Raw genomic sequence first — 72,089 nt, forward strand, 5'->3', positions numbered from 1 at the left:
TAACTAAAATTTTCTAGTATAGATTTTTTTATTTTTAGATTATTTAACGGCTAATCAATTTCGAATTTATCCCTATTTTTTGTAAATTAAGAGAAAAGATGGGCAAATATTAGAAGCAATGTTGATTTTGATCATCTATTATATATGTTCCCATTTGGGATATGGAATCTACGGGAATTCGGAATCTCTCAAAATGTTAATCATTTACACGATAGTTGATTTTTAAAATTCTGGTTAGACCCTGATCCAGCATGCGTAGGATTAGATACCCTACTAATTTTTATACAATTTTCCTTATCACTAGTTCAAAGGTTCGTGGTAAAAATTGTTCTGAAATTCACAGTGTGAGTAATGACCCCCCTATATACGCAGAACCACTTTTCCTGTTAAATTTAGACTTTTTTCGAAATTTAAAAATTTTAACCTCGATAAGTGATTTTAAACATATCCCAAATTACGTAATATTTATATAATAGTAGTAGTTGTTAAACGACGAGTTCTCTGCGCCGATCTTTAAATACGGCTAACTCAATGTCTTAAGCCAGAAAATAGAGATTTCGCTCGATAGATCTCTAGACCTAGGTGCCCATCTCTGAGCAAAATCTTCAGGCTGGCGTGGTTAGCCCTTCTACAACAACAAATTAGAATTTACTTGCATAAGTTTTTTAAAAAACGTTACCATGTTAGGTTACCTTTATAATCTCTACCATTATAATTTGAATATAGATAATTATCAAGGAAGGACCAAAATTCTTGCCTTTTCAAAGATCGTGTTTTTTTTTTGTTAGCCAAATGCAAATTTTCCCCGGGGTTCGATTTATCCATTCCGATATGACAAATCACGATAAATGGGTTTATAAAATTAATGACCCCACCACCACCTGTTCCATCGAAGATTACTTTGGGTAATTTCTATCGTGCAAGATTTATCACTATTTCGCCGCCATCAAATATTTATAAAATATGAAACAATAATTATGATGGACCATTTAACCCCGGTTTGTGATTCCAAAACGATAGTCACGAATTTATTAAACCCTTCAACAAAATTATTTCGAAGATGAAAGATATAATAAATTTTAAATACATTATTTTAGCCATTCGTGCCAAATCAATGAAACAAAATATATATTTTCTAAATCACGAAAGAATAGCACTATATACATTATAACTTATGATGGACCATTTAACCCCGGTTTATGATTCCAAAACGATAGTCAAGAATTTATTAAACCCTTCAACAAAATTATTTCGAAGATGAAAGATATAATAAATTTTAATACATTATTTTTAGCGATTCGTGCCAAATCAATGAAACAAAATATATATTTTCTAAATCAGGAAAAAATAGCACTATATAATCAACTCACAACACAGCATTCGTTTTAATGTGGATTAAGAATCGATATAATATACATATATTTTTGAAAATTTTAGAGAAGTTATTTCCAAATCGACCGGAAATAGATTAAACTAACCCCCCCCCCTCTTCCTGCATTATTCTTGTAAATAATAAACCGGATGTAGATTTCGTAAATAATATTTTCCCTAAGATTAGACATAATTGCAAAAAAAAATGGTTACATCTTTTTCAACTTCCCCTTTTCAAACCTAGGAATTGAAAGCGAAACAATAATCGGAAAATTATGTTATAAGTTCTGGCTCCTAATGTCTTCCCACTTTTAGTGCCAAAGAAAAAAAATGAAAAAGGCTGAAATATCTAAAAAGCAAAATTTGGATCTGGCGAATAATCATTGCGAATTAAATGTTAATGGAATCGGTTTAAATTCGTCGTCAGCTGCAAGCGCCATTTTTCCTCGATTAGTAAATAACGAAGGCGATCCTGATCATTTAACTCCTCGAGGTGTCAGAAAAATAGAATATCAAAGAAGTGGTACATTTTCCCGAGAACCTGAACTTGTAAAATCTGATATAAACAATAGCGATAGGTCTAATAATGGATGCATATTGATGTCCATTTCTAATTGTGATCATCTTAACGGGAAGAATGCAGTGTTTTCGGTTGATGAAAAGGTGAAAGTTATTTCGGACACTACCATGCCTGAGACGAAAAAACCGGAAGTGATTTTGAAAATCGTAGAAGAAATTCCGCTTTCGTCGGTTTCGCCTCCTAAACAACACGTTCTTTTATCATCTTCCGCTCCGACAAATCCAGACGCTAATGTATCGTCTCTTTCAAATGTAGCATTGAAAGTCATTCCGTCATTGGTAGAGGCACAGCCGATAGATCAATGTACATATTCTGGTTTAAAAGATAAGACTATTCGCTTATCATCGTCTGCTCAACCCCAGAGACCAAATTTTATATTTTCAAGGTCTCCTTCCGGTGTCACTCAAAAATATTTTAATGACAACTCATTTTCCGCTCAACGCCTCGGGAAAAAACGTGTTTCATTAACATCTGCTCCCATTCCGAAATCTGAACCGTCTGCTCCGAGGAACGCGAATATTCAATTATCTACTACCTCAAATGTCGCGCCTAAAATAGAAACGGGTACATCTGTATCGTCACGTTTTACTAGACCGGAAATAAGGGTACAATCCCCTAAGGTAACTCGAAGGATAAAAAATGGCAATGAGAAGCAAGCGAGAATGTATCCTCGTCATAATGGATGGACCATGCCCCCTCATCCTTTTCAATTGATCGCCGCGTTTTTTTTGACCTATTTCGGTATCGTCATATATGGGACTCTGTGTTCTTCCTTTCCCAATCCTTGGAACATTCTTCTTTATACGGTATATTAATTTTTTTTTTAATTTTGCTAAATATATATATTTCTAAATATATATTTGTGAGTGTGTGTGTTGGGTGTATCTGAATCTTTGACATTTTTAAGCATTTTCATAACAGGAGTGTACCTGTCCTATAAATGTTAAACAGTTTTTTGTGATGAAATTTATGGAAAATGTAACGAAAATAGATTTAAATTGAAAGTGGATCCAAGAATTTAGTTCTTCTTAGAAATAAACAGCAGAATTCAATGTTATTTATACGACGTTTATCTTTTTAACTCGTTCGAAAAGATTAAAAATTATCGTATTCTTTGGACAATAAATTTTATTAAATTTTTTTCTTTTTTAAATTTTCTAATTTTATAAAAATATTAATCAGAATATTTATTTCATTTTTTTTTCTTCATAAAAAATGTATCTTGTAACTAAGATCGAAGATACTTAATTCTCAGTATGATACTCTACAGCTCTACGACATTATATATTTTAAATGTCGGGCAAATGAAATTGTGTTGTTTTGAAACTTGGAAAACTAATTATTAAAGTCCTGTCCTATGGTCTGATTGGTTAAAATTCTCGTAAAGTTCTAAAACAGATTCTTTATAATTTTGATGAGATTAGAAGAGAAAAGATACAACAGGGTCAATTTATCAAAGGTTTATTGGATCTGAACTGTTACATTGGTCTCAAAAGGAACTGATCCTGCTAATGATTATTAAATAAAAAATTTTTTTATATTAATACAATAATCAAAAGATTATCATTTATTAAATCCATCAGCTGTTTATACCGGAAATTGCATGTTGCACTAAATCTACTATACTGTTAGAAATTAAATGATTGAGTTTCTTCTGAAGAGTTATAAAGCGTTCTTTCACTTATTAATAATTTAACAGACAGCTGTCATTTTAAATCAATTGATAAATGTCATTCGGCATCTCTTCTCCTTCATTTTCTTTTTGGAAGAGTTGGGGAAGGGGGGGGGGGGGTTATCGGTATCTATATAATATAAATTTATTATTAATTGTAAGAAGGTTTATCCTTTAATTTTGAAGCCAGGAAAACTTTATTTTAAATAAAAGTATGCCTCGTGGAAAATTATGACCATATAATAAGGAAATCCACCATGTACAAAATCAAAAATGTCTATATAATAGAGAGCTTAGTCTTGTTGACCCAAAAGATATGGTCACGTGCAATAGCATATGGACCAGACTAACCAATGAAAAAATGATGAAGAATTATATAAGAGGGGGATAGAGAGGAAGGAAGGAAGGAAGGAAGGAAGGAAGGAAGGAAGGAAGGAAGGAAGGAAGGAAGGAAGGAAGGAAGGAAGGAAGGAAGGAAGGAAGGAAGAAGGAAGGAAGGAAGGAAGGAAATGGGAAAAATAGTTAGATCCCAAATTTCAATTTAATTAATTTTATATTTAGAGGAGAAAAAAATATCGATTTTTTAAACAAAAAATATAAATTATAATAAAATAATTGATATTTAATATGATTATAAATAAAATATAGCAAATTACCTGGCAAAATTTTTTTAAAATATAGATTTCAATAAAAAAAAAAAAATTAAAAAATTTGACAAAAGATTTCTCTTTTTTATATATATATATATATTTATATTAATATAATATAATATATATATCAATTTATAAAAAAAAAATAATTAATTTTAAGAAATATTAAGTTGAGATATTTTTTGTAAATGGCCTTTAAATCAAGGTCTTTCCTCTTCGATAAATTACACAAATTTTAGTTAAATATCAAATGATACCGATAATAAAAAAAATATACCCCTTTACACCACCACCCCCCAACCAACCCATTCGCCCGCCCGTCGCCCGTCAGCTCAACCTCACCCCACACTTACCTAAAAAATGAGTTTAAAGAGAAACTAAAATTTTATCCCGCCTTAAGTTCTTTTAGAGAGGTTGTGGGACATAGCTAACTCGCGTTGTTAAACGCTCTTTTTAAGGGGCTAACTCAATATTTTTAGCCGGATAAATTATCTCCCTGGGCCTCGAACCTTTGTTCCTTCTATGGGCAAAATCTTCGGGCTCTAGAGTAATATTTTTCTGGATAAAATATTGGGTTAGAGCCCTTTGTTTCAACAAACGCTAATGGGACAATAACACGCATATGATATTTATCAGAGTTGTTAAAAGATACTTTTTAAATGGATCTAGATACAGATACATCGTCTAAAATAATATCTAGATACCGATATTTTAATCAAAAATCTATCTAGATTCAGACACCGATACCACATTTTTATATCTAGATACAGGATCTAGATACAAGTATCTAGACCCTTTAACAACTCTGATATTTATGATAACTTTTTACTGACTAATTTGTTCGGAATTATTTTTAAAAAAAAATATATGATATACATTAAAGGCCAAGGATTTTATAATTGAATTTCAACCTATATTTTCCCTTAAAAATCAAGGACGATTTTTGGCAAAGTAAAAATGTTTTATAGAATTTCTCAGCAAGAAATAACTTAAATGGCTCATAAAAAAATTTGCTATTTACAGAGTTTTATATTTATCAGTATAAAGTTCAACGAATGAATTATATGAGTTTCTTCTTTCTTTCCTTCTTTCTTTCTTTCTTTCTTTCTTTCTTTCTTTTCTTTTCTTTTCTTTTCTTTCTTTCCTTCTTTCTTTCTTTCTTTCTTTCTTTCTTTCTTTCTTTCTTTCTTTCTTTCTTTCTTTCTTTCTTTCTTTCTTTCTTTCTTTCTTTCTTTCTTTGCTTTCTTTGCTTTCTTTCTTTCATGCTCTTGTTTTAAAGATCGGTGCTCTCGGGTCTAGGTCATGGGCGGTGGGGGTGGGGGGTAAGGGAGGTTTACAACTAACTAATAAAAAGAAATTCTATTACATCGATAATTAAAATACTCAATGTAACCAGGGTTTTGGAGGAGGTAAGATTTATAATGTGCGCATATATATTAACAGACAAGTTGATTACAAAGATATGAGTAAACACTCTATATCTCTAGATCAAATTTCCTAACATGATGCAAGCATGCGTGTCAAATAAAAAAGTTAATGAAGAGAATAATGAATAATAGGGTTGAGGGTTAAAAATATGCCTAGGCATTATATATCGACATAATAAGGAGATTGATTGATTACATTTGATGCCAATCTAATAATCGCTCAACGTCTCCAGAGGATATTCGGGGTAGGATGGAGAAGCTTAGAACAAAAATTTCTAACATAATATTTTTTTAATATTGGTAATCTCATAAAAAGCCTATTATAAAAATATGATAATTGACAAATGTCATTTTTAAACTCATCACTTAGGTAATTTAGAGGCATTCTTAGCTTTTCTAAATATTTAGAAACACGGATATATTATTTGACTATTTAACCAAAGAACCATAATTTATAAATCAAAAGAATTCATTGAGGAACTGGTAAGGAGTTACGACTACAGGGGAAAGAGGGGAAGAAGGAGAGTATTACGAAATATCTTCATTGAAATTAGAGGTTTCCAGGAGTCCGTGAGAACTGGAAGGAAACATATAGAAACTCTTAAAAAATCAATTTTACTTAGAAAAAAATTAATTTCTCACCGATTAAAGCAACCAGTTCTTGGGAGTTTCATATATTTAATCTTATAGTTTTTTTTTTTAAGTTTTATACCTGAAACAATTAGTATCTTTTGTTTTCTGGGCTATTCTGAACATTTATTCTGAGCGTTTTAAAGGGTATTACGAACTATTAAACAAGAAGCCCACAAAAATAAAAATTTATCTTTGGAAGAAACTAACCAGTTCTTGGGAGTTTCATATATTTAATCTTATCGTTTTTTTTTTAGTTTTATACCAGAAACAATTAGTATCTTTTTTTTCTGGGCTATTCTGAACATTGATTCTGAGCATTAAGCAATTTATTCTGAGCGTTCTAAAGGGTATTACGAACTATTAAACAAGAAGCCCACAAAAATAAAAATTTATCTTTGGAAGAAACTATAGAGCCACCCACCAAAAGTGTCCCTCCCCCATCTTCATGACGATCTTCTAGGGATATACTTATGTTTCATCATCGTATCAGAAGCCCGATGTAGCATCATCGTTGTTGATTTTTGACCAGATCCCTTACCTGGAGGTTATGGTTTAACCCCCCGCCCAAAATATTTTGAGACCCCCCCCCGTTAAAACCTAGCGTTTTCAAAAGGTATAGTAAATCGATTTCCTAACGATATTTTTTTTCGCCCAATATCTCCTTAAAAAAATAATTTAACGACCCAAAGGTTTTGACTGTTTTATACGTCGTCATTTTGGCCTCCATGTTCTGGGCCATGACGAAGGACCCTGTCGATCACAGCGTTCGAGAGGAAATCAGCCTAACGGAAAGTTCGGACAACAGCCATAATAACAGTAGACAGAATGGATCTGGCAGACATCTAGGTTTTTTTAAAATTTTTATTTCTTTATTAATATTTTATAAATGGAAGTTCCAATTATATGTATGTTCCCATTTGGGATATGGAATCATTCGATCTTGAATCATTCCCGGAAGGACTATCTTTTTTTTTAAAGCTAGAGAATCTGATTTGACCGGAAATGTATTGTCGTGATCATATGATCATTTAAAATGGATTATTATTATATTCAACTTCCTGGAATTTGTAGGGTATCATAAATTATACTTAGATTTTCCCATTTTATTTTTTTGTAAATTAAATTTATTTTTTTTAAAAAAAATAATCGAACAAATTCGATAGCTCCATTTTTGAATTGATTCCAATTTCATTTTTTTATGCTGAAATACTTTTCCTGATATTGAGAGATTTAGATTTAGTAATCCTAATGGATTTCACATATCCCAATACGACATACATGTTTTTTTCCTCTTCTTTTTAGCTTTCACCTTTTTTTCCGGTGGTAAGCTCCTTCACTATCTCTCTCCACTTTATTACTCGTGCTATCTCTTTTTATATCTAATTTTATATTTCTGATTTCCCCCACCGAAGAATCTTATCGATTCTATTTGTTCCACCAGGAATACAATCGAGACCATTGTATATTTCTACGCACCCATCCAAATATATCTAGCATTTTCGTTTTTCTAAAATTGAAAAAAAAAATGCTATAACATCACAATATATTTTAGCATTTATTGAAAGAGATGGATTTTTAAAGATCTGATTAGATCAAAATGTATTCTAACATGAGCAGGGAATACCTAACATCGTGAATTTCAGACATTTTCACTGTAAAGTGAAACTATATCGATTATTATATTACAGAAATATTAGAAAATACAGAAAGATTGATTACCAAAAATTGTCTCGTTCTGAGCACTTGGGATTGCTTTTCCGGTTTCCGGTTAAATATACTTTTAAGAATATTTTTAAAAAAATTTGCATCCAATATAAGGGATTTAAAAATCGAAATATTCCCAATTCATTCTTGTGGATTCCATATTCCATCATGACATACATGTTAATTGACTTAATTTTTCCGTTCCCCCCTCACCCTCCACCCAAGATCCTACAACAAATCAAATCGATCGGAGATTTAAAAAAGGCACTACCCTCAGTCCTCTCACAAACAACAGCTCGACTTCTAATGGGAACATCGCTAAATTAGGAGTCGCCAACTCGAATGAATCAAATAGTTCAAATTCAAAAAGGGATAACGCAATCGTTCGCGACAAAAGATCCCAAGCGAGGCTAAGTCGAAGATTATTCCACAAAATGGCGGCAGTTTTGGGGATCGAAGTACGGGTTAAATTTTGACAAAATCTTACATCCATGTGGCCCTAATATGAGCAGTTGTCTCTTTTTTTTGTAAGACGGATTATTTGATTGTTGTTCTCTAAGAAGTCTTTATTATTGAATTATATGAATCCCATTCTTGGATATGAATGATCGGTGCCCTCAAAATGAATACCACCCCCTTCTCTTAGTAATACTCCCTGATATTTCATTGAGAGCTCTGAATATAAAACTTTTGGAAATTTTCTATAAACCTAGTTTTGTTTCATACTTATGACTATATACACATATATATATAATAGCCCGACAAGAAAAAGAAGATAAAAGTTCCTAGGATGGTTCCGACCTTAGATAGAAATTTGTATCCGCACGCCATTACCAAAAGCCCCGTAAGGCAGATGACTAACCACCTGACACCCACTAGAACCAATCACATGCCTTTGTTCCAAGTTCCCGCCACGTCCAATCACGTAGCATCACCTTGGATGGAGACCACCAACGCCGCTAATAAGACAGTAGGAGGTTATATATATGCCATTTTATTTGGACCGTCATATTGAGATCGCTTCTAAAGAGTAATGAGGTGGTCATTATTTTTTCAATTCACCCTTTAACTTATGAATCTATATTAATAAAAAAAAATAGTAATATTTTCTCTTAATTTTCTCGCACAATTATTTTACCTCTACGGTATTCCTCTTCTACTGACGTTATAAAATAAGTTATAACATTGATTAATCAATTTTTAAATGTCAATTTTTAATTTTAACATCAATCAATTTTACACGCTTCTAGCAAATAAGGTAACGTTTATATACTTATTAATATTATTATTTAGTTAATGTTGTTTAAAATGACCCAAACTCACGTGACAGGGTGCAATGTGGCTTAAAGTTTAATAGCCATATGTAAATGACTTGAACTTTTCTAAGTTAAGCTTAGCCTCAACCCTTTCTTCCTTCCTTCCTTCCTTCCTTCCTTCCTTCCTTCCTTCCTTCCTTCCTTCCTTCCTTCCTTCCATTCCTATGCAAGACTTCACGTCAGTCCTTACGAAAGAAAGAAAGAAAGAAAGAAAGAAAGAAAGAAAGAAAGAAAGAAAGAAAGAAAGAAAGAAAGAAAGAAAGAAAGAAAGTAAGAAAGAAAGAAAGAAAGAAAGAAAGAAAGAAAGAAAGAAAGAAAGAAAGAAAGAAAGAAAGAAAGAAAGAAAGAAAGAAAGAAAGAAAGAAAGAAAGAAAGAAAGAAAGAAAGAAAGAAAGAAAGAAAGAAAGAAAGAAAGAAAGAAAGAAAGAAAGAAAGAAAGAAAGAAAGAAAGAAAGAAAGAAAGAAAGAAAGAAAGAAAGAAAGAAAGAAAGAAAGAAAGAAAGAAAGAAAGAAAGAAAGAAAGAAAGATAGAAACAAATTTTTTTTTTTTAAATAATAACTTAGATAGTGATTTAACAAATAAATGAATCAGTATTAAGGACAGTAAATAATTTTTAAATTGGCTCAAAACAAATATATAAATTTGTAAATAATTTGCATCTAATTTCCAGAAAACGGCTCGGCCTATTATTGCCATCTATGTGAGGTATTCGTGAGCCCGAGCTCCAAACATTGTCGTCAATGCAACAAATGCATAGTAGGGTTCGACCACCATTGTCGATGGTTGAATAACTGCGTTGGCCGCAGAAATTATACTCCGTTCGCGATATGCATTTTATCATCCTTGATAGCTGCATTCTTGATATTCTGCGCGTCTATGACTCTGGTGAGTCTTTATATCTACGTGAATTATCACAATATGCACCAGAGTGAAATGGATACGATGATTAACCAAATAAATGTAAGCGAGGACGGAAGAGTAAAAATTAAAAATCCTGTGCTGGAAGACTGCCTGACACTATTCGGAAGAGGGTTCCTGTTCGAGAAGCTATCGAAAGTGGATAACAATGGCAGGAATGAGAACGATTATAATGTGAGCACCAGTGCCAGCCGAATTGGGCGTGGTTTCAGGAGAATGTTGTTCCATTCACTAAATGCCACTAGTGATAAAGGACCAAGTAATATATCGGGATACAGCGGCCAAAGGGATCACGATACATATGACGATGAAGGGAAGAATGGGGCAAATGGTTTGACATACATTCTACGCAAAATTGATGATAAAATATTCCGAATCGACCGTTTTCATAACTATGATAGCAATATAAGTAGGGGGAGTTTCTCCAGTAGTATCAGCGACATTTCAGTAAGAAGAAGGGTTCTAGAGAATGACGTTTCAACTCCAGTTATAACGCAGAAACCGACTCTTCAAAATACCAAAATTTTCAAGAGGGATAATCAAGATATGGCCATTCCGATGAGAAACATCACTTTACCGAATAATGCCAGGTATCATAATATTCTATTTTCTTTTTTGATCGACGTTTGGTCGAACGTTTGATACTTATATATGAGAGGAAGCTCCTCCGTCTATATATTTTGTTCCCTATAGAAAAAAAATATATTTTAAAAAATTGTTTTTTTTTTTCTCTAAAATGACAGTCCCAAACTGACACGTGTCTTAACTTCCAGCTTCCTGAACTTTTACTTGGACGGCAACCGTTATATCGAAAAATGCGAACCCTACCTAACGTCAAAATCACGTGTCCTCAATAACTACGAAGATAGTAGTCACAGTTTCATGAGTACCGAAAGAATCAAAAATATTGGATTACACGCATCGCCACCTAAATTTTCCAAATTTTTCACCCATCCAATGGGTGTCCGGGGTTGGATCGGTTTGATCGTTATAACGCTTTTGTTTTCGCTGATTGCTACCCTAATATTGGGCCACTTAGCCTCGTTTCATGTCTACATAAGTAAATTTACGAAAAATGAAATCATAATATGCTTCGAAAAATCCCTCAAATATTTAAGCCCTTTTACTTGAAAGCGAAGTTTTTTTATAAGTGAACATACAACAAGAACTAACTTAATACCCTGTAAATTACGGACAACTTCCGCCATTAAACATTTCGTGTGACATTTTTTTGTTAAATTAAAATATTAAAAAGGAATAAATCTATAACAAAAATTCTGATTTAGTTCGTCAATATTCTGGCAAAATTGCTTAGAAGTTCTAAGGGTAAGGATAGGGTTCTGTATATCAGCCCGAATGAATTCTCGGTAAGATCACGTGTTTTTGTTCCAATAAAATTTCGAAAGAAAAATCTATATAAATTAAGTAATAGTTTGCATAACTTTCGGGAAAATTTTGTTTCGAAGTTCGCACAGGAAATAGGTATCCTAAACCCGTGAGAACATTTCCGGTTAAAATCAGGGTAATTTTTTTTAAAAAAATTTATAAATCGTCTTCAGTAATCAGTCATCTGAGTTTCCGAATCACCTGATGATACCACATTGTATAGCAGGTCTATGTCATAAGAATATTAGGTTTTCGGTAAAAATATTTTAAACAATGTGTTTTTTTGAAAAAATTTTCGATTTCATCATTTGTATCGAGTATCGACCCTTGAGAATTTAAGACAATTTTTAACAATGAAAACTACAATTTATACCTTTTTGGATAGAGATTTAAAAATAATTTTAAAAAAAAATTTCACATATGATATTCATACACTTGGAATACGATTCCTGTAAAAATTGGATCTTAATAAAAAATTAATAAATACGCAACTCTTTACACGTGATGATAAAAACTCCCCCCTAAACGACATTGTTATAGTGTATATATATAAATATTACATATATATTACTGTAAAGAAATTAAAGGTATCACTACTTACGATTACATCAAGCGGAAAGAAAGAGAACGCTCGGACCAGAATGACGGGAATAATATTGGATCTTATAACAATTACGATAACGTTGCCCAAATGCGAGTGAATAACGGCCCATATACGGCGACGCGGAATGACAAACATGTTCATTCTGGTATTAACATACTGCAAGATATCGCGAACCTGAAGAATGATCCGAACGAAGCAAAAGCAGGTGCGGGAAAATTTAAGAATCAACATTCGATAGGCAATGAAAATAGCGGTCAAACTCAGGGCGATACAGATACTTATAAAAAAGTAACCGAAACGGTTGACGTGGAAAGGAAAGTAGGTGACTCTAAGAACGAGAACCCATTAGATAAATCTTTCAAGAATGATGATAATGATATCGTTCCTTCGCGAGGAGATACATCGCAATCGAAAAATCTGGTAGAGATTGGTAAAAATGATAATGATGCTAATGCCTATGGAAGGTTGGATTCTAAATTAATTGTGACCAGTGATGATTACTCTAAAGTAAGGAGAAAATCTGAACCCCAGGATTCTTATTTCTACTTCTTCGACGAAAATCCTTTGATGAAAGAACTGCAGGAAAAGAAAGTGAAAGGCACTGGAGGGATGGAAGGTGAGGAATATTTATTATCAATTTTTCTCTCCATTTGTTTCTAATATATGTACTAATTTATACCATTCATTCTATGACCGGCTATAAATAAACCCTTATTTATGAATATACATGTATTGAATTAAATTATTTTATTTTCTTCATATCAAACAATATTTTCTTACTTTCTCATGTATATCATACCAAAAAGGAATGATCGAAGATGAGGTATCTGTCGGGAAACCTGGGTCGAGGAAGGCTAGTTATTACTTCTACGAAGAGAATCCCCTCATGAAGGAATTAGACGTCAAAAAAGCGGAAAAGGAAATGAGATTGAAGCGAGAAGCATCGTTAAAAGAAAAATCGAGTAGTGCTGACCAAAAAATTATCATCAAAAGTTCTCCCGTGAGAGATGGGCTCTTTAGGTTAGCTAAGCCAAGTATCAAAATCAAAACTGCCAGAAAAAAGAGGGCTACCAAATTTTTCGAGAAAGAGAGTCAAAATAGTGCTAGCGCTAAAACAGGGATTTCGGGAAACGGTAAGGACACTGCGCGATGGACCGAAAAGGTATACGATCTGAGTAATTTGCCCGAAAACTTTGCGTCCTATTACTTTTTCGACGGAAGCCCCCTCATGCAAGAGCTGGAAGAACACAACCAAAGGCTGGACCCAACTAGCGCGCAATCATCGATCCGAAGTTCTAACAATGGCAAGAGTAAAGCAAAGGCTCTAACAGCTACGAATGATAAAATCGTATGCGAGAAAGAGGACCCTAGGGAGAAGGAACACGATTACTATTTTTTTGACAATAGCCCGCTGATGAAAGAGCTGCAAGTCATCAATAAAATTAAAAGTAATGAAAGATCGAGGAATTCCTCAGTCACGAACGTTAACGAAATGCCTGTTATCGTTAAAAAAGGTTGGCAAAACATAACTTCCTTTTCCGATATGCCCAATATAGATGGCGTTAAAGGCAACGCTATGACCGCCGGAGCTTTAAAGAACAAAGACTCAACCGAAGAGAAAGTTAAACATGACATAGTGAATGGCAGCGACAATGTCCCCAAACAGCAAGAGTCGATCCCTGAATATTTTGGGGAGAGTTACTTTTTCGAAGGCGGCAAGCGGGAAAGCTACGATTTATCCGGATTACCTATAAGCTCTTTAATCGCACTCCACGGTGATCGCGCAAATGGATTACCCATTTCCGAGAATTCTAAATCGCCCCTTCCTCTTGCTCCACCTCTAACGAACGAGAATCAAATCCCTTCCGAGAATAGAGGGGAAATAGAGTCACGAGGCGATGAAGTTACAGACAATTACCAACAAGTACAAAATAATATAACGTCATTGAAAGAATTAGCCAATGTCGAACATGGTTCCGCGAAGCTTGAAGACGAACTTCGTGAGGGTTTTCTAGAACGCCCAAGATCGCCCGCGTCCACGGTGAACGGAAAAAAATATTCGTGGCCCCGATTGCTAGATCATCATGCCAATTTTAATTTTAACAATAATAACAGTAACTTAAATGGCCAGCACCCACAGCATCTGAGGCCAGATTTGTTCGTTGATAAACATTACGCCGACAGAAGAATATCCCCCTATTCCATTGTCTGGGGCATGTTGCGAGCCAAACGAAAATTCGCGAAACGAATGAATGATAAAGTTGAGCCGATTGGCAAAGATGATAATCGTGACGCGATTGATAGTAACGATAACGTGAAGAGGACCACCATATACACCTTGCCAAGTTATAGCGTGTTAAGTAATTCGAAAATTTTTCCGGCCAATGTCTGATAGCCATTTAAAGTTTGCCATTGACGTAATATAAAGTGGACAGGGTCTAAATATATACAATTAAAGCTAAGAATATCAATTATTCAGCAAATATGATCTCGAAGGCTTATAAAAAAATCAATTAACCCAACCAATTTTATCTCATCTCAAGAACTTTATTAAGAAATAGAAACTGTTATCATACAATAAAGTACTTAGGATGCCTGTCAATCCACTCCTTCTACCGTCACTCAAAAGGTTCTATTTTTTTTCCAAAAATCTTCAAAGCTGCAAGAACAAGAAAAAATATGTATTTTTCCATATTCATATAAATAATTCGGTACCAAGAAAAAATATTACGTCCGTCAAATTATTGATTAAAGCAACTGTTTTCGCTTCTAAAAAAAATCGGCAGAAAAAGAGAAAAGGCCAAAGTACTCCGCCCTCTCAATACTCAAGTCTCATTTCCCCAATTCATCATGTCCTGGGGACGTGTCCGAATCTAGTCACAATAAACATTGTTATATTTAATTTCCGGTGAAATTTTTTTCTCCCGTTTATTTTAAATAAATTTATATTCAATTTTTTTTTTTCCAAAGGCGCCAAAAATATTTTTTTAAATCAAAATTCCCCTACCTCCGATTCCCGCCAAAAAATTCTTTTAATTTTTTTTTAAATCAAAGTCTAATTCTAATTTATTTTTAAAAAATATTAATAAACCCGTCTAGTCTGATTAAACCTTTGTAGTTATCTCGAAATATCGAAAATAAAATGAAAAAGATGTATTGATACCAATTATAACTTGATTTCCTTACTTTCGAATTAGGGTGACGCATAAAAATTTAACATTTTTTGACGCAAACCATTTAATTATTCTTATTATGACCTTGAAGCACAATAGATACCAATTTTAATACAAAAAACATTTATTTTTTATTGATAATGTATCGCATTGGGATATGCGAATTCTGAATCCCTCGAACTTAAATCATTTATTGTTAAGAGCGAATCTTCTATCTGCATAAACTCTGATTTGACCGAAAAACGTATTTCCGGCACGCACGAAATATCCGCACTCTGGGTGTCGCGAACTTTTGGAACTAAATTTATTTTCTGTTCAATTTATATATTGTATATAATATGTTATCATTATAAATTGCAAAATAATACGCAAAAATTTGCTGGCGAAAATTTTTCTGAAGCCGCTAACAGAGTTAAACTCTTCTCGGTAGGCAGAGTTACAGTGTCAATTTCTACATGTATTTTCTCATCTGTTTTGTCATAATTCATGAGGATATTTATTCTAGACACTACCGTAACGAATAATATATTTCCGGTCGAATCAGACGACTTTTTTTTAAATACAAAAAAATCGCCCTCAATAAAAGATTTATATTTGAAAGATTAAGAATTCTAATGGATTCCTCATCTCGTGACGACAACAACATTAATTACCCAATCAAAATCATATGTTTATTGTACATATATTTATAAAAAATTTACAAAAATTTTAAGGCTAGTAAAAAAACAAATTATTTCATTATTTTTAACCTCAACTGCTTAAATAATATTTTTTTTATGAGTATCGAGTCGTTACTTTTCATTAGGTAACGGGCAAAAAATATTTTACCAGTGTATAATTCTTACCTATATATCCCGAACCTGAAATTAGATATGTCAATCATAAAAATAAATCAATGAAAAGCCAGATCCTAAAAAAATTTAAACTTTGCTCACCCTCTTATATCATATATAATAATAATGATCAATTTTTTTTGCGCGCTTCATCGAAAAATAATTCCAAAAATTGCAACATTTCGACGGAAAGCGATATGGTCGTTTAAATTTATTTTAGCCCAATCAGAATTTAGATATAAATTAAATATGTTATAGAACAAAAAAAAATCATATTTATTTGTCATTATATTTACAATATTTAAGTGTAATGTATTTACACCTATATACTTGTGTAATGTAATTTATATTTATTTATTTTTTAAACAAAAAAAAAAATTGTGCTTTTCGGTGAAATGTGATATTATGAATGTGATTTAAATTTGATATCATGTCAATCATTAGTGATAGGTCAAACCGCTATTTCCGTTTTTTATTTCAAAGTTCCATTTCCGGTTATTTTTCAGGCAGACAATACTCATGGTATCGATTAGCATTGGCACGGGGCCAAAGGAGGTAGTTTTGGTGCATCCCAGTTTTCAAACAATTTATATCGGTTCGCTTCGGTTTTTATTAAGTTTCAAGATATTTTTTTAAAAAAAATTAATTTATTATAATATATATCACATACCTCAGGTGTATATTATCTATATATTTTTTAAAATATTTTCCCCATTTCTTTCTTTCCTAAAAACCGTCACGTTAAATTCGCTCGCAAATATTTACAACGGCTCGTTAAGATTTCTTGATTCGATTAAGTTATCCTGAGTTGAAGCACTGATTAAAAGAAAGAAAGAAAGAAAGAAAGAAAGAAAGAAAGAAAGAAAGAAAGAAAGAAAGAAAGAAAGAAAGAAAGAAAGAAAGAAAGAAAGAAAGAAAGAAAGAAAGAAAGAAAGAAATAAAAAGAAATAAATAAATAAAATGTAAAAATGAAATGCTTATCTACAAATTATTAACATTACAAACTTTGAATCTTATTTAAAGATGGTTTCATATTTATATTTTAATAAATGAATGTATATCAGAGCACCGATTAAAAGAAAGCAAAGAAAGAAAGAAGGAAAAGAAAGCAAGAAAGAAAGAATGAAAAGAAAGAAAATTTAAAAAATAAAATGCGAAACTACATATTATTAACATTACAAACTTTGAGTCTTATTTTTTGATGGAATAAAGGAAAGAATGAAATAAAGAAAATTTAAAAATGAAATGCGAAATTACAAATTGTTAACATTACATTTATGGTTTTATCCATATTTATCTTTCAATAAATGAATAAATATAACATTATATATTTCCAAAAAAAAAATGAATGCCAATAATGAAAGAAAAAAAAACATTAATAATTAAATAAATTTTCAAATGAAATGCGAAATTACAAATTGTTAACATTACATTTATGGTTTTATCCATATTTATCTTTCAATAAATGAATAAATATAACATTATATATTTCCAAAAAAAAAATGAATGCCAATAATGAAAGAAAAAAAACATTAATAATTAACCATATTTTCAAAAAAAATATGGAAGCATTTAAATAGATATTTTTTTAAAACAAAATACATTTTTGTGAAAAAAAATATTTTCACAAAAAAAATAAATAAATACTGATTTAAAAATATTATAAAAATTGCACTAATTTTTCATATATAAAATAAAATTATTGGATCTTGAGCATGTGAAAGGAAGAAGAAAAAAATATGAGCGACATGGTTGACTTTGACATTGATAAATGTAAGATTAAATTTAGAATATAGCCGTTAAAAGGATCGTTGCCAAAGCTTTAACCCCCAAAAAATATCTAATAAATTAATATAAATTTTTTTTTAAAATACTGTAGAAAAAGTATTATACTATAAGAAACAGGGAAGAATTTCGATTCAGCAGTGAAGTTTTAATTGAGGAAGAATAAGTGTCCGATGATGAAGATTTATGGTAATTGGAAAGCTTTGGCAATATGAATCATCCATTAAAAAAAACCGAACCTCAATACCTATAAAAGAAAAATAAAATGATTGATTTGTTTTAGAGTTTTACTAATATAATGAGTGAGTATATAAAAAAAAGTGATATGAAACGAAACTTAGCCGAAATAAAAGTGAATGATAGATTTTTTTTTTTAATTGCAAAGTTTAAAGTTAAAATCTTGAAATGTTTTATATGATAATTGTTATGTAAAAAAAAAAAAAGGTGTCGAAAAAAAAAATATAATATATGAGTGGACATTTAAGTTGATATCGGCATTTTAGGTATTCCCTGTTCCAGCGAATTCTTCAATACTTTGGTTTTCTCTATAACCTAAAAAAATATAAAAAAAGTTGAATAAAAATTGAAATTTTTTGGCGGGGAAATTGTTACCACGATGGCGCGAAAGAAAGGATGGCTTTACTTGATTTAGTTTAGAATGAAAATTGGCATGCTAAGATTTCCCCCCCCCCATAAATTGCTCAACAGAAATTTTAAAAAAAAAAATTTTTTAGGCTGCATTCAAAGATGGAGACGGACGCGTTTTTTTTTTTTACATCCGTTCCGTCAAAAGTGAATCTCATTAAAAATGATATATATGTTCATATCTTAAAACTCTTTCAGGGGGCTTCCTTTATTTCAATTTAAAGCGTTTGAGATTTATACCCCCGTGAAACATCTAATATATTCTATTTTGAGCAATTAAAAGAAATAATTCTGAGCACGTGGTGCTTCGTCTTATTCTTGATACTTATACGCTAAAACTACATTTGAATTCGGACAATGGTGTTGTTTAATCGGCTCGTTTTTGAGCCAATAATTTTAGCCAGAAAAACTATTACCCAAGCCTCAAGATATATATATATCGATAATATATGTTTAGACCTTTGACCCTACTATTATGAGCAAAATCTTCTGGGCTTGGGTTCAATATTTCTTTCTGTATGATGAAGTATTGAGTTAACCGTTTGCTCAAAAGGAGTTGTTTAACAGAAATACTATCGGACAACTATATTTCGGTTTTGTTTTTAGTTTGGTTGTTGGCGTAGTTGTTTTTTTTTTGTCTTACTTTTTATGGGCTCGACGCAATTATAACTTCAAACATTCGGCTGCCTAGGGTTGTTAAACGGACTTAATATCTTATCCAGAAAAATATTACGCAAGTCCTGAAGATTTGACTCATGGAAGGAACAAAGATCCTAGACATATATTATCAAAATCTCGAATCTCGAGGCTTAAGCAATATCTTTGCGGCTAAAATATTGAGTTGGGGCGTTTTTAAAAATTGGGTTCAAAACGAGGCCGTTTAACAACAATAAAGGCTGCCTTAGTGATAAGTTGAACCAAGACGCCGCTAAGTGATCCGCTCTGAGCGTTTGAGGATATATTTTTATTGCGTGAACCATTTCACAAGCCAAGAAAAATAGGGAGCCAAACTAGGACCGTAACGAGGGAAAGGATGAGGAGGGAGGGGTCAAAAGGTGAATTTGTAGATTCCTAAAATTTCTAGTTACGGCCCCTGAATAGATAAATAAATAAAATAATTTTAAAAAAAAGAAAAGAAATTATGAAAATGGAATGAAAAACATTTAAAAGAAAGGGCAAAAAAAAAGAGATAAAAAAAAAAGAATGGAGGAAGGAGAGGAAATAAAAGAGAAAAAAAGGTTAATGAATGGAAATACTTCCGTATCTTCGGGTTTCCCGGGTTTAAACGTTCGCATAATTTTATCGCAATAAATTTGGCAGTTTTTGAAGTCAGACATTTTCTGATAAGCGCAGGCTATCATGTACAAATTTTGGCTATAAAAATTTTCTTGAACTTGTAAAAAAAAATATATATATATTTTATTAATATGAATTTAAAAAAATAATGTTCTTATAGATTCATTCATTCATTCTCTGACGTGATGTCCTTTTTATTCATTCGTTCACTAAATCTAATTAAGGTTATTTCCTGTTTTTACTTATTCACTTTGTAATCATTATTAGAGAAAACCTTTCATTTGAATTATTTATACTTCCAGAGTTAAGGAAAGATGGTTTATTTAAACTATAGGTTTCTGCAAATATTATTTTAATATATAGTACCTTTTATAAAGTTATTTCTGTTGTATTACGACTTAAAAAGGTAATAGAGATTGAATAGGTAATATTTTGAATTATTGAAAATAACTTTATTCTAAATCCTTGGCTTGTTATATAGCCAAACTTTATCATGTTATTTATATACAAAATGATTTTTAAAAAAATAAGCCTAATCAAATGGTAATGTTCATTTATTATTATAACAACAAAAATAAGTATAATATGCAAATAATCTATATATTTTCAGATATAAACAATTTCCTATTTAATTAAGCAATGAATTTAATAGATGCTACTTAAAATAGAAAGAAAGAAAGAAAGAAAGAAAGAAGAAAGAAAAGAAAGAAAGAAAAGAAAGAAAGAAAGAAAGAAAGAAATACATAATATATTAACAAAAATAAGAAGTTTTTACAAATTCCGAGAAGGGCAGGCCCAAGTCTGGCCAGTTTATCTTATCCAGACCGGAAGTCACAAAAATAGTATAATTTAAAAAATTGAGGTCCGGTATTAAAAATTAATTTAAAATCCGAGTGAGGCTTGACTTATCAATAATTTTACTGAGGCCGGGCGCAAATTAAAGGGTCGAGGCATAATGGTCTTGCTATAGGGGATGTATAACCTTCTTCGTTCATCCATCCATTCAAATTTATTAGGCCTATCAAAAAAAAATTTTTTTACCCTTCTCGGCTTGCAGGAAACAGGTGAGGGCGTTCTCTACCGTCGAGTTGTAAGGCGTCCCCATAAAGCTCGCGAACGATATCACGTACCACGGCAGATTGGCGATCTCGTAATGCCTATTATAACGAACAGATTATATGATATCAAGATTATTCCCTTTCCTTTTCTCTCATTCTAACATTTAATTTTATTCGTTATTGTTTTTGTTTTTTTTTCGATTAATCAATTATTTTAGGCCGTGTCCTAAATTTAAAGAAAAAAAAAATATAAATTTATATAATTTCGAAAAGAAAAAGAAAAATAACGTAAAAGCTTAATGTGTCCCAAATCATTTTTTCGGTAATTTCCAAAAAAAAAAAAACGTTTTTAAAATGATCTTTAAAATACGTTATATTATTTTTAAAAAGTAAATTAATGCAATTTTTAAAAGTATATTTCAATAATAGGTGAGCACAAATTGAACGTTTCAACGCGGCGTTTCAAAACGCATATAAATAATTTAAAATACAAAACGCAAACATGCTCAATTCAAACGAATACATTTACAAATGTATAATTTGGGTTTTGAAACGCAAAAATGTTTAATTTGTGGGCACTATAATAAAATTAAAAAATAAGGATAAGAAGAGTAATAGCATTCAATTCTTATATTCTTATTCTGACTCAACCCATGAAAACACACAATAAATGATGATGATGATAAAACTATAGAAGAACGAGAATGGGGGGCACAAAGTAAACTAGTTACGACACGCGCAGCGGGACGATAACGATAGACAACGATACGAACGAGCATGACCGTGAACAGCGGTGAACGAATTGACAGGGATGAATAAGGTTAAAGAGAGAGATGTTATGAATGAAAATAATTGGGCCATGCAACGTCAAATCGATCACGATTCGGCCGACCCATTCTAAAATTGTTTTAAAAAAAATTCCTGGAATTATTTAGCTAAGGTAATTTAGAAAAAAATGAGAAATCCGTTTATTTTAGCTCGCTAGCACATCTCTGGTTCTCGAGATATAGGGGCTCAGAGTTGGAAAAAGGAGCCACTTTGGAATCTGTAAGAACTTTGGAATCTGTAAGATTTTTTAAAAATGCTCATATCCCAAAAACTATTTATAGTAAAAAAAATAAATATATATAACAATATCATATTTATAGGTTTAAAAAAAAAATATTGGCGCCAATTTGAGCCTTTAACTTCCGGTTTAACTTACCACATTGCTTTACCTATCTTTTATAAGCAACAAAGGGGGGGATCGTTTTAATATAACGAATTTTTCGTCATACAAAAATATAGAATTAAATTTCTCATATTTTAACCCTAATTTTCATTACAAAAATGGTTCCCATAACATCTCTCTTTTTCGTTGATAAAGTTGAACAATATAGCAGAGACCTGCGGAGGTACTACTTGTACAACCCGGATCGGCTCAATTTTTTTCCGGCCCGGCCCGGTTTTTTTAAATTTCAGGCTCGACCCGAAATTTTTTAAAATATTTTTATTTTTTTTTCAATTTTTACAGCTGATAATGGCGAGGTTTTAAAATATAAGGCCCGGCCTGAATATTTTTTTTAAATTTCAGGCACGGCCCGGCCAGAGTAAGGGCTTAAGGCCGGAATTCTGCACTTAATTATTCTTCTTAAATTAAATTACAAATATCTATCCACTTCGAACCTATATCAATGAATCAAATATAAGAACAGGACAACAAGTCTATGAGCAAAATATTTTCAGGCATGCGTCACATTTTTTCTGGACAAAATATTGAGTTAGCTGTTTTTTTTTAAAAAAAATCGACAGAAGACCGACCTGACACCCATGGAAAAATTCATCAAGTGCCCCGAGAAACTGGCATTTGAAAAACTTGAGGAAAGAGTTGCAGCTAAAATGCTTAAGAAACAAGTCTACAGAACTAGCTGATGCTAAGATTTTCCCATCTGATACATACCAAACAACTTCTGAGAAAGTATCGGAGGTTAGTTCATTTCACATGGTTCACGGACGGAAAAAAATGTTTACAGTAACTCCACCGGTAAAAGTCAAAATGATACGGGTGTATATTGCAGTTTCAATAAGAGGGAAAAAACAAAATTGCAGCCAATCGATTGCTAGTGCAGCATTTGACTGACATTATATTTTAAATGTTGATGTTTTTGTCAAAAAAAATAAATAAATAATAAGAATGATGTTATTATTGTGGCCATTTATTTATGTCTAATATAAATAATTTTTTCAAAAAGTATATATATATATATATATTTAAATATGAATGAAAGGGAACGTCATTCAACCAATGACACATAATAATACCTAGACTGACGAACCATCATTAAAAGTGTACATCAATAAAAAAAAACAGCTGAGGTAGCCATTTTGGTTATCCATAATTTTAAAAGAGAGGCCAATTTATTCCTATGTCTGACGCGAACTTTATAAAAGAATTGCCTGATGATCATCGAGGTGACAAGGAAGCAAGTTATCAATTTAAATAGTTAGTTTTTTTTAACATGAGAATAATTACTATACGCATTACCACAAAATGGCGTGTCCAGCTGATTTGCATTCAACGACGCTTTTTTAAAATGCATTATCATGAATGCATCGTCAGTCTAGGTATTGTCATCGTGTTCGACGCGTTCGCCAATTCGAACCCGTTCGAAAAATGTTTTACGTCACACTTGTCCGAAAACGTTGGCTGAGGAGTGTTTATAAAGATATAAAAAAAAAAGATTAAATGAAAATTAACCAGCATCCCAGGCAATGATGTGTAGTGGGGTCACGTGGGTTCAATTCGATCGATTTCTAAAAAGAAAAATATCGTATAAATCCTTAAGAGTTGAATTTATCGGAATAAATCACCCTGCCTCCACGCCCATCATCTTTCAAATTAGGTCGAGCGTGTAGTATTCATTTTTGACTAACAATAATTGGGAGAGATTAAGGGTAATCGGAACTACCCGAAAATCAGATCTTAGATTCTATTCATTTTTTAAACTGATTGATTACATGGTACTCAAAGTTGAGAGGTGTCAGTCAATGTCCGTATAATATAATTATTTTATTTTATATATACATATTTTATATTTTTTTTAAAAAAGGGAAATAAGTTATAAATATGTATGTAAGAATGAATGAATGCGTGAGAAGAACCTCGAAATGTTTCTTGATATCGAACGACGTGCCCAATTGAATATTCTTGCTTTGGTAAATGAGGTTGGATTGCAGAGAGATTCCGTACCACTAAATAATAATAAATCTTTTTCTTTAAAATAGATAAAGCTGAATAAGCTATAGCATAGTCGCCGAAACCGGATATTGAATCCAGTATACCGGAAGCTGACATTGGATCCGGCACAAATCGGCGCCAATTAAACCTGTCGCTTTATTTATCAAAAGTGTATACATGCATTATAGCTTCTCCAAATGTACGTTATACACTATTTTTTAAATGAATTAATCCTGAATTCTAGGTGGGTTAAAATATTAATGGGTCATTCCATGTCAAATCAATCACTTTTCGGCCGACCCCTTTCGATTTCGATAAAAATTCGTAGGCTGGTTATATATGTTCCCATTAGATTATAAACAAAATTTTAGCGCATTAGAAACTATATTAGCGGAGATATTCGGGGTTAAAGGTCCAAAAAACGTCTTTTTTTGCTTTTTACTGATGTTAAATAATTAGTTTTTAATTTAAAATTAAATATGATCAAATATTGAATCTAATATCAATAGCCAAGTTAATAATTGATGATTATGGCGAAAACATCAAAATTAATTTTTGATAAAATATGGGTCATCTTATGGTCAGTTGAAAACTTGAAATTAATATTTCGAAATGTATGTGATCTCCGATTTTTAATTTTTTTAAGAATTATTATCCGTTTACTATTTTTTTAATAATTTATTCGACAATCAGTATGGCTGGGTATTTATTTAAAATATTGGGATTATTATACTTTAGAAAAAATAGATGGCGCTATATATAATAGTTTTAATATGTTAAAATTTATTTTTTAAAAATATTTTAATGTATATATATCATACTAAATCGATTACAATGTGCATTATATATATTATTTGTAATTCAGATCATAAATTTTTAAAATCTTCACAAATTTTGCCTAATTAAGATAGTTTATAAATTAATTAAATCTTACTTCATCTAAAGGAATACAAAGCCTGGCTAGCTTGTGAGATTCTTCAGGAGATAATATATATGTTCGACTGGTGGGAGTAGAAGGATTGACCAGCGAGAGAATATGAGATTTAGGCAACACTAAAATATTATCTTTCAGAGGAAATTTAAATGAGGCTGAAGGTCCACAAGGGTGTAAAAATCGTATTTTTACTTCTTCATTTGTATAACTTTTATGGATTATATATCCTAACCACCATTTATCATCATATACACATGTTATATATTCATTAATATTTTAAAATATAATTTTCTCATTTAAAAACGGAACTTGTTTTATATTATATTTTTTGGAATTAGAATATATTTTGGTTTTTAGTTTATTTTGATCAATGGGAATAATCCCGTGAATTTTTTGGGTCCCATGTATGGGCAGTGCAGAATTAAATCTTTTACGAAGGGCTAATTCCTCTTCGATATATTCTTGATTGGATACATATTCAAATTGAATATTAATATTTTCTTTAGCATAATTATATAATTCTAATGGTTAGGATTTGATTTTTATTTGGCCTTTGAAGACTAGCTCTGGCAACTAATCTTTTGACAGTTCCTCCGATACCGTCACATGCATTTTTGCCGTGAGCAGTGACAAAGAAATGCCATTCGGCAGGAATATTAAAATCGTATTTATGAAGGCATATGTTCAGAAAATTTTTGCGATTCTTGTATTGAGACGCGGCTTCATCCGAAAAATATATTATTTTTTATGGTTTAGAATGAAATTTGGCTGTTAAGAATTTAATGAATTTTTTTTGATAAAGGTGGACTGCACTAGTATTATGGCTTAATGATTCGGACAAAATAACAAAATTTATATTTTTTAATTCTTCTCCAGATTTATAATATGCTACAAATGGATGTATAGTGGCCTGCACATTGTTCCAATGAAATCCCTGAACTTCATCTTGTAAAATGAAGGAATAATTTTCAGAATAATCTAGAATTGTTGAAAATTCCTCATCTTTTAAATTTTCTTTGGAATTCTTCAAAAATAAACTTTGTGTTTAGCTATAAACGAGTGACGCAGTAAAATTTGAACTTTTTATAATAGATATTCGATGAAACCATCAATGGACTTTATAATAGTTTCAAGATTTGCTCTATCCACCGTGATCCATTGTTTAAACGTGACATATTCTATACGATTTCTCTGAAACAATTCGTATAATTGGCCCATAAGAGATTCTATACCAGGGCATTGATCACAATTTGTTAAATAACATTTTGGCTGAGATGGATTATAAATAATTTGCGCCAAAAGATTGTTATAAGAATTTATACAGTAATCTTCTCCTGCTGTACTTTCAGCTATTACATTTGTCATTAATTTCACATTCTGATGAATGGCGCAGACACAAACAGTGTGTGTGCCATCCAACTAAAATTCAGTTTTTTGGTCTAAGATCGGCAAATTTAGGGAATCCAATTGATATACTTGGGTATTCTTCCTTAAACATCTTGAATATTTCTTTAAGATTATTTAATATAAATCTTTGCTAATTCTTTCTCGCCTTTAACAGATACACAATCTTTTATTCCAGGCATGAGTCGGCTTATTTCATCAGAACTATAATTTTGTTATTTTTATTGCTTAAAAAATTTTTCAAAATCTTTGAAATTTTCTTTATCTCTGGTTATTTTAATAATGTAAGATAATGACGATTTCATAACATTCTTGGTCTTAATGGGTATGACTTAGTCTGGGGAGGGGGTGGATAGGGGGTAGGGGGTAGGCCTGGTAATTAATGCGATTTTCGATTTTTCCCTTAATAATTTTTCTGCACCCCTTTAATCCTGCTTTTTTGTTCGTGTGCTAGTCCGATTTTTTAATTATTTTAATTTACAATGAAATATTAAAAAAATTATTAAAATTTTTTATCCTGCGAATATCTCAGGGGAATAAGGTTTACAAAGTTATATAATCGAATTTTATGATATATTTACATTAAAATATTTTTAATCAATAAAAAAAATGAATTTTAACATATTAAAACTATTATATATAGCGCCATCTATTTTTTTTAAAGTATAAAAATCGCAATATTTTTTTAAATAAATACCCAGCCATGCTAATTGTTAAAGAAATTATTAAAAAAATAGTAAACGGATAATATTTCTTAAAAAAATTAAAAATCGGAGATCATATACATTTCGAAATATTAATTTCAAGTTTTCAACTGACCATAAGATGACCCATATTTTAAAAAAAATTATTTTTGATGTTTTCGCCATAATTATCAATTATTAACTTAGCTATTGATATTAGATTCAATATTTGATCATAATTAGTTTTAAATTAAAATAATTATTTAACATCAGTAAAAAGGAAAAAAAGGCGTTTTTTGGACCTTTAACTCCGATTATCTCCGTTAATATAGTTGCTAATGCGCTAAAATTTTGTTTATAATCTAATGGAAACATATATAACCAGTCTACAACTTTTTATCAAAATTGAAAGGGGTCGGCCGAAAATCTTGATTTTTTTGCTCATTTGACATGGAATGACCCTAATATCGTTAAAATTGAATCGCAAAAGCTGGAAAACCTTGTGAGCGGAGGCGTTTTTTTCATTCGTTTTTATAGCTTGATGGGCAGCTTTCAATCCCGCCTTCGCCAAAATTTCGATAGACTTATCGGTATTTTCGCCGATAAAATTTTCGTTCATCGCTTTATTTATTTAAAGAAAGAAGAAAAAAATGTAAGTATTTTAGTAGTCTCGTTAAAAAGCCCTATCTAAAATTATATTGCGCAAACAGCTGGAGAGGCCATTTTGATTACCAGTAAGTCATTATTAAACCCAAATCTTAAACGTAGAGGCCAGTTTAGACCCATGATCATTGACGCATAATAAGTTGACGCTAAGTTATCAATTTAATAGTAGTTTTTTTAACATGAGAATAATTAATATATAGGCTTTACCAAAATGGCGGCTCCAGCTGATTTGCTATTCAACGACGCTTTTCAAATGCATTATTTATGAATGCATTGTCAGTCTAGCTATTAATATTGATGTCATTGAACTGCTATAGGAGAAGTAAAATTTCGGTAAGAGTCTTTTAGGGGCTGGCACGCTTATAGTACGCGTATATAGTACGCGTATATATATAAGCCAGATTCGAAGAAGAAAAGAATGAAAAATATTTTTGCTAAAATTTATCTCACTGCCATGGGAAAACGCGTTAACGCGGTAATAATCGCGCGTAAACGAAAAAAAAAGTAACGGATAAAAACCTAATCAATCATTCGTGATTTTTTATAAACCGGATATAAACATATAAGTTTCAAAAATTTACCGATTAAAATTATTATGATGGGAGGCGGGGTTGGATGGGATGAACGGGGCAGGGTTGAGCCATCAATAAAATACATATCTACTACTAGTGTTGTTAAACGACTCGTTTGAGCCAATTTAAAACGGCTAACTCAATATTTTATTCAGAATTATATTACGCAAGCCTGAAGATTTTGCTTGTAGAAGGAACAAAGGTTTGGACATCTACTAGCGCAATCTAGAGGCTTAGTCAAAATTAATCTGGATAAAATATTGAGTTAGCCGTTTTAAAAATGGCTCAAACGAGTCGTTTAACAACACTATCTACTACTAACTTACATATTACACATCAATATAATATTTTTTATTGATCATTTATCCGTTCGTTAAATTTTTTTTTCCAAAATCAAAAAATCACGACAAAACAAACAAAAACAAAAAATTTACCAAAAAATATTTATTTTATTATTATGTGAAATGAATTTTTGTATTAGTTGCGTGTAACTTTTGGACTTTTAATAAAATAAAGAAAAATTGGATACAAAAAAAATGCTTTTTTTAATTTGAAAAGAATGATAGAAACTTTAGGAAGAAAATTTCCCATGTGAGGTTGGGGAAGATGATAGGGAACTTCAGGATTTTCTATCTGCAGCATTTGGAAAAGAAAAGGAAAAGAAAGAAAAGAAAATAAATGAAACGAAAATATAAGAAAAGAATAGAAAAGAAAAGAAAAGAAATGAAATGACAAGAAAAGAAAAGAAAAGAAAAGAACTGAAAAGACAAGAAAAGAAAATAAATGAAAAGATCATAAATGAAAAGAAACGAAATGAAAAGAAAAGAATAGAAATGAAAAGAACCGAAAAGAAAAGCAATGAAAAGAAAAGAAAAGAATCGAAAAGATAAGAACAGAAAATAATATAAAAGAAAAGAAAAGAAAAGAATAGAAAAGCAAAGAAAAGTAAAGAAATGAAAAGATACGAAAAGAAATGTAAAGAAAAGAAAAGAATCGAAAAGAAAAGAACAGAAAAGTACATCAAGATCATAAAAGAATAGTCTAAGATACAGTTTACTTATTTTGATCAGAAACGATTATTTTACCTGACCCCGAAGTCTTAACAACAATTTTTTGGCATAAATTTTGCTAACGAGGAATCTTACTGTCCCATTAACCTTATAAGGCGATATAATTTCCTTTTTTAGTGAATCCGATAACTTAACATACATCTGATATATATTAATAACATTTCCCGCAGAGTTAGAAAATAGGTTAAAAATTACTCGTTTTATTGGGCTTAATTTTACGTTTAAGATTACCATTTATTTTCACGAGTAGTGTGGCCAGTCAATCCCTCACGTATTGTTAATTATATTTCTCCCACCCGAAAGAATTAGCGTCACGATTACGAAGCGATTAAAGAAAAATACAAATCCAAAAATCATTAAATCTGCAGGGCCAAATAATAATAATGATTTCTTTTTTTTTTGCTTCCAAATCCAGGACCTGGCCCAAAAATTTCGAACCTCTGTAGGCCTCTCATTTGGGCGCTTATATTAAAGTATATTAAGTAAGGAGGGGAAATAACTTTTTAAGAGAAATGGCGCCTACTCATCTAGGAACCCTATATTAGGAAGAGGTAGCTCCTCTTTAAAGGAAGTAAGGTCTCGAGATAAATTTATTAGTTATACGGAATAAAGGACAGTACCGTGAATTGGGCCTTATCAACCCCTCGCAGAGCCGCCTGTTTAGCCTCCTACATAACACCCCCAAACAGCTGATAGCGAAACACTAGGGGCTAACTATGATTTACCCTATTCTGAACCAAACAAAATATCTTAAAACACGAACCAGAATAGGGCGCCATGTGGCATAAAGGCTGAATAGTCTAAGTCTAAATAGAAATAAGTTTCGAAAATCATCTGAGCGTTGACACAGCCTCAGATGATTTTGACAACAACAAAGGAAATCAAATAACCAACTAGAAAATTTGAATTCAATATATTGAAGGGGGAGGGAGTGGAAAGTTGTTACTTTCGGCATGTAGGTTGAATTGATTAGAAACCGCTAACAATTTGGAGAGTTGCTTGAATTCTTTGGTTGGTACTCTCTTTTCCTTTTTCTGTCTCGAGATCCATTTTGAGATATGATAATAAGATCGTGATAATCTCCACAGGTATTCGCATTCTTGAGCATAGGTTTCCTTTTAGATTTTTTGAAACATTAATCAATACAAAAATAATTCTTAATCACTAGCATATTTTATTGGGGGAGGGGTAGCTCTTATGGTGTTCAGCAGGGTAATGAACATACATGGAGTTGGTATTCTATATATCATCTCCTGTATAGAACCAAACCTGCTCCTTGCTAGAATTCGAACCCACGTCAAGGTTTATAAAGTGATTCCGCAATCGAAGTTCAACAGCATATTAGCCATAGACGACACTCGGAAACCACAATATATTTTTTGAGTATAAGAAGAAAATTGAGATATTTATATCTTCACATAGGAATAAAAAAACTTAACAGTAAGTTATTCAATTAAATTCAACCTTATAACATTCTATATTTTTTTATCATATAAGTCTTAGATTTAAGGTTTAGGATACCCAAAACTTTTAAGCCAAATCTTTCAACTAAATTTATCAATGAAAATTCTTCTCTATGTTTCTTCATATAGGAACTAAGCCTCAAGGTATATTATAAGGACCATCTTTAGAAAATTATTATGGGTGATAAAAGATATTGACCAACCACTAATTAAAATAAAATATTAAGTTATGTGTTAATGGCAAGAGATAATGATAAATCATGTATAACTTGGTAAGTATTTCTATCATACTGACCATACAAAACACAAAGAGCCTTTTCAGGGTCATTTGAACGATCAAAAAATATTTCTTTAACAATAAACCTAACTCAACTATCAACATAAGTTATAACTACAAATCACACCTAATATATAATCCTTTGCCTTTAAAAAAAATACTTTCATTTATAAATTTGTAGTTTATATCTCAACATAGTGCAAATTAAAGTAATGTTAAGTCCATGTTCCATAAAATACTAAAAAGGATGCAAGTGGTCTAAATGTCCAACACTGAAGAGGTTTATGATAAATTTGCAGGGATGATTATAACCAAAATGTAATTAATTATGCTAAAATATATTTTAATAATATTAGATATTTTAGTTTAGTGTATTGTAATCAGAGTTGTTAAAGTATCTAATACTGTATCTAGATATAAAAATGTAGTATCTGTATCTAGATAGATTTTTAAGAAAAGTATCTGTATCTGTATCTAGATATTTTTTTAGAGTTATCTGTATCTGTTTTAGATACTTTTAAGATACATTTTATATACCCCTTTTTTTATTGTAAATAAAAATATTTGACTGTAAAATTTATTTTATTTCATCTGTTTACCACTCTTAGATGCCTTACTTAAAGGGATTGAGGATAGGTAAATTAATATATAAAATTAAAAATATTTAATAATTCTAGGTTTATTGTGACCTTATGTGAAGATGATAATATTATAGCAACCATGCTCCACCCTTTTTTAAACTTCATTGGACATGGTTGCAAATGGAAGAAAATCTTAATAAAAAAACAATTGATACAAAGATAGGCTGGTGAATTATCAAAGTCATCAACTGACTGCAAGCAAATAACCTGCCAAAAAAAACAAATAATTTAATTTCAGATTTTTTTCAGTGCCCTACAGCAGATATAATTTCTAATAATGTAAATTTTGATAATCAACAAATTTTAAATAATTTTTTCAAAAATGAATGTAGAGATTTTAGCATTTTTAAAGAATACCCTGATATAAAATTGTTATTTATTAAATATAACACTACAATTCCTTCAAGCGCCCCTGTGGAAAGACTATTTAGTGTTGCTAAAAATGTCTTTACAGATAAACGAAGGATGCCTAAATGATCAAAATTTTGAAAATATTTTATTACTGAAATCTAATAATTATTTATAATTATTTAATCATATATTTTCATATATTATATTAAAATCATTATTTTAGTTATATTCTGATAAATGTTATATCGCGTCAATAAATTTTTTAGCTCATTTCATGAATTTTCACAATATAATATTAATTTAGCTTTATGCAAACCTATAAGAGCATAATAAAAATGTATCTGTATATAGATACATTTAAAAATTGTATCTGTATCTTGATAACTTTTTAGATGCTGTATCTGTATCTAGATAACTTTTGAGACTATGTATCTGTATCTAAATCCATTTAAAAAGTATCTTTTAACAACTCTGATTGTAATTAATATTAGTTTAATATGCTGCCATGATACATTTATATATATCATTAAAAATTGTGTTTTATACTACAGGGTAATTAAAAAATCCAGTTTTAGTGAAAAAATAAAATCTAGTGCATCATGTTTTATAATGAAGGTACTGAATGAATAATGGCAAGTGGTCTTTATTACAAATGTTCATTAAAATAATTTTATTATTAATCTAACTTGATTTAACTTAAAAGTTTTTCAAATTATGGTGAAAAAATTTAGATATATATTACCACTTTATCATTTAGAAAGATAAATAATTCAAATATTTTATCTTGTGCAAACATTTGATCAGCCTCTTGTATCACTTGTTCTAAATCTAAAAAGAATGGATATATTTAATCTACATATCTTTATAAAAAAAACTTTTATTATCCATTTTGGTAGCAAAAATAACTGGGTAAGCCAATAAAATATAAGAAAATGTTAAAGGAAATATAAATTTATCATTAAAATAATCTCTATAATATCTATATTGATTATTATTATTATCATTAATTTGGTTATAAGAATTATTAATTAAATAATCTAAATCATTTTTCAAAAATATTGCACTTATATTTTTAGAACGAAAAAATTTTTGAAAATTTAAAACATATTTCATAAAGAATGTACTGTGCCAGCATAAAAAAAAGAGAAAATCGTAAACTGTCACCTGTTAAATAATTTAATTGGTATTAGATTTATTTTAAAGATTATGGCTTTCTAACTGAGATTTTAGATCAATAATAATAAAACGGTTGTCTCCCTCTATGATAAAACGGGTAGTGGTATATTATAATACAATTCCTTCTGGAATAATTAATTCTAGCATGTAGTGTTGTTAAAAAGCCCGTGGTCGGATTAAGATTATAACCAAAATAATATTGTGTAACCCTGATTATTTTGTTATTTGATGGCATAAGGGCTTTTACTTGATAATTGTGGCTTACACAATATTATTTTGGCTAAAATCTAAATCAGTCCTTATTTTAAAAATCGACCCATATCGAGATTTTAACACATACTTGCATCCTATTTTTTGGAGTTTCATTTTTGATTTATATCATCTGATAAAATTAATTATATTAAAAAGATATATTAATTTTGAAAGAGATGGATGATGAATAATATTTAATACGCTAAAAAAATAAAATGTAAAGATAATTTATGTTTTAATTATTTTTTTTTAAAGAAAAAGAAGAAAAAATAGTAAAATTAATTATTTATGTATCGCTATCAAAGGCGATACTCCTAAATTTAAAAATCTCTCTTTCTTTGGATGGTTTTATTATTATTTTTTTACAATCACAAAATTATTTATATATGTATTTCATTAGAATTAAATCAAAATAATTATTTATATGTACTATAAATATAAATTTGAATAAGAATAAAAATAAAATTTATTTAAATGTCGATACTCTTTAAGTTATACAAAAAACTTACTCAATAAAAGTTAACGTTAGAACATTCAACTCAAAAATGTTGATATATAAAGTATAAGGTTTATGGTGATTAAAAGACATAAAATTTAGCTCTGGGTTAATATTAGAAGATTAAGTTTTGACTATTGTCAATAATAGAGGGATAGACACTAAAAATAAAAGTATCTAAAATTAAAAGAATTGACACACATCTGGTTCTGTACTTTATTTTATTAGCATAGGCGTAGACAGGGGCGGGGTGTGCCTTGGGAAAATTCCCCTTTTGACATTTTATAAATATCATTTTAAGTTGATAAAAAATATCCTACTTAGCCTCCTCACCCCCAAAAATGTATTTATATACCTAAACAATAATTTGAAAAAAGTAAGAGTTAATAATTTTTTAAATTAAAACAAAATACTATAATTCATATGAAAAAATATCTTTTGTATTAAAAAAAGTGGTAATAGAAAAATATTTTTATTATATCAAATATAAACAAGAGGAAAGTCTTAAGAAGTGCAATTTTATATAATATCCTTAAAATTACTAAAAAATAAATATGAGTATCAAATTTATTTTTATATTTTGATTTTTACTATTTTGTTAATCTTTTATTATCAATACAAAATTTAAAAAAAATAAGATCAATATTAAACTAAATTTTAAAAAAAACAAATAATATTATAGTGAAAATTATATATATATTATAAAAATAAACTTTAAAATATTTGAAAAAAGTACTCTAAAGAAGAGTGAATGCTTAAAATTGAATCGACAGATCAACCGACGAAGGCAAAATTATTCATTTGAGATCCCAGAGATTTGCCTCATTTTATCCCTATGGTTCTATTGAAATTAATTTAAGGAGAAAATAATGATTTTATTCTCTATTAATAAATTAATATATGAATCACCAAAAATATTAAACTTCGTATATACATCCTAAGAAAATAAAAATAAGAAATTGAAATATTAAATAACAATCATGTTAAAGGAGACGAGTGGCACATCATATTGAACCAGATTGCATAGATGGAATAGTTAGATCGTAAGGGGTTATCACAATATATATTATAGACGCTAAAGCGATTACTGCGGAAATCTGCTGACCGGTATGGTGGGCAGCGATCAGAAGAAGTAGGATGAGATTGATGAGATTTAGGTGTATCTCTTATGAAAGGGAAATGAATCTAGGATTATATATGAATAAATAAATTCGCTAATTAGATATAGTGTATAATAATTATAGATATTAAATTATAATATAATCACCTGTAGAGGTTAAATATAACACATCAGGATCAGCAATATTAATTATAATTTCCGGCATTGATTTCATATTATTAAAAGTTTATGAATGTATATTTTAACGATTGAAAAAAATCTGTGTATTTATAATTTAGTATAAGGGGATTAGTCTAGTCATCAGCTATATTTTAAAATTATTTATATAAGTTTACTACATTTCAATAAATGTTTCTTGAATACATTTCGATAGTTCTTTCAAAATTTCAGATAAAATTTTTACCATTGATTCGTAAAAATAATTCGATAATGTTAAAGTTGCTTGAGTCATTCGAAACTTTAAATTAATTTAATGATTTTAATGTGTTCAAGGTTTTCTGGAATGATAACCCTTTTCTGAATTTAAGTTTAAAAAATAAGATATTTATATTGTAAAGTTTTATTCTTTTAGACATTTCTTAAACATTTTATTTTAATATTAATAAATAAGGCTGACTCTAGCCTAATTTTTGTAAATATAGAACTTCCAATATTCCCATTGTTTATTTTATTTCAACTTCACCCTCCCCCTTTTTCCCCTCCCATAGTGAGTAATTAATAAATAGATTATGAACATGGAACAGTATATTGATGATTTAGAGAATCCATATTAAAGCCTACATTCTAAGTTTACTCTCATATAGTCTACATCCTTCCTACTCTGCCCAACTGAATAGTCAAGAAATAAACAGAGTTCATTATGTGTTTCAGGTTGTTGCCGTACGTAAGAGCAAAGCTATACTTTCTCATATGGTCACATTATGTATTGTATCTAACATTATGCTATAGGCATCTCCTTTTTTTTAATTAATATTTTTCCTTTACAAATAATATCTAAATTAATTATAATAGCATAATATTATAGGTCCTTTATTAACTATTTGTTTACAAATCGATAAATCACTATTCTTCCTAGTGTTGTTTAGTGTAGTCAAAATTTTTAAATATTGATTTTTGCTTTTTTTATTCAATATATTCTAATTCTGCGTTTGTATTGTCAATTCATTTAAATGTCTTATGCTTACCTTTTCAAATACATCATTATAGGTGACACAGGTAAATTATTTATAAATATGTTATATATTAAAATCTAATTAAATTTATCTAATATATCTTGTTAAGGACGTTAATACATTTAAACTTTTTATCATGATTTTAATTTTCTTCATTAAATATAAATTCAATTATATATATAAATCAGCACTATTTATTGAATTAGTACACAATTTTTATTACTATTCATAAAACTTTGCTTTTGAATTATCTTTAATCATATTCATGAACCTTATCTTTAATTGGTGAGATTTATTTCAATTTTTATTATTATTTATTTTCAGTTTATGATCCTTATGTTTTCCATCAAAAATTTATTATTCAACAAATTTATATGCAGAGCTAACAATTTTGATATATTTGTTTTATCTTTAAATATTTTGGTTTGTATTAAATTCATTTTTAAATTTACATGATTACAATATAAAGGTATCTATATTAATTTCCATTTTTCTATTTTGAAAATTTTACATATTTTCTTGATAAATATTTAATTAGTATCAAAGACCTAGGCCCAGTTTAGATGATGTCAGATGAGTTTAAAAATTTGGACTAAGCTTAAAATTTAAAAATCGAATACTTTTTTAAAAATAATTTATCATTGGACAAATATTAGAAGATCCAATATTTAATACTTAATTTCTCTTTAAAACATTTGCAAAAATATAGACAATTCTTCAAAAAATAAAAATTTTGGACCTAACAACAAATTGAAAAAGAAAAATCTCAAACTAGGCTCAAAAATAAAAACAGGCTGATCTAGGCTTAAAGAAAAAATTATTTTTTCAAATCTGAGCCAAATATAAAATTCAGATTTTTGAAAATCTTTGATTATTATATTCTTGGCAATTATATATTTATTATATAATTTGTATAATTTACTAAAATATATCACAAGATAATTAGAGCTACTCATATTAATATTCAGCATTGAATCTGTGCTGATATTTATTGCTAAAGAAAAAATTAGAACAGTCAAAAATCTTCCTAACTGGTCCATTACCAATTTATAAATAATTATCATTTCAATTTACATACCATTTATAATATTATAGTATTTTAAATCAATTGAATATGCATGAAATATGTGATACTTAATAAAAACTATTTTATTTGGAAAACAATAAACATTTTTTGATCAAATAATGACCTTGTCCATTAATTTTTAACTAAGACTTATAAAAATGTTTCAACTCTCTTCTCAGAGGTTTGCTTGATATTATTCTCTCAGGCAGAAAATTGCCAGCCTTGTGTTGATTGTGTAGTGATGTTAAATGACCCAATTTGGGTATAAATTTTAGCCATAATAATATTATGTAAGCCTATAGATTTGATAAATAGAGTTTATTAGGCCTATCTGCCACCTATGTACAATCTCCAGGCTTAAACATTTTTATCTTGCCATGATAATCTTAATACGGCCATTTTAAAATGACCCAAATCATGCCATTTAACTAAGGTTGTGCTATTGTGTTAACTCACAATTATGACTGTTACAGTGCAATAGTTAATATCAGGGATGTGAACCCTCTTTTAAAAAAAAATAAGTTCTGGGATCAGTAAAAAAAACATCTGAGCCAGGTTTGGGTTCAGGGTTCGGAGACCAGAAAAATAATGACTTAATTAAAATTAGTATCATTTATTTAAAAAAGTTTATTCTAATTAGTATTGCCATAAAAACATAATTTATCTTCGTAATTATAATATATTTTGAATTTAATAATTCACAAACAACAACATCCTAAAATAGATATTATTATTATATATTATCATCATTTATATATTTTATAAAAAAAACTTAAAATTTGCTTTGCTGGGTAAAATTTTTACAAAAAATATGTCAATTATTAAAAAATAACAAAAATGATTCCACAAATTTTTTTTGAATAAAAAATAGGAATTTTTTTATAAATGAAAATCGTCAATTACCAATTTTTTATTATTTAAAAAAAGAGTTCAGATTTGAGTTCAGCTAAATATCGAGTGTTTGGGTTCAAGGTTAGGTTCTCATGCCTGGTCAATTTCCTTGAGTCATTAAAAGTCTCACCATCACATTTGCTATAATAAGAGTGAATGCGACTCTTTAAGAATTTTTTCCTTTCAGATAGGTTAATCAAATCTTTTATTATTGATCTGAAAGTCCAATGTTGCTAATCCAGTTGGGTTGGAGAATCTCAACCTAGGGATTTTCCCTTTTTTTCTTTAATATCTATATCAACTTTGTCCTATCAATAAATATTATGATCTAGCCTGCAATCACATTTTATTCCATTTATGGTCATCCAAAAGCTCTTACTTTACTATGTTCTATAGGAGTAAAAATTTAACCTTTTTCAGGATACCCACGTGAGTTTTATCACGTGAAAAAAAGAGTCCGAATTTGAATTTCCAAATGGAGTTCTCATAGTTATTCTATTACATTTCTACCTTAATTTTTATACTCCTCCATTTTTGATTTTTTTTTTTATAAAATTTTTTAAAAATATCGATTTATTTGATTAAATTCCAATTGTTTTTTTTGTTTTAAATCAAATTTTATAATATAATAAAAAAATAATATCAAAAATATGACCCAGAGAAAAATAAATCTTCAACAGCAAATTTGCAGCCATTTTATTACTTTTAAACCTTCGATTTCCCTTGTGGAATTATTTATTCAGTATTTGCTTATTTATAATAATTTAAATTTTAAAGTTTTAAAAATTTATATTATTATATATTTTTAATATATTAACAAAAAATAGAAAATTAATATTTATTAAAAAAAATTGCATCCTGAGTCAATCTTATTATTTGCAAAAAAATATTGACTCATTATTGATTATTAATTATGTGACAAATTAATTAAGAGATGTGTTTTTATATTAAATTTTGACAGCATTAAAATTGATTTTTATTTAAAAGTCTGTTATGCTAAAAAAAAAAATTTTTTTTTAGGATTATAATGCAATGCATTTATAAAAATTAAAATCATTTAGGATGATCAAAAATTATGTGCCAAATTTAAAAAATGAAGTAAAATAAAATGAATAAAAAAGTGATACCTATATTAAAATCAGAGGAGCCTCAACCGCGCCTAAGCCCGGCCTGGGATTTTTTTAAATTTACCCGCGCCGGGCCCGGTATTTTAAAACCAAATATTTGAAATCGTCGGGCCCGGTTTTTAAAACCAAATATTTGAAATCGTCGGGCCCGGTTTTTAAAACCAAATATTTGAAATCGCCATTATTAGCTTTAAAAATCACGAGTAAATAAAAAATATTTTTAAAAAATCAGGGTCGGGCCTGAAAATTTAAAAAAAAAAAATCGGCCCATCAGAAATTTTAACCCCGTAGTACACGTAGTTTCTGAGATATCAATGGTCAAAAGTGGCAAAAATGACCTTTCCCCCTATCTAAATTTGATTAAATCAAGCCCCTCTTTCCCTAAAAGATTCCTAATATGTGTGTGGCAAAAGATTACGTCTTAGGTCATATATTTCAAGGGTTCGGCGTTAGGCTAACACCCGGTGAGAATTGTTGGACTTGGTGGAAACAGATGTGATTAGTAAAATTTGGGAATTATTAAGGGTAGATATAAATCCAATCATTTTTTTTTCTTTGTAAACGAAAAAGTCAAAAAAAATCATTGATTTTTTTTTAAATTAAATCGGAGTATATTGCGATTTATAGATAAAATTTTTATACCATATTTTCTTTCCTAATTATATTGATATCCTTATTCATATTGAGGAGGTATGGGTACTTTCCTATTTTTTATTTAATGAAGTACATTTTACAATTTGAAAAGATGGTTAATTTCACGGTTGCAAGTGTTAGCTACAGTTAAAACGCATAAAATCAGCTGACGAAATACTTTGCTATAACTCTTTTTAATAGATGCGCTTTTCTTATACAATTTACTGGCTCTGATGATTAAAAAAAGGTGTAAAGGGATGAATATTCTAGAAAATAATCGTTTCGAAATGGATCCTATAAGTGTTAGGCAGAGCATACTAACTAGATGTCCAATACTATGTAAAAACAGGGCGGAAATTAAAATCAATTTTTCAATTAAATCGCGATTTAAATCAAATCAGTTATATTTATTTTGAGTAATAATTTTAAACCTGTCAAGCTTAATATGTCAAAAATCGTTTGGTGGCCTTTCCCAAAAATATCAATTTAATTAATCCTACATTCGCAACGCTAACGATCATTATAGTGCGCACAAATTTAGCGTTTCAAACGCGATGTAAGCGCGAATAATGCATTTCAAATGGCCTCGTGCAAAATTGGTAAAATTAACCGTTTGGCGTTAGCAACCATTTTAGAATAAAAACGCAAACAGGTTCGCTTTTTCTATACATTTTTTTTATTCTTCGTTTTGTAATATTTTATAAAAATATAATATAAATAACTTACTTATATATCCCACAAAAAAAAGGGAATATTATAGAAAATTAAAATAAATAAGAAGGCAGACGATAATATAATTTTCAAAAGACAAATCCTTTTCTTTTTAAGAACTTATTTAAAATTTTGAATCGACGGATATTAATAAAAAAAAGACAGGCCTCTATTTAAACAAGGGACGGACGCGTTACGTTTTTATTTATTCAAAAAATTACGGCAAAACGTAAACGCTCAATTTGTGCGCACTTATCACATGCAACTAGTATTTTTTTTTTGTAAATTTTAACAATAACAAGATTAAATATATAAAATACGTGTGAAAATTTCAAAATATTTACTTTATAAAAGATTTTCCACAAAAAAACATTTGGCACTTTAAGTAAAATTTGATTTTTTCCCGGCATCAGCCCAATTCTGCAAGGGTCAAAATAGAATTACCCAATATTTTTAAAATGTCGCTCATAAATTGACCAATCAGAAGCATGTCTGGTATGCCCGGATAACTAAACTTTAAGTCTACGATTTCATAATTATATCTTTAAATAGTTTTAAAACAAGAACATACGATCAACGAAAACATTGATGATCAAAACGAACGTATGAACATATGTAATCCTATTCAAATGCATCATTCATACATTTATTTGTCTTTTATTGATAATCATATCATTACATTTTCGACACGAATTTGTAATTAATTATTATTTTTACTATCACTTTTTAAAAATAACCTTAAAATTTTTTTTTTTTAAAAATGTTTTTTGTTTATAAATCTAAGACGTAATTTATTTTCATATACAATAATTTTATTCGTAAAATGGCATCCATTTTATTTTTGAAAAAAGATTTTTAAGTGGTTAAAAATGTGGAGGAAGGAGAGGAAATTATGGTCATGATATAGTCGAGATCATTCAACTCCTCTAATTAGTAGAGTTTATAGTGCGCACAAATTGAGCCCTTACATTTTGCCGTAATTTTTTAAATAAAAAAAACGTAACGCGTCCCTTGCAGTGTTGTTAAAATAGCGCGCTACTTTTTTCAGTAGCGGTAGCTTTAGCGAGCTACTTTTTTTAGAAAATAGCGATAGTTAGCTACTAATTTTACATAATAAATACATCTAAAAATTATTAAAATATATATTTTTTTATTTAAATCTTAAATTATAATCCTTTTATTTAATTTAATTTTGAAATTTATATTTATATTTTAAAATATACATTATTAATCTAGTTATTAAAAATGTGTGAGATTGTTGAAGATAGCGAAATTTCTTTGGAAAATGAGAAAAATATAGATTATCCTTTCTATAATATTAATATATAGTATTAATATTCAAAATTAATATATTATAAATTACCTTGTGTATATTAATTATATTTTTAAAAACTTTATTTACCATAATTAATGCTATTTTAATATTTTTTAAATAAATGAATCTAAATCTCAGATAAATTTAAATTTTGAAAATTAAAAAGGTATTCTTCTTTTTTTATAATAAATACAATCGCTTTATAAAAATTAGATTTCCAGATCTGTATGATGATGATAATGTAATAGCTGCTATCGTTCATCCTAGTTTCAAGTTAAATTGGCCATACATTAATTTGACTGAATCTAAAGGGCAACTTGATAGGCTGATGGTAACGTTAAAAAATGCCATGCCTAACCACGATACTAATACTATAGCAATATCGAAACCGCGGCCTTCCATAGACAATTTTTTTGAAATAAATAATAACAATATTATTATTGAACCTCTAAATGCTTTTTTTTAAATCTAAAAATACTCATTTAAATATTTTTGATGATTTTTTTCATTATAAAGAGTGTGTTTATAAAATTTAATACTGCGTGGCCTTCAAGTGCTAGTGCTGAACGAATATTTAATATGGCAAAGCTTATACTTTCTGATCATCGCTCTAGACTTGGGGATGACAGTATCGAAATGTTATTATTATTAAAGTGCAATAATAGATAAATTATATGTATATATATATATGTAACAAATTAGTCATGTTTTTATACCAATATTTTACTTGTGGAAATAAAGTTACGGTAAAAAATATTTTAAACAAAAATCAAAATAGCGTAAAAAGTAGCTAATAGCGCGCTACTCATTTGAAAGCGGTAGCGGTAGCGCGCTACTTTTAAAAGTAGCGTTTAACAACACTGGTCCCCTGTTTAAATTGGGGTCTGTATTTTTATCCATATCCGTCTATTCAAAATTTTAAATAAGTTCTAAAAAAACAGGATTTGTCTTTTGAAAATTATATTATCGTCTGCGTTCTTATTTCTTTAATCTCTAAATATTCCTTTTTTTAGGATATATAAGTAAGTTATTTATATTACATTTATACATAATATTACGAAACGTAGAATAAAAAATTAAAGTATTGAAAAAGTGCAAAACCCGTTCGCGTTTTTTTAAAATGGTTGCTAACTCCGAACCGTAATTTTACCAATTTACACGAGGCATTTAAAATGTATTTCCGCTCTCAACGCAGTGTTTGCAATGCTCAATTTGTGCGCACTATTTTGAGGAGTACATTTCATACGGCTGCCATTTTGTCCCTCGACATGAGTTTTTTGAACGATTTATTCCTAATATTTAATATATCGGCTGGAATATCATTTTTTGCTATCTTCATTTGAAACCCTCAATTCGGACCACCCACTTTAGGAAAGGTAGAATATTTTATCGGGGTCTCGAGATTCACTCGAACGAAATAGCCGAAAGACGTGGTCACTCTTTCGATCAAGTTTCCAGGGCTTAGATAATGTATTATTTTGGCCAGGATCTCGATTAATAGTCTCTTTTTTTTAGAAACGCCTAAAACGACACTATACTTTACAGAATTCGGAATACTTTCATCAATCATAATTATTTATGACATGTTACCCTTGATATTGAAGAAGTTGGAAGGAGGGGGGGGGGATTGAATAGTAAGCATAACTGATATTAGTATTGTGAACTGAGCGGGTACTACACAAATTACATTTTATTGGTGAATCTGTAAGGAATTAACTTACTTAGTTATAGTCATTAAAATGATATTTTGTATTTTTTTACCAAGTAACTTGTATCCAGATACAAATGTTAATATTACATTGTCGCCCAGGGATTACGCGCGCTTATAAAAATTATATTTTAAAAAAAAATCTTTATTTGTGATAAGATATTAACGGGGCCGCGCCGTATTTTAATTTTTTTTAGTTTCAGATTTACCAGGGCCGGGTCTAATAAATAAATACCCGAACCGGTGCATATATATTTGTAAAAACCGGGCCGGGTATCAGACCCGGGTCCGGGCCTAAACGACGTATTAGATACGTTCATTCGTATTATTTCATCGTAATTTTACGCTTAATTATTTTAGGTGTCGGTAAATCTTGCCTACTACTGCAATTCACGGACAAAAGATTCCAGCCAGTTCATGACTTGACCATAGGTAAAAAAATAATTAATGGGTGTTTTGTTATAGTTATATAAAGTTTGTATTGGATTGTACCAAGGAAAACGAAAATAGGAGGGAAAGTATTTTTGATGAGACAAGATATAGGCGATATAAACTATGTTGAACCCAACATACGACGCCAAGTTGGAATGAATAGGGATGAGAATGGTTTAGACGGAGGTCACCTTTGAGATGAGAGTAAAGATTGGAATAGAAGCGATAGATGATGGCGCGAGAAGCGGTAAGTAGACTTGGATGATTCGATTGGGTTTCTGAAGGGAAGGCCCAACGGCAAACCGGGCGAAAATGGTTTGACAACCACATGAAAATGTCCACTAAACGAAAAAAAAAATAATGAGAGATTTGCCTAGATGCGCGCACGCGCTGTGGTAAATATTTAAGCGTATAATCAAATGGGAACGAAAAAAATGAAAACTGACACCAACGAACTTAGAAAATTATATAAAATTTTTTTTTTTCAATTACCACTAGAAAAATCGTGAAAATATTTTTATTGGTCCCATCCGCTCTTAGCTCCCGTGACGCAATAAGTTCTCCAACCCGACACCCGTTAATCGGCATTTAAACGAATAAATAATTATGTCAAAAAAGATTGATTTCAAAAAGAAGATTTTTTTTTAACCTCCCTTCCCCTTCTTACAACATTTTGCAACCTTAATTTAAAAAATTATTGATTTTTTTTTTTTCCTTTTCAACAAAAAATAAAATAAATAAAATATTCATTATACATTTATTTATATTTTATTTTTAAGGTTTAGATTTGTAATTTTGTTTATTCAGCCCTTTTTTTTAAAAAATTTATTTTAATGAATTTATTATCTCCATTTAATTGCTAAAATAAGAACCAGTAGGTAGCACGGTGTACTCTTGCGAAGGAAAAAATCGAAAATTTTGGCGGGGGCTGGGGGGGGGGGAGGGTGTGTGAGCGAGTGAGTGAGGCTGAATTTAGATTTTTTTTCCTAATCCTAAATATCTCGTGGAGGGAAAAACCGACTCTATCTAGCTTGTTAGGGCTCAACCAATGAACACATGATAATACCTAGACTGACCACGCAATCATGATAAAGCATCTGAAAGCGTCGCTGAATGCGAATCAGCTGGACCCACCATTTTTGTAGCCCATATAGCAATTATTCGCGTGTTAATAATTACTGTCAAATTGATAAACCTTGGTTCCCTACTATCTCCACGATCAGGCAATTCTTTGATAAAGCTTGCATTAGAGGAAATAATAGGGTAAACAAAATGGCTTCCCCAGCTGTTTTTCGTCGATGTACATTTTAAACGTGAATGCATCGTCAATCGACTCAATATTAAATGTCATTGGGGGCTCGACTCACTTCAAATTCGGAACCAGCACCATGGTCAGATTTGAAAAAAAGTGGGGCAGAGAGGGTCGGGACGGATTTGGTTCACGTTGGACAAAGTAAAGAGGTGCCTGACCTTTTTATAACACCCCCCCCCCCCCACAGATCTCCCCGCATTAAAATCTGCAGCTGATTCTTGAGACGAAACCGATGAAGGTTTAAAAAAAATAATAAATTGGAAAGAGCGTTCGGTTAAAAATGGATAAGAAATAAATGAATGAAAGAAAGCGAGAGGCAAAAAAAAATGAATAATTACATGTTTGTTTTTTATTTTTTCCTCGATGATCGATTGTTAACCAATTTTTTTTTTCTTCATAGGAGTCGAATTTGGCGCTCGCATGATCACGATAGACGGCAAACAAATCAAACTTCAGATCTGGGACACGGTTTAAAATTAAAAAAAAATTTTAATATCCCGCCATCTCTTCTTATTGGCTGATTTTATTTTGATGTTGTTGATAATTTGAATAGAATGAATGATGGGTTAATTTTCGTATAACCGCTTCCCAAAAGGGAACGTTCACTTTTTTTACATTATTTTTTTATTCTTGAAAAGCCTATTTTCGCTAAACGCTACCCTTTCTTTTAAATCTTATTAATTTCTTGACCTTTATTCTTTTACATTCATTTGAAATGAATCAAGTGTACGAAAATTTTTTTTAGGATATCAATTTCGCATCTTATTTACATTTATCATAATTTGATATCGAAAACATTATTATTAAATAATAACCAATCCGCGACGACTTACAGTTTTGATTGGCATTTCGTATAATAAATATTACAATAATGAAAATTAATGCTATGAATCCTTTGAATATGATGCCCACATCCATATGTTGTACAATATTAATTTTTAAAGGCCGGTCAGGAATCGTTCAGATCAATAACGCGTTCCTATTACAGGGGAGCCGCAGGCGCCTTACTAGTCTACGACATCACCAGGTTACCCTTATTTTTCTAATCTTACGAAATCGCCAATTATATATATTAATTTGATTGATTGATTGATTGACTATCCGTTCATTAAAATTGTGATTTATTAAAAGCATGCATAGATCGGAGTCACTTTTTTGAACGCCATATGTTTGGTTAAACGAATTATTTGGTTTTCCTTATTTTTTACGAATTACGAAATAACAAAATAAATCGAATACGAATAAAAGAAAATATATTATCCGTCGAATATTTTTTTGTCGATCGAATTATTCGAAATAATTTGTAAAATATTCGAAATTTTTTTTTGTAAATATTCCAGATTTTTCGAGATTATTCTTAATTATATTTATACCTAAAACGAATTATTTGTTATTCGATATTCGATTCGTATTTTACGAATACGAATAACACAATTTTCGAATCGAATTCGAATAAGGAAAATATATTATTCGTCGAATAATTTTTTTATCTATTATTCGATCGAATTATTCGATTAAAATAATTTATATTAATAAATATCGAAAAATAATCGTATATTATTAGTAGGAATTATTTGCAATTATTCCTATTTAATAAAATTTCCTAGCGGAATAATGAAGAAACATTTTATATTTCTAAATGTTGTTAACGGCTATTTTTATTCGAATAATTCGTAATACAAAATTAACTTCCGAAAATCGTTTTATGATGGACGAAGAAAGTATTTATTCTTATATATAATTAATTTATAACACGTACACAATAAATAAATAACTAGTAGATATCCCGTCATTAGATATCCCGTCAAGAATGACGGGCGAATCAGATATTCCTCCTTTGTTAAATTTGACTTTTTGCAAAAACTTTGTGTTTAAAAAATTTGTTGTTGGTATATTTGTCTTCTCTACATGTTATGAATATTATATTGATTTTTCTACATTATACATAAATATACTGTATATATGTATGCTTCTATATTATCTTACTAATAAAATTTGCTTGTCTTTTATCCATACTTAAATTTTACAAAATAAATTTAATATGTGCTATCTTTTTTAATTTACGATTAAATAAAATTTTCGAATTGAATCGAATAATCATTTTATTATTTGTACGAATACGAATACTGAATTATTCAATTTAAACGAATACGAATAATGCAATTATTTGATTCGTTTCGTATTTTTGTAGGTATAATTATATTTAACATTTTTCCTCGCGGAACAGTTTTATTATTTTTTTAAAACTTTATTTTCGATAATCTATAAATTCAATTTTTATAAATAATTTTGATATAATCCAGTTTTTTTAAAAAAATTTACCAGGGCCGGGCCTGAAAATTTTTTCAAAAAAAAATTTATCACTACCTGAACCGAAATTATTTTTAACTCACCTAAAGACCAAAATAAATTTGGACTCCGGGAGGGATCGGACGGGGCCTTGCAGATCACTAATATGTCGTCAAACGGCCCGGTTTGAGTCGATTTTTAAAAACCGACAATCGGACCGGGCCACGGCCCGATTTGATTCGATTTTTAAAAACCGGCAGATTTTAACCAAAATAATATTACTTATGCCCGGAGATTTTTTGGGGGGGAAAAAGTAGTGGGGGGGGGTGGGTGGATTAGTGTAATAAATCATTTTTTTTATTTTATTTAGGAGAGAAACGTTCGATCATTTGACGACGTGGTTAGAGGACGCTCACCAACATTCCAACTCCAACATGGTCATAATGCTAATAGGCAACAAAAGGTTTTTTTTTAACATATGAACTAGAAGATGTGCTGGATCTGGATCCTGGGGCTATTTGGACCCGGCCTAAATGTCTAATACAGAAATCCTCAGCCAACCGAACCATTAATAGATTTTTCTAATTTTCTGAACCGTGACCGACCGAACCTTAAAGGTTTTTTTTAACATTTATATGAGCCACAGTATGGACTAGAAGATGTGCTGGATCTGGATCCTGGGGCTATTTGGACCCGGCCTAAATGTCTAATACAGAAATCCTGAACCAACCAAACCATTATACCGGGATAGATTTTTCTAATTTTCTGAACCGTGACCGACCTAATCTTTATACCAAATCTCTGAAAGAGGGAGCCAACCGAACTTTACAATAATTTTTGAACTGGTTTAAGCCCCTTTTTTGTTATATATATGTATATATATATTATAGGCCATAAATATTTGATATAACCTTTTCCCCGAAGTTTTTATTATATAAGTAAATTTTATAATGGTAATTTTTTTTTCCCCCTAATTTTCTCGAATTTAAATCTAATATATTTTTTGGTTTAATTTCATAAATATAAATTTAATAATATTGCAATTCATTCATTACCCACCAATGAAATTATTTGGTGGTACCTTTGTGTTTTTTTTTTAAATTTTAAATATAAGTATTTTAAAAACTGAAAAAAACCTTTAATTTTTTTAAAAACCTTGACCGAACCCGGTACCTTTATAATTTTAAGCAATGGTACCCCTCTAACCCGATCTTTTATACACAACTGTTTCTGGTCCTTGTGAACTAATAACTAAAATACACGACTCGCTATTTATCAGAGTTGTTAAAAGATACTTTTTAAATGGATCTAGATACAGATACATCGTCTAAAATAATATCTAGATACAGATATTTTAATCAAAAATTTATCCAGATACAGATACCACATTTTTATATCTAGATCCTTTAACAACTCTGCTATTTATTATTACGAATTCTAAGAATTACGATTTTCCCATACTTTAATAAGCATAATTTATATTCTTTCATTTTGTTGATCGGAACAAAAATACCCTAAATAAATTTTTATCCCACTTGCTATATATAAAAAATTTTTTTAATTTTTTTTTTCAGATCCAATATTAGAAATCGGATCTGGCTGGGTAAATAGAAAATGTTTGTATCCGGTACATCTTACATATGAACGACATTTTTTTATACCTGGTGGCATTTCTTCGCCATCTGAACCTGTCTATTGGGCCTGATCTTCCTCATCATCCCAGTCTGGGGGTCGATGAGTCATTACTCCTGGTGTGTAGATCGGGCGGGGGGGGAGGGGGTGCGAACCCTTAGACATCTTAGCTTCCTGACGAATTTTCGAATAAGCCTTTCGTTTAGCTTATCGATGGGAGGAAGGGGTAGTTGACAGCAAAAGGGGGATGGATGTTTTTTAATTAGCTATAAACTTATAACCATTTTTTTAAAGGAAACAAAGTTAAAAAAAGAAAATTTTTCGCTATTCTCTAAAAAAAATAGCGACTTAGAGAGCCGGCGAGACGTTAAGAAAGAAGAGGGAGAAGCCTTTGCCCGAGAGCACGGCCTGGTATTCATGGAAACCTCCGCTAAAACTGCCGCCAACGTCGAGGAGGTTTGAAAATTCACTTCTGCACGAAAATATAGTCTTTTATTAAGAAAATAAAAAAATTATTTTTGAAACTATTTTAGAATTTGAGAAAGGGCGGCCATTATAATATATGTAAATTTAGAAATATAGCCAAAAAAATAAAGGGTGTTTTTTTACCCCCCAAAAAACTGTTTTTTATTAAATAAAATTTTTTATAAATATATATTATTTTAAATTTATATATATATATTTAAAGGCTTTCATAAATACGGCCAAAGAAATTTACGAAAAAATTCAGGAAGGAATTTTCGATATCAATAACGAAGTAAAAATACACATTTTCAAAAATTTGAAATTTTTATTTAAGTGTATTTATTTACGAAAATGGCTTTCGCAAAAGAGTCGTGATGAACCGATTAGATGTTAAATCATATCCAGATGAAAGTGAATGCGTGATTATTTATTTCTCCTTTTTTTTAGGTATACCGCGGGGACATATAATAATACCTAAACTGACGACGCATTCGTAATAATGCATTTGAAGAGCGTCGTTGAATGCAAATCAGCTGGACCCGCCATTTTTGGTAACCCGTATAGTAATTATTCGCATGTTAAAATATTACTATTAAATTCATAATCTTGCTTCCTCATTAACTCGATGATCAGGCAATTCTTACAAAATGGCGTCCCCAGCTGTTTTCACCGATGTACACTTTTAATGAATGCATTGTCAGTCTAGGTAATTCTCATATTCCTACATATTTACGATGTTAAAATATTTTATTTTTTTGAAATATCGTAATTGAGTATTCCAATATTTAGACCGGGGAAACTTTTCAATTTATAAAGAATATTGATCCTTCTTTTTAATAAACCTACATATTTTATTCTTTTATTCCCCTAAAATAAAAATATCGCGTTTTCCAGGCCAACGGTATTAAAATAGGACCCCAACATTCCTCCGCCAACTCCGCCGGACTTAATATGCCCTCATCCGGATCAGGTCCGGGTTCCGGCTGTTGCTGATTTATCGATTACCGGAAATACGACACAAACAAATCACGGGGACAAAATTTTGATCTATTTTTTTGAAGAATCAAGCTAAACACAAAAGATTTTAATTTTTTTTAATAAAAATTCGAACCCAACCTCTTATTTTTTTACACCGCCCTCTTCCCTAAATATTTTCCCGGGAACTTCATTTTCGACATTTTTATATTTTAAAATTTAATATCGTTCTTGCATTTGTTTTTTATTCGTCGTTTTTTTTTAATTTTCACTTTTTTCATTTTAATTTAGGCCTTCATTTTTGACGGGATTGACGTAATATTTCGATTAATTGAAAGTTAGAGAAGAATAATGATTATAAGTTCACCCCCTCCCTCCCCCGGATCTTGCTTAAGATCCAATAATCTAACTTATCGAAATATTTGATTTATCGAAAATATTTTACTCAATCAAAAAAAAAAATTTCTTAAAGAAAAACGAATTCTTATAAAAATTACGAAAAATCTTCTTTTTTTTCTGCTTTATAATTTTGAAAAAGATGATATATTATGTATCGTTAACCGACATTGTGGACCCAAAACACAAAAATGTATCTTTGAAATCTGCCCTGAATAAATATTATATATGTTTTATTTTTACTTTTTATCAACAAAGCAAACTTTTAAAAGCATCAAATTTTTATAATAATTTATTCAATTTTAAGTCCCCTTCCTTACCCATAAATCAAAATAAAAATATATATTCGTAATTTATTTTCTTTTAAAGATTTTTTCTCGTGAAACTTTTAATTATATAATTTTATTTTTCATTATTTATGTTTATCCCTTCCCCCCCCCCTTCTTCTAATATGTTTTTATATAAAATTTATTATATTTAAATTTTAATATAATTATCGTTTAAAATTATATTTGATTATAAGTTTATAGTAAGTAAATAATATAATAAACAATTCTTTAATCCACATTATTATGTCGTTCATATATAAGATGTACCGGATATCCGGCCGTTTCCGATTTCCGGTATCGGATCTTTAAAAAAAATAAAATCCTTTTTATACGCAGTGTATGATGCATTCATAATAATGCATTTAAAAGCGTCGTTGAATGCTAATCAGCTGTTTTAAAAAATATATATAATTACATTTTTTTATATTTTGTATAAATGTTTTACGAAGTAAATAATAAAAATAATGATGTTAAACTCACATTTTTTTCCTACCCTGGCTGATGGTCACGTGGTCTGGTGATCCTGTTTATTTTGGATTGGATTATTAGAGTGGAATATGTCATTTCCGGCCATCGCCAGGAAGAAAATGGGCCTATCGAATTTCGGCTAATTTTAAAATAATCAATTACGCCATCCATTGTTAGGTATTTCCAAATCTTTTCAGTCGAGTGCAGTAACAATTTAAATATTTAAATTTGCGGCAGCCCTCGTCTTCCCGATTTTTTTGACATGCCGGAATTACTTTAAAAATAGGAGACATTTATGGTAGAGTTTTGGAACCCTTGTCTATGTGTGGTTTCGTCTTCGAATTTTATTTCTATTTTTTAATTACGGTTTCAAAAGAAAAATTCCCAAGTTCTGTTTAATAAAATAATTTTTTATCAGCCTTTCTAAAAATAGTGCATAAATCGGTTACTTTTTCCTTATAAGAGAGTTCTAAATTTTTTATAAACTATTCTGCGTAGTGTTGTTAAACGGCTCGTTTTGAGCCGATTTTTTAAAACGGCTAACTCGGTACTTCAATCAGAAAAACGTTAAGAAAGCCTGAAAATTTTGCATAGAAGGAACAAAGGTCTCAACATATATTATAAAAATCTTGAGGCTAAGGCAATATTTTTCTGGCTAAAATAAGGAGTTAGCCGTTTTTAAAAATCGGCTCAAAAACGATACTTTTAACTACACAAATTCCGCATAATTATTATTTAAGCAATATAGTTAGCTATTGGCTAAGTAGCGGCTAAATCTCCAATCGCCGTGACGAAGAAAATCTGCTAAATATTGAGATGCCATCTAAATATTTGCTTAACTTCTCTAAAAATTAAATAATATTCTTCGTTTTATTCTTCATAAATGATCATTTCGCCATATTAACTATATAAAGTTCGAATAATCGGAGAATCAATATCAAATCACCATTAAACAGGATTCAAGCTAATATAATTAGATTCATGATTGATAATATTTTTCCAAGGAGGGGGGAGCATATGCCCTTTTGATCTGGAAACACTTGCCTCCTTTTTTAATTACATTTCCGGTTAGGGGGGGGGGTCAACAACATGGGAAGGTATATAAAGGTCAAGGCACTGACATAACATGCATTCGCTTCAATGATAGATTTTATTTCACCATATGTCTCTGTATGTTGTTTTTTATACCGAGTAGCCGCTAACAGAGTCGAACCCTTCTCGGTAGATAGAGTTAGAGTGTCAATTTCTATATGTATTTTCTCATCTGTTTTATCATAATATTCTTAGTATTTTCCCTTACACTCCAATCACTTTAAGAAGCCTTAAAATTAGGAGTCCGATTTTGGCTTCGAATTTATTCGTGTCCATATTTATGTTAAACAACCAACTAGCGACTTATCCCCTAAAAAAAATTGTTTTACTCGTGGAGGCAAATGACTCCTAGTTGCTCCTCCCCCTTTATAAGGGAAATTTCAATTTAAAATGAGATATTAAATATCCGTTAATTAATATATTTTTTTAATGTTTAAATCAATGTCTACGTGAACCAATGACATATAATAATTCCTAGACTGACTGTGCATTCATTAAAAGTGTACATCAATGAAAAACAGCTGGGGACGCCATTTTGATTACCCATTTCATTATTAAAAATTTTAATCGAGAGGCAATTTATTCCTATGTCTGACGCAAACTTTATTAAAGAATTGCCTGATCGTCAGAATAATAAGGAAGCACGTTATCAATTTAATAGTAGTTTTTAACATTAGAATAATTACTATATGGGTTACCAAAATGGCGGGTTCAACTGTTTTGCATTCAAAGTCGCTTTCATATGTATCGTCGGTCTAGGTATTGTTATATGTCATTGACGTGAACGGAATTGGTAGGAGCCATTTGCATCCTTTTAACATTCAATGTAGGGTATGGGCCTAAAGCAAATTTTTTTTTTAAATAATACAAAAAACCTAACCACATTTTAATAGGCGGAAATTAGACCTAACCCGATTAACTGTGTTCTTAAAGGTGATCGCAATACGCGTATTGACGGGAGCAAATCAGTTACCCTTATTAACCGACCCTAATATCTAATAATATCGTCTGAAATTTCTAAGATGGATTTTCTACGCGTGCTGACACACATTTCCGGAAAAATGATACTTATATTTTCAAAAAAAACGCACCAAATAAACGATCTAAATAAGCCCAATCATTTGGAGGGAAAAATAATTTTTGCCTTTTGGATGGGTTTGCAATCGAAATACATTTGATTAATCTAAGAAATTTTCAGATGAAGGAAAATTTTTTAAATTGGATGAAATTTATTTTTTAAAGAGAAGCAAATACCTCAAGTAAGGAATAGGATTGAGTTAGAGATATATTTTAAAAGTAACGTTTAGATTAGTTTTTACTAAAATTTCATCCTTTGTATTAATTAACTGTCAAAATCTGACAGGTTATAGGTGATTAGAAGTAGATGAATGGATAATCTAATAAATCATTATTTTAAGTAAATTTTAAGGCTATACTTCTAAATATCTAAAAATAACAATTGTTAAATTTTCGTTACTTTATAACATAAAAAAAGAGAATTTAAATTATAAAAATTAAATTGTGGCCTGAATCAATTTTTTCGAATTTACAAAGTTTAGTTAATTTTTTTTAAGTTCGAAAATTTGTAAAATTTAATAAATTTTTGGCCCTAAAATTTATTGTTATACCAAAAAAATAAAAAGTAAGCCATAATTTATATTTTTTTTCAAATTATAATAAAAAAATGAAGAGTTGTATCAGAGACCGGCAGAGATACCATTAACACGGCCCGGCCCGGTTTTTTTCAGAAAATTTTTTTCGGCCCGGGCCGGGTTTTATATATTCGACCCGGCCCGGATTTTTTTGAAAAAATTTCAAGCCCGACCCGGTCCGTGTATATTTTAAAAAAATTAAAACACGGCCGGACCCGAGCCGGGCCTTCAGGTCTCTGAGTTATATTAATCGAAAATGAAAAGTTATTTAAATTAAATTTGTTGGGGGTAGAAAAACAATTTGATATAAGAATTTATAAAATTCCAAAAAAAAATTTTTAAACGGAAGATCTTGGACACGTTTCACAGTTTTATAAAAAGTTAAGAAATTTCGGTTAAAATATATTTAGGACATAAAAAAAATTTTTTTATATAAAAGTCAGAATTACATTTTTTTTTCTTAAAAAAAGCGAACGCATGACTTAAAGGGTACTGCTGCCAATTTTAAAGAAAAAAAATTTATTTTTGTGTTAATAAACTCAAAAAAAAATGATAGCTGATAATATGTTTTTTTATTAAAATATAAAAAACTATATCATGATAAATTGTTATAAGAAATATTTTTATTGAGGCGTGTTTTGTTTGTTTGAAACAACAATGTTAGCGTTACTTAACTAAAATTGGTAGACGTTTTTTATTCGCGTTTAAAACAAAAGAGAAAATAACAACGTGTGTTTTTTATTTGAAAAAATGCAATTAATCCTTCTAAAATTTTTTTAAACTGAAATTAGAATGATTACTAATGGCCTAAGTGAGTGATAAATTTTTACTTAATAAGGGGATAAAGTGTTAAACTTCTTCAATAAACTTTTTTTAGACTCCGTAAAACTTAATAATTTTTTTCTAATTGGCCTCTATTTTGATATTTTCCTCTGATCGACCTCAAAAATCGACATTTTCTCGCGACCTCGTGGGCAAAATTCCCACCGGGTCTTATGGCCAGTCAGCCCCTGCCTCCCCCCCTTCTTTTTTCGCAAAATAATAAATCGAGAGGTAATTTTTTTTCTCCTTGGGGAATTACCTTCGCTTACCATCTCATAATATAAGCTAAGAAATAACTATTTTACGCTGCAAAAGCAAAGATTAAATTTGGCATTTAAAATATGTAAAAAAAAAACAAAAATAGCAAAATTAGACCTTGCCATACGTCCCGCTCTAGGTCACACAATCCCGTCAGATAAATTTTTGTCAAGCGAAGAATAACGCGACCAAATGTCCCGCGAAATTAAAAAATTTCGACGGAAATGGAATCTTAAACTTTCATAAAAATCTCTAAGCACGTTTTTACGAAATTTAAGTAAATTGATATAGAAACCAGCTGTAATATATGATTCATATTTTATTTTGACAGCACAAATTTCTAAAATCTTCGTTGAGCTGTTTCTGACAAATAAAATAGTCGTAGCATAAAACGGTTCGATTTGAGCCGATCTTTAAAAATGGCTGACTCAATATTTTAGCCAGAAAAATATCGTCTAAGCCCCGTGTTTAGTTGATAGATGTTCGACTCTTTGTTCCGCCTATGAACAAAAATTTTAGGGCCTGCATATTATTTTTCTGGTTAAAATATTGAGTTATGCCGTTTGAGCCGATTTACAACACTCTACGCACAATAATTTTAAAACCATCATCCAATAATAGATATCAATATTCTAATCAAGTTCGAACATTTTGAAAGAATTGTAGCTTATGACATTGTTTGCAGAATTATCTCATTTAAAAATTTGATTAAATTTTTGAATTCCAATTAGAAAAAAAAATATATGCAATTATACATATTCAATATTAGTGTTTGTTAAAAATCCTGAATTAAAATTTTAGCCAAAATAATATTTATGTAAACCTCAAGATTAGCAAATAGATGTGTCCAAGCCTTTCTGCTAACTACGAGCAAAATATCCAGTCTTATATAATATTATTTTGGTTATAACCTTAATCGACTCGGTGCATGTTAATAACACTATTCAAACATCCCATACAAATGCGGCTATGGAGAGAATTTCTAGTTAAATGAATAAGACCTTGTCAAAAAAAATTTTTTTTTGGTTCTATTAGATGCCTAATTGATAGTAAAGCTGATATTTGACATCAGTTGGTTAAATTTATTTCAAAAGATAAGAAGCTTTTAAATAAAACAGATTCTTCCAGTAAATAATAGGTTTGTTTTTAATTTTATCTAATATTTTGACAATGTAAAATGTGCATAATATTTAAATAAATATTGAAAAAATTTTGACAAAAAATAATTAGCCAATACTTATAAAAAAATAAATAAAAATAGGAATATGTTTTTTTATAGAAAATCTCTCAAACTCACATTTATAAAATGACATGTCTAAACAGAATCTGATCTGGTGTTGTTAAACGCCTCCATCTTTTTAGCTAACTCAATATTCTAGTCAAAAAATATGGCGCAATCCTCATTGTTAATAGATGTCTTGCCTTATACATGCAAAACATTTAGGCTTGAGATATTTGGTTAATATTGGGTTAGTCATTTAACAATACTAATTGGATCAATCAAAATTTGAATAAAATCACTAAGTTTTCATATAGTACAATAGTGTAGGGTTGTGTGATTACAAAAAGCTTAGGTTGTATAGTAATTACCGTTAAATATCAAGATATCAATTAAATCTTGATATTCATTTATTAGGTATGAAGCTAATCAAACCTTCCAATAAGATCCTCTCCTGGTGATATCGCTAAACTGCAACACATACACTTCATTTTTCAATCCTACAAAAACATATGAGGTTAATTCAAAATATAAACAAACTATAACAGAGGATTCATTGAAGAATAAGTTTATATTTGTATTGATATCTAAAATCAGTTTATGTGCCATAATCTAATTAATTAACAAAATCAGCAATGGTAGATTAACAGAATTTCAATATAGCTCTTTGAACTTCTTTTTTTGAGCATTCATTATTATTTTTTAAATAAGATTATTAAAAAGTAATGGTCATATATTAATGAAGCAGGGTGGTATGTAATGTATAGTTTGAGAATAATTGTAGTTGAAGAAAATTTTTAAGGATGAAGAGAATTAATAATTCACATTATTATGGAAAATAAAAAATTAAAATTCATAAATAGCAAAAATTAATTTTCATAAAATATCTTCAAGCACTTAAAAATTGTAGCCCTATGTTCAAGAGTACCCAAGTGGAGAGAAAAGTGGGATCTAACCTATGATGCATTCCAATACAAAGAAAATGTATTGCATATTAGCAATAATTTATGAAAAATAGTATAAATCATTTCATTGAGTTATGGAAATAAAAAGTTTGTTTTCTTGTATTTTTTTTTCAATAATTAGGTGAGTAATTGATTATTTTATTTGAAATTTATATAATGAAATATTAAACAGTATATAAACTGTGTAAAAAAGATATTGCCGAATATAATTTTATGATATCATATAAAAGCATAAAAATTATGTGTTTTTAAAACTATATTGTACATAATATAATTGATGCTCATAATATATTTAATTAAAAAGGTAATAAATACTATTAAAAATATATTAAATATAAAATTTATTATAAAATATTCCTAAGTTAAAAAGTAAAAGATTAATGTTATCCAAATGCATTTTCAGCAGTATAACTGATATATAAAAATCCATCTTCATCTTTATGCTGATAGTATAATTCATTTAATAATACACTAAAAATGTTTTTTTTAAAGTTTATTAATTATTTTAAAAAATATTACGTTGAATTTGGGATAGTTTTATTTGCAAAAATATTCATAGATTTGTCAGATGAGATATTTAAACGTTTTCTTATTATCCATATCAATTGAGCTACAGATATATCCTGAGGGACTAAATATTTATGCCTATCTATCTCAGGAACATCTGAATATGGAATTTTTTCAATTATTATCTATTATAGAACAAAAAATATAAGATATATTTAGAATTCGATTTTACGGGTATTCTGTCTGGATATTTTTGTAAAATTTTTTCTGATTCCGATTTTCTCTTTGCTATATAAGATATACTTAGTAATATTTTATTCTTCGTAAAATGTACTTACAAAACGCGTTTTCTTCCTTATATTTCCAATTAATCATCCTTCAAACACTAATATATTTTCTGGTTTGAATAATCTCGTTAATGCATATTATATTGTATGCCAAAAGGCGATTGCAATCTTATTTAATTCATAACAAAATATTATATAATTATGAAATTAGCTAAATAATGAAAATCGATAACATGAAAATGAAACTCCACATTAAAATCATGAAAATATACTTTTGAGTAAGATTATAAAGCAATAATTATAAGTATTATATGTATAATAATTTAAATAGCACTGTAAATTTGATACTAAATTTAAAATCAGTAAATTTAATTTATCGATATTATGATATGTTTTTTTAGAAATAAAAGATATTAAACCTATACTTTTTTTGGTTATTGCTTTTTCGGGGAGGGGGGGGGGGTATATTATTTTTATTTTATTAATAGGAGATTAGTTGTTTGTATGATTCGTTAATCAATTATTTTATATTTATATATAGTTTTTTAGATATCATTAAATACTTTTAATAAAGGATGGAGGTATTCTCCCAATAGCTGTGTTCTTCCGAAGGAGAGTATCTAAGATCATCGCTTTAAGAATAAAGGAATCCCTTTCTTAATTCTTGTCGCCACTTAAACTTGGGTTTGGTATTCCTGGAGACTCTGAAATTTCCGCTCACCTTGCTCGTTTAACTATAGCTAACTGTATACCTGATATAAAACGCCAACACTTCGTTCCTCTATTTTGCAACCAATACCCCAAATACTCTACTTACATCCTCCACAGCTATTCGAGCCATTCTTATTTAAAATTCAATAAGAACATAATCGAATCTCAAGAGGAAATCCAGCAAGGCGACCCCCTTAGACCCAGCTCTCTTTTGCGTAGGGATTCACAAGATAATCCAGGAAATTCAAGCTAAATATAACCTTACCTTAAATTCCTGGTATCTTGATGACGGCATTTCTCGAGCAACCTCTCCTCAATCATGTCCATTCCTCTCATCATTGAGAATTTCTCTCATATAACAGGACTATCTCTTAACCTCCCCAAATGTGAGATTTGTTTCCTTAATTCCACTTCTACCCCCCCCCCCAGACATGGCATAATATCACGTCATCAACATAGACGAGATGACTCACCTTGGATCACCCATAGGAGGTGAAAAAACCAACAAGATATTTTTAAACAAATCCCTTAACATTTATCCAAATTAAATACATTATTTAATTACTTCCCAGCTCATCAATCTTTTTTTTTAATAAAAAATTATTTCAACATACCTAAAATTCTTTACGCCCTGAGATCCTCTCCTATCTTTAAATGCCGCGACTTGCTCATTTCTCATGAAACCCAAAAGGGTCTCCTTAAAAACATATTAAACTTTAAATTCTCCAATTCATCTTGGCTTCAGGCCACCCTTCCCAGCAAGTCTGGTGATATTGTCCGATCCCCAATACAACTTTCCCTCTCAGCCTTTATCTCATCTCGTCTTTCTGCACAATCTATCATCGATAATGCATCCACTCCTTCAGACACTGACCTCTTACAGGCCTTAACCTTCTGGGACAGCAATTGCTCACCCACCCTTTGCCATCCGACTTCCAGCTTTCAAAAAGACTGGGATGCTCCTCTGATCGCCCGTTCCGTTGAATACCTTATTTCGAACAGGCCCTTTGAGGAAAATCCTAATTATTTATTACGAATGACTCGAAGCCATCCCCAGTTCCAATCTTGGCCTCCTCTTGAGTGGAGAACAGCTACGTATTTTTATAGCCCTACGCCTTGGCTGTAATGCCGTAGTTCACTCCATTTGCATCGACTATGGCGATCCCATCGAATCGAAAGCTTACCATCCTTTGCACTGCAAGTTCTCTCATGGACGACGACCGCGTCATAAATCTATTAACAACATCCTCCTAGCGTTCTTAAAAAAGTTAATATTCCATCCACCCTCGAACCAGTGGACTTCTCAAACGAAAACGCCATAGGCCCCGATATCTCTCATTCCCTGGACTAATGGTCTCTCCTTAGCTTGGGACTATACCTGTGTCGATTTTGCCGCCAAGTCAAACCTCTCATTTTCTGCCATCGAAAATGCCGAATCCTAAAAAAAAAAAATGTGCTTGCCTCACTAATACCGTGTTTATCCCAATCGTTACCTCCAAGGCATGTTCGGATGTGATGCTCTCAATTTCATCAAAACTATAGGAAAAAAATGAGGCAGATTTCAGGGGACTCCAATAAAGGATTTTATCTTCCTCAGCAAATTTCCCTGGAAATCTGTTGGTCCAATTTTTTAAGCATTCATTCTTCTCTAGGGTGATTTGTACTTTTTTTTTAAATTTTATTATTTTTTTATCTTATTTCTCTTTTATACATACATATTTTTTAATTCATTTTTAATATATTATTAGTTTTTTTTATATATATTTTTTTAATTATAATTCGTTAATGAAAAATTTGTGAAAATTTATTATTTAAATAAAGTATCTCATTCAATTAAAAAAAATATATATTTATATATATTTTTTATTTAGAAATTTAAAATAATTATTTCTAAATTATATAAAAAAAAGAATAGAGGATTCCTATCCATATATACATCCTCTACATATACCAGAGTTGTACATTTGCTCAAAATAAAAAGTAGATCTTTGAAGATCGTAAAATTTGAAGATCTTTTATTTTTTAAAAATTTTGTGTAACGATCTTCAAAGATCTAGATATTTGAAGATCGCTGCGATCAACGATCTTCATGATATTTATTTTTTTACCCCTTTATTAAAAGCCCAGATGTTTTTCAATTTTATTAATATAATATTTCTTTTATGTTTTATACCTCTCCTCCTGCCTTGATGAAAATTGAAAAACATCTGGGCTTTTAATAAAGGGGTAAAAAAATAAATATCATGAAGATCTTTGAAGATCGTTACACAAAATTTTTAAAAATAAAAAGATCTTCAAATTTTACGATCTTCAAAGATCTTGCTCAAATTTTTGAGCTAGATCTCGCTCAAAAATCTTCAAAGAAGATCTTTTGTACAACTCTGACATATACAGAAGATTTTTTTTTTTGGGGGGGGGGGGGGGGTAGGAGCTTTTCCTCAAGTGTTTTTAAAGGAGTAGATAAATTTGAGGTGTTTTAATTGTATTTTTAGTTGAAATATGATAAAATATATTTGAGTATATGTATAAATAAAGTTATATAAAAAATAAAAACTGCCGCCGTTTTTTTCATTAAATTGAAATATAGTATTAAAAAATATACAATCATTAATAAAAATGTTTTCAGATCATGAATATTTTCTCGATCCCCTTCTTTATAGTTTTCTTTATTCCCATCAAACTTTCAACTTTTTGGGTGTGGATGGTATTGATCTAAAAATCATGGTATATATAATATATAAATTACCATTAATATAATAAATTGTAATATAAAATTTACCACGTTGTCGTCGTCCATTCATTAAAATACATTTAGCTCACTTATGCTGCTCTAAATATTCTTAAATATATAACACCGGACTCTTTGATTCATCAAAAAAAAAGCAACAAAGGTCCTCTACATCTTTTAAACGTGTCCACAAGGCACATTAAAATCTGTTCTTTACCCATTTGCATTTCAACTCATTAAAAGACTTCTGCTTTTTTATAAGGTCTCAACATGCTGGTGCATCAAATTATCTAACCTTTTTTCCAGTTAATTTGTCCCAATATAAATCACCTCTATCACCCCCAACATACATCCCACACTATCTCGCAAACCTTTTACTTTAATTCTTCGAAATACTTTTCCCAATCTCCATTTTTGCCTATCAAGTCCAGTCACCTAAAGATCGTCCACATGATAGAAAACACCTTCCACTCCTTGAAAAATAGTGGTGGAAACTTACGGCTTAAAAATCTGCACATAGACCTAGCAAGATATTGACTTTCTTTATAGGCACAAGTGGAGTCGGTCTTACATCCCCTCAACACTTTTCACTTTCAAACGCCATAACTGCATATCCCTCATCTCATATTTGTACAAATAGGCCCCACCATAAAAATCCCTCAAAACTATACCATTAACCAATATAAGTGATTCAGTCCCACGCCAACACAGCTACTATATTTAGATAATAATCCATAAATCTAATATCTCAACCTTCTCACCGAATATTGCTTTAAATTCTATCCTTCCCATCGCAGCAATGGTCCTATCAAATTTATTTTTAACTCCTCATTTTCTCTCACCCCCCCCCCCAACCGGCCAAATATTCTGATATATATCATATTCAATTCAAAATATGGGAACCATTCTCACATTTAAATTTATCACCACTCTAGGACAAGTATATTTACACACCCCCTCTAATTTATTTTACCCTGAGACAGCATCCCCTTTGTCATCCTTAATAGCCTCACCTCGACCGGTATTGCAGATTCTTTGCCATCATATAGTCACAAATTTTCACAGTCCCTTGCCACATATCCCCCTTTTCGTCATCTAAAAATTCAATATTTTGCTTCCCCGTTTTTTTTAAATTAGGTACACCAACTTCTTCCATTTTCTCTCTCTCAATTGTCCTCACATTTGAAGCATTCTGACCCATCCCTATCTGTGGAAAACCAACTGAGCAATTATAATTGCTCGTTATAGATTTCTTCTTATTATGACCAAATTTGCCACAACCCACACATTTATATCTCTCTTGTTCAAACTTTCAACAACCACATTTTGTCTCACTGCAATTCGGAACCATATAACCTGATCCATCGTAATTATGATACCTCTTTCCTTCTAGACACAAAATTCTGTCTTATTTCTAATCTATCTTGTTTCTCTAAACGGTCCCAACATCCGATTATTATCATAATTCTGCTTATCAGAACTATACACTGATTTGCCTACATCACTATCTGCCCACTCCTTATTTGACTCTTGAAGTAACCATGTTACCTTTCCCATCACATCTTCCTCTCCATTATCTCCCTCAATGATACAATGCGATTTCTTCTCATTTTCCTTCCCCAAGTTAAACTATATATATACATTATTACTAATAATACTATCACAAAAATATTATATTGTATTTCACAGTATTAATAAATTTTAATGTCCTTATTTTTACTTAAATTAAATCACTTATAAAATTAAAATCTAAACTATATGCAAAGTTACAAAATATGTTATTATCAATATAGTAAATTGTCCAACAATACACATATACATACGTTCCTCATGGTATATAATAATATATTACAGTATGCAAAGAAAAATTTCGGTAACACTTGTATTCGATAGGGCTTACTATAAAATATAAAAAAAGTCCGACAGCACTTTCGTGCGACAGGTTTAACTATAGATCGTTTACAAATGAAGAGGACACTGGTTAACTCCTTTTTTTTATATTAAACCTAAATGCAATGCTTAATAACTCCAAACACATGCATCACAATTATAAAATAATGTAAGATTTAATAAAAATATTTTGGGATAAGAGTTTGGCTAGACTCTGGAGTGATTTATTCTTTTTCTACTATATTTTCTAGCTTTCCTAGTGAATCTTGGTCCCTTAGATGATCATGAGCAAATTCAAGAAAATTATAGTATAACAATAAGAGTCTGATTTTTGTAATTAAATGAATTGATATCTCTATATTACCTTATGTTTGGAATAATGTTTTACTCTAAAATTAATTTAAACATGATTATAATATATAATAAATTTACCATTTTTGTATTTAAAAAAATTGAAGGTGCAGTTCATGTAAAAAAATCACGAATAATTTATTTCGATATATTTAATTGATTTTTTTAACTTATTCGATTAAATTAACGTTATCGTCATATAAATAAGACCTAAAAAATTTCGCAATTAACCGATATTTCGCAATTGCAATTATAAATGTAATTTAAATTATATCATAGTAATTTTTATCAAAATCGTGGGGTTTTTTGCATTTAAAAGTATTTTCACTTAAGCGATATGCAATTTAACAGTTTTGACTGTACCACCCTACAGCATGATCTTTTTCTAATAATTTTCTGTCTTAATAATATAATGCGAATCGCCTCTGGGCCTCAAAATTATTTTTATTCTAATCCACCTTTCGGCCTTAAATATATCCGCCTTTTGGGCTTGATATGAATCCATGAATCCGCCGTTATCAATATAGATTTTGCTTAACTAAAATTCAGTTTATATCACAGTTTAAATTACAGTTTATTTTCGTTTTGCCTATCTTAAAATGCTTGATCATATTTGCTTATTGATTTAAAACATATTTAATTTGTGGACAAAAAGAGATGCATAGAGACAATCATGTATTATTTACAGAGTTGTTAAAGGATCTAGATACAAGTATTTAGATCCTGTATCTAGATATAAAAATGTGGTATCTGTATCTAGATAATATTTTAGACGATGTATCTGTATCTAGATCCATTTAAAAAGTATCTTTTAACAACTCTTATTATTTATAAGAAAGAAGTGACGAAGGGTCAAGTTTACTATTATTCAATCAAAAAATTTTTTTTATTTTTATTTGTTAGTCTAACCATAAAAACATTAAAATATATAAATAAGTAAAATTAGTCTTAGTTTTTGAGTTAAAATGATCAAGTACCAATGACATACAATATATGATTATCAAGTACTGAATTATAAAAGTTACTGCTGGATTTTAAATTTTTTTAATATGTTTTTTTTTCAATCGAAATCAAAAATAGAATTAAAATTTAAAAAAAATTTTTTTTTACATTAAACTTATAATTTAATCATTAAAAGTTAGCCGAATATCTAAAATTATTTTACAAATTTTTAAATATATTTATTTACTTAAAATAATTTTATACATGAAATGGTATTGTTTATAATTAATGGGAGTCATGGCTAAGCAAGTATTTATCAATTCCTTTGTGTGATAAAAATTTCCTTAGCAATTTTGAACTGATATGGGGGGAAAAAAAATATCTATATCTTTTTTAAAGTCTTTATAATATATATTTATTTAAATTATATGCACATACATATGAGATAAAATTTTACGCTAAAATTTTTATTTTTTGAATAAAAAATCGTTAAATAAAAGTATATCAAAATGTATCTTAATATACCTATAAACATATACAGATACCCATGAAATAGTATATAGATATAGATACAGATACTTTTTATACAACTCTGATAATCTTAATAAATTTTTAAATATAATTACAATTATTAATAATTAATTATTGCTTTTAAAAGAGATTTATTAAAAAAATAAGAATATTTTATTTACTCCCCCAATGCTTATTTTTTAAACGTAAAATTACACAATATATTCGCATGATTTTCGCTTTATTTATTTTAAAAAAATTAAAATATCAAATTTTCTTCCCCTCATGTATATTTTTTTTTACAGTAGTAAAAATAATAGTAACCTTTTTTTAAGGTAGTTAATATTAATTCTTCTTAACTTAAATTAATTTAAATAATATATTAATTTTTTTTAACGAAGTTCAGAATAGTTTTTTTTATAAAACATATTATATTAAGTTTATTTAAGAATTTTATAGGATTTCAAGGAAAGCAATGCTTCCTATGATTCTATGGAAGCTATACTGCTAGAAAGTGATATATATATAAATATTTTTTGAAATATGATTTAATAAAGAATGTATTAGATAACATTGTTCTCCAACTAATGTGATTTATATTTAAACAGTGACGTCAGCTGATTACCACTTTTTATCTCCCATATGGGCTCTCCATTTACTTTCCATAATTTTATACATTTTCCTATTGTTCCACATCATTTTCATTTTCTGTAATAATTGATTTTATTTTATTAATGGCAATAACTGATGCTGATATACTGGGTTGAATTTTTTTTAATGGTGGTAGACTTTGCTGGTTTTTCTCTTTGCCTTTAATAGATTCAACATTCTTTCTTTCTTTCTTTCTTTCTTTCTTTACTTTCTTTCTTTCTTTCTTTCTTTCTTTCTTTCTTTCTTTCTTTCTTTCTTTCTTTCTTGGGTATTTCTAATAAAAATATTTAATTATATTATCTTAAAATTATAATATAAATAATAAACTTTAATAAGATTAACAATATTTGTAGAGGAGCATGTTGAATAGTTTATTATTTTTTTTCTGTTTACAGGTTTGACATTCAGTCTCTACATTTTATTTTGATTTGATTTATTTAAAAAAATTTACATTTAAAATTTTAAGATTGGGATTGTTAATTATCTTACAAAATTGAAGAAAAGTAAAAATATTATTTTTTATACTGTTTCATTTCTCTTTTTTCATATCATTTATATAACATTTTTACAAACTAAAATTAGAATATATATATATATATATATATAAAGATTAACTTTAAAATAAAAGTAAAACTAAAATTAAAAACACATTTTGAATAATACACGTTAAAAAATACAATTCATTTTATTCAACAAAAATTAAAAAATATTAAATCAAATTGATGATTATATTCTTTCGAGTTACATTTAATTTATATAAAATATATTCTTTACTTATTTGTTTTGAATATATCCACTATGTTTTCAATATTTTTAAAATAAATAAAAGGTTTTATAATTTTTATCTATCTAAACTTGAGAGTTGAAGATTTTCCAGCTAATTTTGATTGTCGAGGTAAATTAAGGTTAAAATCTTTGATATGCAAATTTTTTAAATATGAATATTAAAAGGAATCTGTATGTGTCTATATCTTTTATCAATAAATGAAAAAGATCAAGATTCTCTTCAGAAAAAGGATCTTAGATACAGATACTAATATCCAGGCTTGTTAATAGATCCTTTTAAAAAGATCGAATCCCGATTACGATCTTTTGAAAAAAGAGGATCGAAATCCAGGATCGACCTTTTTTTAAAAAAAGGATTATTTAAATTTCTGATCTATGCAAAATTAACATAATATAAAAAAAAATAAAATATGGTATAAATTTATTGTAATTGGATAATATAATATAAGTATAACATAGAATATATGTATTTATTATTAAATTAGCCATCAATAATAATTTTTTATCTAAATTATCATCATTTAAACAACCACGTTTTTCATTAAGTACATGTTTAGCTTTACTAAACAAGCGCTCCACAGGAGCCCTGATGGTAAAGGGGTGTTATATAAATGTTTTTTTTAATTAACATAATTATTAAAAATATTCACTGAATCATTAGAATAAAAAAAATTATTAATGGAAAGAGAATTTTGTGACGAGTTTTTCCCAAAAAAGGTATTGATCCAAGCATTCTTTGAAGGATCTGCATATGGTCGACCCTGTATATTTTCTAAATGGGCAATTAACCTTTTTTTAGCAACAAATTTTGTGGCAGATTAATAAAAGGACAATTGAGCTTAAATTTTGGGTGAATTATTGATGCCAATATATTACTGTCGTCATATAGTGAAGGAAATCTCTAATTTTTATTATTTGCATATTGTTATGATCTTCAAATTTAATAAAAATTGTATTTTTTTAATTACTTCTAAATGCCTCTTTAGGTTTGAACTGCTAATCTTTGAAGAAGATATTTTATTTGCATAAAGAGCAATTTGCATAGATCATTGTATGGTTACTTCCATCCGTTTCACATAAAGTAAAATACTTACGTAAATTATGAAATGGTCAAAGATTTTCATTCTCATTTATATCTGCTGTCACATCAATAGAAGTAGATGTATCATCTCCTAAATCTATAATGGAGGACATTATTAAAACCTAGAATTTATATTATAATATAATTAATAAATAAATATAACTTATTCTTATAAAAAATTTGGGTAATTGTTGAAATATAAAATCTGGTGGAATGGTGGTTGATAAAATATGATGTAGATAGATATTTTTAATAATATTTTAAATTTAATTTTTAAAATTTTTATTTTATTTATTGCTTTATAAGTAAAAAAATAATTTTTAAAAGGATTGGGATCGAATATTTAAAAAAAGTGATCTCGATCGCGATCCACAATTTAAGGTCAGGATCTTAAATCCTAGAAAATTGACAAATTTAGGATGGAATCCAGGATCGGCGATCTTTTGATTCGATCCTTTAACAACTCTGCTAATATCTTATTAAAAATGTCAAAAAAATATAAAGTACAAGATACAGGATCGTATCTTATATATACACGGTACTGTCCAACACTGTCTATGCATATTATATAAATATTTTCGACAAAATCAAATGTTCACTATAAATAATAATGCTAAAGATTTTAGTTATACCTGAAATTTAGATATTGTAATTCTACGATTAATATACCTACTAAAAATATACAGGATGAGTTATTATAATAAAAACAGAAAGTTAAAAGAATGAAACAATATGTGTCTTTATTTTTATATAATACTTAAAAAATAAATGACGATTCATTAATATATAACAAAACAGACAAACACTACAAAAATACATATGGTAAAATTTTAATGTAAATTTTTGCATATACAATTTTTATATACATTAATTTATTTTTAAAATACAGTTTAATATTTTTTCAAATGTTTAATATACGACAAATTTTATATAGTAACACAAATAATACAAATTCATTTACATCAAATCCTGATCCTGTTTATTCTAATTCAATACCTAATATATCTAAATAATTTCCATATTATCAATTCTCCCTCTTTAAGTGGTGATTCTATTATTAATCCAGCAAATTTCTTTCTTTCTTTCTTTCAATTTCTTTGGCTTTCTTTCTTTCTTTCTTTCTTTCTTTCTTTCTTTCTTTCTTTCTTTCTTTCTTTCTTTCTTTCTTTCTTTCTTTCTTTCTTTCTTTCTTTCTTTCTTTCTTTCTTTCTTTCTTTCTTTCTTTCTTTCTTTCTTTCTTTCTTTCTTTCTTTCTTTCTTTCTTTCTTTCTTTCTTTCTTTCTTTCTTTCTTTCTTTCTTTCTTTCTTTCTTTCAAGAAGGAAATATAAAAACTGGAATAATGAAAAAATACTTATAGCAAAATATTATTATCTGTACCTGAGAAGTAGGAAATGAAAATGAAAGATATCCCTAAGTATTTAGATATGTCTTTATCGTCTATTAATAAATTATAACGCGAAACATTTCACGAAATCATCGGAGACCCTTTAAAAGATTATGTGATTGGAAAGCGAGGCAGGGAGAAAAAAGACACATTCAATATAGAAGGAAAAATTATGGAACTTTTAATGGCGAACAATACATTAACTATTAAAGGTATTATAGAAAATTTTCCTCCAGGATTTCCTAGAAATGAAGGAACTATAAGGAAATATATTTAAAAAATAGGATTGTCCAAAAAACGTAAAGGAAAGGAACCTGATAGGAGGAAAACACCGGACACAGTTTATATACGACAAATTTATTGTATAAAAATATTGAATATTGCCAGACAAAAAATATTTTTCTTAGACGAGAAGGCATAAATTTACACGTTGTACCTGTTTACGCCTGGGCACCATACAATGTTACGCCAACTGTTAAAGTCCCACCATCTAAGGGTAAAAATTTAAGTATATTATGTACTATGGGATGGGAATCGAAGGTGCGATACTTTATTGCATCATCGAGGGAGCTTACAATAGCCTACTATTTCGAGAATATATGATAGAACTAATTTATATCATACCAAGTGATGCAGTTATTGTTATGGACAATGTATCTATCCACAAAAGCCATCTCATTGATAGTTTTAAAGTGTGAATAGAATATTTGCCACCCTATTCGCCGCAACTAAATCCATTAGAAAATTTCTTTGGGGTATTAAAAAACAAATATAGGCCAATCAATCCCCGACCAAATACATGAAACGAAATCGTTCATAATGTAACATAAATTCTTAATGAATTTACTATTCCTTATGACTTTTCAAGTTATTATAATAAGATGCATCAATATTTGGAAATTGGTTATCAAGGACAACCATTGGATTAAGGTAAATTTATAAAAATATAATTTATATTTAAATATATTTAGGAATATAGAAAATCGGAATACCTAAAGAAAAAGCGAAAATCAATTGATCCAGTTTTTTATATTTTAATGCATTTTTTAAATCTGTTTTGTCATATATTATATATTTGATCGTCATTTATTTTTTGAGTATTATGTAAAAATAAAAAAACATATGGTCAAATCTTTTTAATTTTTTGTTTTTATTATATTAATTTACCCTGTTTAACAAAATAAATTACATAAAATTTCTAATCGGTAGTTGTTTACCAATAATTTAGTTATTTTAGTTTTTGTCACATAGCTTATAAAAAAAATTTTCAAATTGTTGCCATTGGCTAATATTTTGCCAATTTTAATAAATGTGTAAATAATATAACAAATTTTGCATTCATTTATGTCTTCAACCAATGCTGCTATTTTAAAAAACTTTAAAAATGCACAAATACCTTCATGGAAAAAGGCTTTAATCGTTGGTTCAGAATGGTCTAATAAGGTTTGGTTATAAAAAATATTTTACAATATTTAATTAATTATATAAACAGCCTTCGTTTTGACTACATAGCCTTCGTTTTGACTAATTTTTTATAATTAACTTGAAAAATTATGTTGAGATATTTATTTAAACTTTTTATGCTAAAGTTAATCATTAAATATATTTTAGGATGAATTTCTTGATATTATATATTGGGGAAGACAAATTATCAGTGTTATATCTGGAATCATATGTGGCCTTATCCCTATAACAGGGTTTATTGGATTATTGATGTAAATTTACTAATTAATACTATTTATTTATTATGTAAATAACTTAATAATTTTAAGTTATAAATTGCTATTATAATAATTTATTAAAAATGGTAGATAAATGTAAAAAAAATTTACATGGTAATCATGAAAATATTATAGCTGATCATAATAATATCAAAAATATGCTACCATAGAAAGCAGGTCCCTAAATTATAAAGAATTTTGCTTTGATATAAGACAAATATCACCACCTGTATTGC

General features: G+C 29.2%; 5 protein-coding genes across 5 annotated transcripts in view; 3 read left to right on the plus strand and 2 right to left on the minus strand.

Moving 5' to 3' along the window:
* The first annotated feature begins 1,594 nt into the window (after positions 1-1,594).
* Positions 1,595-14,775, plus strand: LOC135923359 (uncharacterized). Its single transcript, XM_065458056.1, has 8 exons — positions 1,595-2,757; positions 7,023-7,179; positions 8,263-8,495; positions 8,795-9,014; positions 10,025-10,862; positions 11,016-11,332; positions 12,237-12,878; positions 13,069-14,775. The coding sequence occupies exons 1-8, from the start codon at positions 1,702-1,704 to the stop codon at positions 14,652-14,654; spliced, it is 5,049 nt and encodes a 1,682-aa protein (XP_065314128.1). The 5' UTR covers positions 1,595-1,701; the 3' UTR covers positions 14,655-14,775.
* Positions 14,776-18,422: 3,647 nt separating this feature from the next.
* LOC135924538 (regulator of microtubule dynamics protein 1-like) lies at positions 18,423-35,825 on the minus strand. The gene is made up of 10 exons (XM_065459598.1): positions 35,778-35,825; positions 35,343-35,439; positions 33,073-33,158; positions 30,545-30,713; positions 27,790-27,911; positions 24,194-24,283; positions 23,790-23,845; positions 21,036-21,151; positions 19,955-20,091; positions 18,423-18,605 (listed from the first exon to the last, which is right to left on the minus strand). Exons 1-10 carry the CDS (start codon positions 35,823-35,825, stop codon positions 18,534-18,536), a joined length of 993 nt encoding a protein of 330 aa, XP_065315670.1. The 3' UTR covers positions 18,423-18,533.
* A 625-nt stretch (positions 35,826-36,450) lies between these two features.
* On the plus strand, positions 36,451-52,063 carry LOC135925189 (ras-related protein Rab-2). The gene is made up of 8 exons (XM_065460406.1): positions 36,451-36,589; positions 44,358-44,429; positions 46,142-46,209; positions 46,686-46,768; positions 48,401-48,493; positions 50,007-50,118; positions 50,351-50,419; positions 51,022-52,063. Exons 1-8 carry the CDS (start codon positions 36,544-36,546, stop codon positions 51,118-51,120), a joined length of 642 nt encoding a protein of 213 aa, XP_065316478.1. The 5' UTR covers positions 36,451-36,543; the 3' UTR covers positions 51,121-52,063.
* A 6,423-nt stretch (positions 52,064-58,486) lies between these two features.
* Positions 58,487-59,337, minus strand: LOC135924784 (uncharacterized). The gene is made up of 4 exons (XM_065459891.1): positions 59,149-59,337; positions 59,043-59,098; positions 58,823-58,995; positions 58,487-58,774 (listed from the first exon to the last, which is right to left on the minus strand). Exons 1-4 carry the CDS (start codon positions 59,183-59,185, stop codon positions 58,687-58,689), a joined length of 354 nt encoding a protein of 117 aa, XP_065315963.1. The 5' UTR covers positions 59,186-59,337; the 3' UTR covers positions 58,487-58,686.
* A 12,139-nt stretch (positions 59,338-71,476) lies between these two features.
* The window catches only part of LOC135924776 (GEL complex subunit OPTI-like), a 3,990-nt gene continuing 3,377 nt past the window's right edge, over positions 71,477-72,089 (plus strand). The window contains exons 1-2 of the mRNA XM_065459884.1: positions 71,477-71,575; positions 71,744-71,847. Of these exons, the coding sequence (XP_065315956.1) occupies positions 71,477-71,575; positions 71,744-71,847 (203 nt within the window). The remainder of the gene's footprint in view (positions 71,576-71,743; positions 71,848-72,089) is intronic.

Source organism: Gordionus sp. m RMFG-2023, chromosome 2, assembly GCF_954871325.1.
Source record: "Gordionus sp. m RMFG-2023 chromosome 2, tfGorSpeb1-WG-v2, whole genome shotgun sequence".
Taxonomy (NCBI): domain Eukaryota; kingdom Metazoa; phylum Nematomorpha; class Gordioida; order Chordodea; family Parachordodidae; genus Gordionus; species Gordionus sp. m RMFG-2023.

Excerpts from the sequence above, each read along its gene's own strand:
- LOC135923359 (XM_065458056.1), top strand. The coding sequence starts at position 1,702 with ATGAAAAAGGCTGAAATATCTAAAAAGCAAAATTTGGATCTGGCGAAT. Across the intron at positions 2,758-7,022 it reads GGAACATTCTTCTTTATACG|GTTTTGACTGTTTTATACGT; the intron begins GTATATTAATTT and ends AACGACCCAAAG. Across the intron at positions 10,863-11,015 it reads ACTTTACCGAATAATGCCAG|TCCCAAACTGACACGTGTCT; the intron begins GTATCATAATAT and ends CTAAAATGACAG.
- LOC135924538 (XM_065459598.1), bottom strand. The coding sequence starts at position 35,825 with ATGACTCAAGCAACTTTAACATTATCGAATTATTTTTACGAATCAATG. Across the intron at positions 23,846-24,193 it reads ATATCAAGAAACATTTCGAG|AAATCGATCGAATTGAACCC; the intron begins GTTCTTCTCACG and ends TTTTCTTTTTAG. Across the intron at positions 18,606-19,954 it reads GGAAACCCGAAGATACGGAA|GTTATAGAGAAAACCAAAGT; the intron begins GTATTTCCATTC and ends ATATTTTTTTAG.
- LOC135925189 (XM_065460406.1), top strand. The coding sequence starts at position 36,544 with ATGTCTTATGCTTACCTTTTCAAATACATCATTATAGGTGACACAG. Across the intron at positions 36,590-44,357 it reads CATCATTATAGGTGACACAG|GTGTCGGTAAATCTTGCCTA; the intron begins GTAAATTATTTA and ends TAATTATTTTAG. Across the intron at positions 48,494-50,006 it reads ATGCTAATAGGCAACAAAAG|CGACTTAGAGAGCCGGCGAG; the intron begins GTTTTTTTTTAA and ends TAAAAAAAATAG.
- LOC135924784 (XM_065459891.1), bottom strand. The coding sequence starts at position 59,185 with ATGATTAATTGGAAATATAAGGAAGAAAACGCGTTTT. Across the intron at positions 59,099-59,148 it reads TAAGGAAGAAAACGCGTTTT|CAAAGAGAAAATCGGAATCA; the intron begins GTAAGTACATTT and ends TATCTTATATAG. Across the intron at positions 58,775-58,822 it reads AAAACTATCCCAAATTCAAC|TGTATTATTAAATGAATTAT; the intron begins GTAATATTTTTT and ends AAACATTTTTAG.